Source organism: Amblyomma americanum, chromosome 4, assembly GCF_052857255.1.
Source record: "Amblyomma americanum isolate KBUSLIRL-KWMA chromosome 4, ASM5285725v1, whole genome shotgun sequence".
In the NCBI taxonomy this organism is placed as follows: Eukaryota; Metazoa; Arthropoda; class Arachnida; order Ixodida; family Ixodidae; genus Amblyomma; species Amblyomma americanum.
This window is the reverse complement of record NC_135500.1, coordinates 194,713,238-194,783,249: the sequence shown is the minus strand read 5'-3', so window position 1 is coordinate 194,783,249 and position 70,012 is coordinate 194,713,238. Positions and strand designations below refer to the sequence as shown.

At 46.2% G+C, this 70,012-nt stretch overlaps 3 protein-coding genes across 3 annotated transcripts in view; 2 read left to right on the top strand and 1 right to left on the bottom strand.

The window, feature by feature from the left end:
- Nucleotides 1-2,851, bottom strand: part of LOC144129946 (uncharacterized) — a 10,410-nt gene extending 7,559 nt beyond the window's left edge. The window contains exons 1-2 of the mRNA XM_077664002.1: nt 2,789-2,851; nt 2,012-2,173 (exon numbers count right to left, since the gene is read on the bottom strand). Of these exons, the coding sequence (XP_077520128.1) occupies nt 2,012-2,173; nt 2,789-2,851 (225 nt within the window). The remainder of the gene's footprint in view (nt 1-2,011; nt 2,174-2,788) is intronic.
- Nucleotides 2,852-13,264: 10,413 nt separating this feature from the next.
- LOC144128951 (xylosyl- and glucuronyltransferase LARGE2s-like) lies at nt 13,265-45,454 on the top strand. The gene is made up of 17 exons (XM_077662780.1): nt 13,265-13,536; nt 18,616-18,830; nt 19,755-19,857; nt 20,056-20,354; nt 21,313-21,443; nt 21,854-21,937; nt 22,277-22,354; nt 23,347-23,478; nt 24,168-24,263; nt 25,176-25,385; nt 27,623-27,724; nt 28,794-28,881; nt 29,452-29,576; nt 30,274-30,429; nt 31,871-31,977; nt 32,054-32,219; nt 35,995-45,454. The coding sequence occupies exons 2-17, from the start codon at nt 18,734-18,736 to the stop codon at nt 36,220-36,222; spliced, it is 2,202 nt and encodes a 733-aa protein (XP_077518906.1). The 5' UTR covers nt 13,265-13,536; nt 18,616-18,733; the 3' UTR covers nt 36,223-45,454.
- A 3,306-nt stretch (nt 45,455-48,760) lies between these two features.
- Nucleotides 48,761-63,849, top strand: LOC144129945 (phosphate-regulating neutral endopeptidase PHEX-like). Its single transcript, XM_077664001.1, has 7 exons — nt 48,761-49,324; nt 51,347-51,565; nt 52,465-52,706; nt 54,374-54,682; nt 57,545-57,756; nt 60,560-60,896; nt 63,498-63,849. The coding sequence occupies exons 1-7, from the start codon at nt 48,761-48,763 to the stop codon at nt 63,847-63,849; spliced, it is 2,235 nt and encodes a 744-aa protein (XP_077520127.1).
- The last annotated feature ends 6,163 nt before the right edge of the window (nt 63,850-70,012 follow it).

Genomic DNA, 70,012 nt, shown 5'->3' with positions numbered 1-70,012 from the left:
AGGTAGCTCAGTAGCAAGAGGGACAGACCCACCAGCACCCACAGCTGAAGAGAGAGAGAGAAAGAGATGAGACAGACGAAAAAGGAGGAAATATTCCCTTCGTATCCATTCAGAGGAAGATCATGTGATGTTTAAGGCGCTGCCTGGGCAGCATCATAAACTCTGCCCATGCGCTGCCCACAAAGCCTATAATGTCAAAACCAAGCATTGTAGGTAGGAAAAGTCGCCGTCATTGTCGAAAGTAGAAGGATATCTCCGCATCTTTCTATCTGCCCGACCCCTATCGTGGCTCCCCGTGCAGTTTTAGCTCTGTCCGTCTGTCTTTCGTTGATCGTGCCATCTTCTGTAGACGAGATGCCGACGTCATTTCATAACGTCAAGGCCACAACTCCCATCTCCGGCAGGCCTTGCCGTTGCGGCAGCGCCACGAGAAAGAGAGATGCCGTGCCCTTTCTCTCTTGGTGACCTCCTCATCCTCTCCTCTATCTCCGCGGCGTGCTTCCTCCCACTTCTTTCATTCCCTCCTTCTTCACTCAGCGCGAAGAGCTCACTGTCACAGGTGGTCGAAATTTATCCGTAGCCCTACTCTACGGCTCTCCTTCTATCCCCCTACCTTCACTCCTTCCCTAATCCCTTCCCCCACGGCAAGGTTAATGTGTCCGCCAAGTAGTGAGACAGCAACTGCGTCCTTCATTTCCAAAAAATCAATTTTCTTTCTGTTAAAAACACATTCACACGGAACATGAAGGCGTTTGGTATCTTGTGACACCGTAGACTTAATTTCATGATCCATGGTTGATGGACTCACGCCACGAACCATGGAAGTCCATGGTACCGCGAACACCGTGGACTCGCAGAATTTATTCACATCTGTGGCGCGCGTTGATTGTACGATCACGTGCGCTATTTTGTTTGTGTGCAAGCTATGAAGGATGAGAAATACTAAGAAAAAGCTGCGAGCACTGTAAAAGTCATACATCTCAAAAGAGTCAATTTTTTAGTTATTTTAATCAGCCAGTCTTGTGCTTACAAATAATTAATGATGAAATGTTTTAAGCATATAAATGTCACCGCCTGTGTCCTTTCTCTCCTCCACAAAAGGTCATTTTTCACTTGAGGACAACTGGCTCACTGTGCGAAGACCCCCTGAACAATCCCGCGGCCGAAAGTTAAAGAAAGGAGAGAAGCAGTACAGGTAAGGCGCCTCTGTACTTTTAGGTAGAGTATGTCGAAAGGCTACGAAGATGACAGGATAGGTTACAAAAAAAAAATGCATTCTACATGAGAACCCTGCACCAACAGCGCGATGCTAGCACCACTATCACCGCGCATCGTGGCACAGTAGGGCTCTCCAAACACCGTGAAATAGATATCGCGCTCTTCCGCTTTTTGAGCTCCTTTGTGTAGCAGACATGGCGCGGACATGCCACGATTATGATGAAAACTCGCTTCATAAAAATCATTTCGCTCTTTAAAGCTGCCAAAACATAACCATTTCCACCCTTACGCGTACCATGCGCGACACTTTGAAGATGCTTTTAACACGTTTACCTATTTGTAAGCCTCTAAACAGCGCGCAACGTGTTAAGAGCCTCTAGACAGCCTCTAGACAGCCTCTAAACAGCCTCTAAACAGCGCGCATGCTTCATCATGAACTAATCACGCGCTCAACCTGTACACATTTCTTATTGTGTGAATAGTTTGTGTATATTACCTCTCTCATTCCATTTCTCCATTCTGCCTGCTATCCTTTATTGCCGCTGCCCCAGCTCTGGTGCTTCAGTATCGATGGCAGATGCCGGGGCTAGCAAAAATCTTATCCTTCCTTTTTATTATTAATTTAATAAACCACTACTACTACTAAACAGCGCGCGCAAGTCCTAATTGATTCATGTATTAGTAATCTGTTTCTTTCTGTATTTCTCTCTTGCCCATCTTTTAAATGGTCGTGCCATGAACAAGGTCACACCGATGTCGTGAACAAGGTCACACCGATGTCGAAGGCGCATACCTCTATGTCGAACGTGGATACGCGGCTGAAGACGGCGCTGAAGAAGGGCCGCTGCAGTCCGGCCATGAAACGCAAGTTGTCCACGAGGAACACCGAGCCGTACTTGAAGTCCTCAGCGATCGCCGTGGTGATGAGGAACGGGCCAACGGCCAGTTCACTCTCCTGCGCCACACGCCGCAGCTGTACAGTGTACTATCTACAGTTAGAGAGAACACCTGATTTATGTTTAAACAAATTTAACTTCACGTTTCTCAGTATCGCAGGTACCAGTCGTTTTCGCAAAGCATTCCCTACTTTTCAACACTAATCTTATGCCCGTAACAAAACGCGCTTTCTAGAACTGTTGCAGTATCTTTACTTTTCTTTTGTCTGCGTCTTTTCTGTTTCCTTCTTTTTCGCTGCTAATGTGCTGCTTTTTTTTTATTCCAGTTGCATTTTCGCTGTGACTTTTCTTTTATTTCGATGATGCGCAAATATTTTCACCTTCTCCCGAACCCCTTCGGCTTACGACGTATTCTGTAAACCTTTTGGGGCATCGAAAAAACCAAAACATATTTTAACTTGCCCAATTAAAACTGGCTGGTTTGACGCGCTCAGGCAGATGTCTCTTCGAGACACGTTAGTCTGCAGGAACTCAGGTAAGATCTAGGCTGTAGTCATTAGTGCTGGAACAATAAGCTAGTGTTATTTTGACCATGCTGTGCACAAAGTGCGACTTGCAAATTGAACCGACGCGTGGGCAATCATTCGCTGAGTGCGCAGCTGTATATAGCTCACGTTTTGCTGAAGGTCCCCGAGCATCCCTGTCCAGGTCCCGTTTGGCGTCCGGTAGCCCCACATTGTGTCTGCTGGGCTCTTGTACTTGTACCTGGGTGCCGTCCGGAGTACTTCTACGGTGTTGCCTAGTTTTTGTCAGGTACGAGAATGAACTGGCCCCGTTCCCTTAAAACTCGCGACATAATTTATGGATGGAAGGTCGTAAACAGGCCGCTAACAAGAACTTTCAGGGCCTTTCAGTAGACTGAGAGGTTCCTGCAGTAGACCTCTCCAAAAAGTGCGCACTGGGTGTCGCGACATTTCCCTCTGGACTGCTTTGTGCTCCTGGCGCCAGCGCGATGGAAATGGTATCACAGGTGCACACAGCATCCCAGAAGGCAAAGTGGCAGTGTGCACGAAGTGCCAGTTGAGGAGATCTAAAACACTAGGGTAACCGTTGACTGGATTCCAAGAAAAGGCAAGCGTAGCAGGGAGCGGCATCAAACAAAAGGTGGCTCGATGAGATTAAGAAGTTTGCTGCCATAAGGTGGCCGCATACAGCTGGCACAGGATACGATTAACTGGAGAGATATTTGAGTAGCTTTTGTCCTGCAGTAAGCGTAATCAGGGTGCTGCTGCTGATGATGATAAGACGTTCCTAACCTATGTGGTAGTGGTGGCACCAAGTGCACACAGCAGTCCAGAGGGCAGTACGGCGGCTTCCACTAAGTGCCAAATGAGGAGGTCTCTAACACCTTCCTAAACTATGTGCAAGAGGTAGGACCACGTGCACACGCCAGTCCACAGGGCAAGATGGCGGCCAGTCGTCTACCACTTCCACCTAGGTTAATTAAGAGGGTTAATTGGAAAAACACTATACCAAAGACCTCTCCAACAGTCGCTCTGTGTGCGCCGCCGTATTGCCCACTGGACTATTGTGCGCACCTGACGCATGCACGGTGGCAGCACTGGCACTATCTCCCTGCGCCTGCTTGCAGCAATCCAGAGGGGTGTTTTGACATTAGCGTGTGCAAGGATTATAAAATTGAAACGCTGTTGGCAGAGAATATACTAGATACCGCAGCCCCATGGAAGCTGTGATGTTATCGACGATGGAGCCAGACAGTCCCCACAGGTGATCTTCATCGTGGTCGTCAGTCAGGTGGACAGAGTACGGTCGCCACTGGAACAAACGAAGCAGCCGCTTGCACGCGCGACTGGAGCAACGTAGTTACGCCGACGTCGGCACGCAGCATTCTAAAGAACTATTTCCGGTCAACAGGAAACGCCTCTAAGATTTTCGGCTAGTGGGAACAATTTTTTTTTATAACCACTGCGATCAGTTGCACCATCTTCATGCGTTCGAGAATATTCAACTAATCTTCTATAAAACTGCTTCGTTCGTTAGTTGTTCGCTTTAAAAACACGGCAAACTGTCGCTTCGGAAGCGAAAGACGGCTGTACCTATCGGCCGAAGTCCATAGCACTGCCATAAATATTGCGGTTAAGTAGAAAAAACCGAGAGTTTAGCGGAAGACTTTGTCAGAGCTAAGTCATGTATTGAACGTAGTTCGTGCAAAAGCGATCGATTGCAGTAAAGAAGGAGGGTGAGTTGAGCCGAGCAAAGGGCAGTTGATGCCTGCTAAGTGACCTAACAGTTTGTGTCCATCAACACAAACAAAAGAGTCCACTGGGTGCATGAGAGCATCATCGCCTGAACCAGCTGTCTTACAGAGAGAAACGTTTATTGAAATTAAATACAGTTACGGACTCCAGAAATGTAGTCGGCTATTCCAAAGTTTTTGGTGCTAGTAGAGCAACGAAACGGGTATAAAAACTTGAAAACAAAACCAAACACGTGCATCAAGCACATGTAAATACGCTTTGATGCGTGATCCGCAGACAAGCCGCAGTGGCTGAGGGTGAGGTCGTGGCATTAGGCTGAAAAGCATGAGGTCGCGGGATCGAATCCCACCATGGCTGCCACAGTACAATGGATGCGAAATGTGAAAACGCCTGTGTGCCGCGCGTTGTTATCGCATATTGGAGAACCTGAGATGGTAAAAATTGATTCGTAATCCTCCACTATTCGGCACCCCTCTCTCTGCCTCCTTTCAGCCCTTCCCCCACTTCCTTTATTTGTCTTTATCTTTCAACGGCGCAGTTCAGATGGCCCCCGAGACAGTTACCGCGCCTTTTCTTTTAGTCGCAACGTTTTCTTAAATCCTTACAAGCGTCTGTATTTAAATTTGCGCTTGCCCATTGTGTTGAGATTGCGCCCATGGCTGACAAGTCTGCGCAGGCTCAGGGCAGACATAAGAAATGGGTTATTTGCGCAGCTGGCATTTGGATTTGTAGCAGCTATACCCCGTGGCGCAGGCCGGGGTATTCATCCTTTACGCTTCCTTTTAAAGTCATGACATGTGGTACGTTGGTTAGCTCTCGGAAGCAACCTCAAAAAAGAAAAGCAATCATCATTTCTTTACCTCCGAGCCTATCCTCTCTGCAAATCTGCTGCTATGGAAGTGCCTATAAACCTGTTTCGAGAAGCGCTCGTTGAGGAATGCGATGTCTATGTACGACCAGCACGCAGCAAGTTGTACGCGGGAATCAGCACTACCCTGCCGAGTATGTGACGACCACGAGTGGTGGAATGATTATTAATACACATCACAGCGGATTCTTCAGCTACACCAGCAATTATAACCTGTATGGTTTGCCGCATGTACCGTCTCCCTTTATTTGTTTTTTTAAGTTCCATGGCCCCCTACCCAATCCCAAGCAAAGCTACCTCTTCGGAGCAGAAGGAGGCTGATGGAGGAGCAGTCGTTCAAAAAAATGAACTTTCCTTTTGTTCAACGACTGCTCCTCCACCATCTTTCTGCTCCAAAGGGTTAGCTTTACTGCCTGCAGCGTCTTGCTCAGGCGAAGCCAGCTTAACATACGCCATTCTGCTGAACCGTTAACATTGCTTCTCCTCCCCGCCCTATTCCTAACCAAAGCTACCTCTTCAGAGCAGAAAGATGTTGGTGGATGAACAGTCGTTGCACAAAAAGGAACCTTCATAGATCAACGACTGCTCCTCCGCCACCATCTGTCTGCTCCAAATAGTTAGCTTTGCTGCCTGCAGTGTATTGCCGAGGCGAAGCCAGCTTACCCTACGACATTCTGCTGAAACGTTAACGTTGATTTTCCGCCCATGGAGAAGCCGTCATTGAACAAAAAAGAATAGTCCTTTTCCTTTTTCTTTTCCTGTTCCAAAAAGGAACATTCCTTTTTGTTCAACGACTGCTCCTCCACCACCATCTTTCTGCTCCGAAGGGTTAGCTTTACTGCCTGCAGCGTCTTGCTGAGGCGAAGCCAGCTTAACCTATGACATTCTGCTGAAACGTTAATGTTGCTTATCCGCCCCGCCCCAATCCTAAGCAAAGCTACCTCTTCGGAGCAGAAAGATGTTGGTAGAGGAGCAGTCTTTAAATAAAATGGAGCATTTCTTTTTTGTTGTTGTTGTTCAACGATTGCTCCTCCACCACCATCTTTCTGCTCCGAAGAGTTAGTTTTGCTGCTTTAAGCGCCTTGATGAGGTGAAGCCAGCTTAACCTACGACATTCTGCTGAAATGTTAATGTTGCTTATCCGCCCCGCCCCAATCCTAAGCAAAGTTACCTCTTCGGAGCAAAAAGATGTTGGCGGAGAAGCAGTCGTTGAACAAAAAAGAACATTCCTTTTTTTTTTGTTGTTCGACGACTGCTCGTCCACCACCATCTGTCTGCTCCGAAGAGTTAGCTTTACCAATACCACCTAGATAACTTGTAGTCTAGGTGGTATTGGCTTTACTGGTTACAGCGGCTTGCTGAGGCGTAGCCAGCTTACCCTACGGCATTCTGCTGAAACGTTAACGTTGCTTCTCCGCCCCGCCCCAATCCTAAGCAAAGCTACCTCTTCGGAGCAAAAAGATGTTGGTTGAGGAGCAGTCTTTAAATAAAAAGGGAGCATTTCTTTTTTGTTGTTGTTGTTCAACGATTGCTCCTCCACCGCCATCTTTCTGCTCCGAAGAGTTAGTTTTGCTGCTTTAAGCGCCTTGATGAGGTGAAGCCAGCTTAACATACGACATTCTGCTGAAGCGTTAACGTTGCTTCGCGCGTTGACCCGTGGCTCAGTGGTTAGCGCGCTCGGCTACTAAGTCAGAGTTCCCGGGCTCGAATCCGTTCGCGGCGACCCCGTTCCGATGAATGCGAAACGCAAAGACACCCGTGTGCGATGGCAGTGCACGATAAAGATCCCCAGGTGGTCGAAATCATTCCGGAGCCCTCCACTACGGCATCTTTCTCACTTTCTTCTTTCACTCCCACCTTCTTCCTTTCCCTTAGATTGCAGTTCTGGTGTCCACCGAGATGTGAGACAATTACTGCGCCATTTCCGTTCCTCAAAAACCAAATTTACAATTTCGTGCGTTGAATACATTACGGCAAAAACTATTACAACATTTTCGTGTTTAGGCCAAGAGCTGGGCTATTTCCTTCGGCATGCCAAGACTAAGGCCTACTGGGGATATCCGCATGACATCATCGGCCTCACTGGAGTGCCAATTTTTGTTCAATAGGGGGCACGGTTGGGTGTTTCGCCGCCAGAGAATTTGTCTGACCATGACTGCGTCTTTCCATTCTTCATAACCCCAAAACCGTCTCACAGGACGCTTCCTGACACTCATTCAAGCTCATTTCAAGGGGCTTTCAAGAATCTAGCTGAATTTAGCATACTGCTTCTCTGTCTGACACAGTCAAAGTTTGAAAACATTATCACCGTACACAAAGCTTGCGGAAAACGTAAACACAGGTAGGACGTTCTCCTTTCCTCGACTAGGCCCGGCACCAACGAGCCAGTACTGCTGATCGAACTGACCCGAAGTCGTTTGGGTAACAAAATGGCGGATTGTGTGATGTACGTGAAGGCCACAGGCGAGCCTGCGATGCAGACCTACCTAGTCGCCCAGCACGCAGAGTAATTGTCAGTATTGTACACGTTACAGGAAAAGATGTAACCGATTACAGTTACAATTACTTCATCTGAATAGTAACTGCTTTCAGTGGCCAATTACAACCCCCTAAAGTAACTGACCAATTACAAAGGAGTAATAGATTACTATTGCTTTATTTTCCTTCCCAATTTCGTTAGCATAAGATATTCACAGACTACAATAAGCCGGCTTGGCTTACTGGATCGGTTGTCTGTTGCAATTCATAGGCTGTTAATTTTCACTACCAGTTGCTTCCCAAGTTTTCGACGATATTTTTTCCTCGTTTCCTCGTGAACAAATAAGTTGAGACACTGAAGACCCTCTCGGTGTACGTGCTGGAGGGGGGGGGGGGGGGGGGGGCGAAGTCGCATTCTGACATAAAATTTGTCGCTTTGTCAAATTGTCTTGTATCTAAAATGATTACTCGGTTACTTTCACACTCTAACAACAAGAACGAGGAAAACAGTAATACTAACATTTTCTTGTGCTTTTCATGGTTTAAAAGGCATTTCCACTTCTTACGCACACAATTTGCGAGCGGTAGTAGCCTTCTCTGTGGTTCTTCCTCACCCTTCCGTAGAGGCTGAACAAGCCCAGACGCGCTGACTGCTATGTGACGCCTTTGCAACCACAGAATAAGCTGGGAATATACTACCGGACGCATACACACGCCCATACAAGAAAAAAAAAACACAATGCTGATGACGATAGAATGCCAAATGTTGTCAGTGAATTGGGGTTTGCGCTTCGACATCACGACGTGTCATTCCAAGGAAAATAAATTACTTGAGGCGACAAGTTGAGCTGTGCACTCCTAACCATTCATGTAATTTACACTGCCATCAGCCCCTATGTTCGCTCAAATTTCACGATTGAATAATATACGGTAATTTCCTCATCTCTTTGTTCAAATCTTTTCCTCTAGAATTTAGTTTCGTTATAGGGCTGTTTTCAAGAAATACAGATTTACTACAAAAAAAAAAAAGTTCAGTTCTGCCGTATTTTTTTTTAAGGTAACCATCATGCCTCGTACGTTGAAGAAAAAAAAAGCACAGTAACAAGATGATGGCTACACGTGAGACGTTCCACGCATAACCCCGCATATTACGGTGTTCATGCACACACACAATGATCAACAAATAAGGATCAGAAGCCCGCATATTACGGTGTTCATGCACACACACAGTGATCAACATTTAAGGATCAGAAACCCGCATATTACGGTGTTCATGCACACACACAATGATCAACATTTAAGGATCAGAAACCCGCATATTACGGTGTTCATGCACACACAGTGATCAACATTTAAGGATCAGAAACCCGCATATTACGGTGTTCATGCACACACACAGTGATCGACAGATAAGGATCAGAAACGTTATGATAAGAGGCTTACCGGCTGGGAGGTGAACCGCAGCGTCCGATTAACATATCTGTCCATATACATATGCCACGTGTTGGACTGTTCACGAAGAACCGCATACAAAAAAAAAGATATAAGACCCCAAAGAGAGATTATTTCTGCCCGAAACTCTCTTTATCTTTCTTCAACAGACACAAAACCGGCACAGCTTGTCTTACCATTCTTTTCGAGGAGATGCTACGGCTAGATGGCCCGGTCCTATCAAGCGCTAAGCAATGACTGATTGCATTCGGGTGGCATTGCAATCCCGGTAGGCTCCGGCTGAAGTACAAGCTCGTCCGAACCTTACAAGCTCCCTTCGAGCGTCGTCGCGACCTGCGCGGAGTGTGTCGTGTGATGTGCTGGACAGATTGCGGTGCCCTAATTATTGTGTACAGCCGCACAGTAGGCATCCCGCCGACTTCCACGCAGGGTTAGCAAATCGATGACCACCTTTGAGATTTCTCTCGAGACAACGACACACTGTCGCTGAACAGCTCAGGGTCGCTACACGAGCGCGCGTATTGAGCGAAACTTCCAAGTTCGTGCTTCTTCATTTTTTTTCTTCATTTCATTCGGATAATGTCAGCCTATGGATCCCCATTTCGTTCCCGACATGCTTTTTGTTGCAACCGTATGACCACAGTCTCCTGCTTCTGTGTACATCGTGGCTTCTTTTACTCGTGGTTATTTAGATATGTATATATTAGTTAGTAACACCGTACTTTAAAATTTCTAGAATATGAATGAATGAATGAATGAATGCTTTGTTTTGCTTTATGGAGGTTTAACGTCCCAAATCGGCTCAGGCTTTGAGAGACGCCGTAGCGAAGGGCTCCGGAAATTTCGACCACCTGGTGTTCTTTAACGTGCACTGACATCGCACAGCACACGGGCCTCTAGAATTTCGTCTCCATAGAAATTCGGACGCCGTGGCCGGGACCGAACCCGCGTCTTTCGGGCCAGCAGCCGGGCGCCATAACCACTCAGCCACCGCGGCGGCTGAATGAATGAATGAACAGGCGTCGTCTATAGTGATAGGCAACACGCACCGCTGCAATAATGTGTCCTTTCAAATCCTTGTTGCATAGCTTCTTCGAGATAAAAGTCGACAGAAGTGCACCTATAGAGAAAAAAGCGGTGCAGAAATGGGAAAAACCACTTGCCATTGTGGCTACAACCTCAAATATTTTCTTAAGAGAAAGTGACAGCAAACCACGTCGAACCAAATTAGGTGCATGTGATTGATTCTTAACAAAGTTATTTAACCCGTTATCAGTAAACACTTCAGTAACCGCGATTACTATCGCGAAAATATGGCTTTACGGGATTATGCTCTACTCAGTTCCTTGTTCCACACAGAATTCGCCTTTGAGCATCGGAGGCTCATTCCTCGACTTTTTCTACTTGCCAAGAGAGATGAACAAAAGAAGAACAGGAGGGTTGTGAAATTTGACTCCCCAGAACATTCGATAAAGCTGGCCGAGGAGAGGGCTTCAAGGTGTAAGAAACTTGGCGACACGAGTTGTGGGTTTAAGGTTGCGTTTGCAAGTCACCTGCGCGTTCTGGTGCTTATTCTATATCGACTTGTAAGCTCGTCGTGCTTTTCCGTCACCTTTAAAAAATGTCCTTAATGTGAAACTAACTGCTTGCATTTGTTGCATCTTTTTCTTTGTAGCTGTTATTTTGGAGCGTTGTTCGCGTGCGGTCTGTCTATCCTCACTACTCAGCTCGCCTATAGATCATGCGCATAAACTCCGCCCGATTTCCTCTGTAACGGCGCCGCCTTCAATTACCTTTCGCGCTCGGGGACGGGTTGGCTGCACGGCCTTGGCTTGTGAAAGCGTGTGACGAGGTTAACGTGGGGTGTGCTTGAGGGTGGCCATCAGTCTCTAGCAGTCATTTTTGCTCATCGCTGTCGACCGATGCAGTCGATCTAGCTAAAGCCTATCGGCGGCCCTCGACTGGCGGCCTTCGTTTGCTTTGCGGCCGATTGCGTTGCGGAATCCATTTGTACATTAATTATAGTGAGATTATTCTATTTAAAGGGAGCTGGTAACATGACTAGACATCTTATGAAAGGCATGGGCTAGTTTCAAGGCATCATCCGCTGCGGCTTCGGTGCGAAGCAGGTTACAGGCCTCGCGAGCGAGCGGTGCGTGCCAGCACGTCACTGAAAGAAACGCGTCACCAGCGTGTGTGCAATGCATTCTTCCTTCTACAGGTTACAGATAAGCTTATCTATTTTCGTTTTGATATATCGAATTCGAGTTCGATATATCCAGGTTCGACTGTGCACGGGTGGCGACAGCTGATAGGATGCTTCGGCTCCTCTTGACCTCTTCTTTATCGACCGTTTTCCCATCTCCTCATCTTCCCTATCATGGAGTTGCTACAGGCCTCATAGCAAGTGTCCAGTGCCTTTCCGCAGATACTTTACTCTGCTGGGTTAAAGAAACCAACATTCATTCAATCATTCGGCTCGTACTAGGCTCGAACACGGGGGTTTGAGACTTTCGCCCGTGTTACCGCTTCTTCGCTCGAAGTACACAATTCCGATGTGTCTTGCTCGCCCCCCTCGTATTGTGGTGGAGTACGTACTCGCCCCGGCAGGCCTGTCAGTCCGCTCGTCGGCGCTGTACCAAATAAATTTGAAGAACTAATGCTTTTGCCGTGGCAGTGAGGCAGGGTCGCAAAAAATTTAAAAAAAATGAACATTCTACTCGCGGGTAAAAAAGGACTGGCATAACATTTCCTACGGATTACGGACGGGTCCTTTGCAGGGTGAGGTGCAGCACTGCGGGTTTCTGCCGGGTATATATGGCCGGCGCTCGATATCCAGTACGTGCCGTTGCGCCTTAGAGGTCGGTGCAGAATCGCAGGCGGCCAAAATGCTGGCGCACAGCTTACCATTCACTTACGAACAGATCGAGGTAACATATTACGAAACGGCGCGTTTACCAAGCATTAGTGTGAAAGCACTGAGCGAAAGCACATTTCTGCTGGCCTATGTCGCGTACGAGCCGCCTGCCGCCGTCGCTTGCATTCGGTTCCGCCGCGGTGGCTCAGTGGTTAAGGCGCTCGACTACTGATCCGGAGTTCCCGGGTTTGAACCCGACCGCGGCGGCTGCGTTTTTATGGAGGAAAAACGCTAAGGCGCCCGTGTGCTGTGCGATGTCAGTGCACGTTAAAGATCCCCAGGTGGTCGAAATTATTCCGGAGCCCTCCACTACGGCACCTCTTCTTCCTTTCTTCTTTCACTCCCTCCTTTATCCCTTCCCTTACGGCGCGGTTCAGGCGTCCAACGATATATGAGACAGATACTGCGCCATTTCCTTTCCCCCAAAACCAATTATTATCCCCTAACGACGTTGCGAGCGACAGCAGTGGGGCGTGGAGACACGGGACTGTGGAAGTATTGAGAGTGCGGGATGTGTGTTTCACTGCGTGTGAACATAAATAACGCGGGCAACGTATACAAAAGAATCCCCTTACGAGATGATCCGCCTTCGCCGCATCGACTTAGTGGTAGTCACAGATGTTAAAACGAGCGAACTTCTCTTATCCTTATTGCCAGATGCATGACAGATTTCACCACCTTAAATGTCTCGAATCTAGCGTGCAACTTGACAGCAGCGGCCGATTAAATAGACCTCTCCCAGCGGGAAAATTTACGTAGTAAAACAGCGCTGAATCCCACTTTTTCAACGATAGAAGTCCAAGAAATACTTGTTTAAAATGGGACCAACCACCCCGCCCCCTCCAGGAGTGATCTTTAATTCTGTCCCTGTAACTTAATTGCAAGCAGCATGATGTGCATGCGTTGTACGTGACTTCAGCCATGGACTTGCAGCGTTCTCGAGAGCTTTCCATATTACGGCTTTTGTGATTAGAAAAGAGCGGCCGAAAAAAAAAGCCTTTTTCAGTGCATCAGATGTGTGTCAAATCTAAACACGGTACATATATATGAAAGTAAGGGTACAGCAAAGTAAATGGCCAGTACGATATCAGAAAGTAGTTTGAAACTCGCGCCAAGTCCTGCTGTCTCGTCCGGTCCGGTCCCTCCTAGGGAGCTTGTCGGTCGGGCCACCAACCCCTCCGCCCACACAGTGAGATCGGACTACTTCCGTTCGGTTTTCGCTTTTACATTTTTCGGAGTTACCGAGTTTCGGTCCGCCTGCTGATTGGAACAATTTCGGAGGTCCCGTTATTTCCGTTGTTTCACTCTCCTTCGGGAGTGTGTACGGTGGTGTCATGCCGAGTGCCAGAGATCGTGGAGTGCCGACATGACTCGCGCCTCGTGAAGCCCAGCCAACCAACGCTCCCATTGCTTCGTTTAAAGCTGCAGGTATTTGTAGCCCACCGCTCTCGCGCGCGATCCCCTCTGGCTGCTTAGGCTTAATATATTCCAAGAAACACCTTCGCGGCACTCGAGTGGGTTCCGAACGAATGCACACGACGGAACCCCTTTGCGTGCGGCCGAGCACGCAAGTGTTTTCGTGCGGCTGCAAGCGCGGAAGGAGGAGCTGTTTGATCTCATCCTCAGCTGTGCGTGGGCGCGCGCGCGGCTCCCTGTAGCCTGTATTGTTCTACATGCATCCCGGGATGTGTATTTCCGTGTCGTTCTGTTTCAGCGATAAGATAGCGTCAGCATGCAAAGTGCGAGCTGGTTGCATGACCGAGTGCAATACCGGAGTTGTCGAAGCGTATCAGCTGGACGCACCCAGTGATCCTTTGTACTCCATATCGCTGCCCAGAATCAAGAACTAATTGTTATTTCTCATACTTGACATTGTTTAACTTACGCCTACCAATTATCGTGTTAATGATTCGCCCCTTACTGAACACTGTTAGCGCTCGATGGTGGCACGTGTTTTAAAGTGTAACAACAGATGGTCTGAAACAAATCTGTTATATGTTATGTTTGTCATTTCATCGCGAACGGCGTTTAGTCGAAATACACATGGATTGCTATAATAGAACTTATTCTGTCAGCCTTAGGCATTCGGCGGTGAATTCGGCAGCCGTGCTGGTGATTGGAAGGTGCATGCTACACTTGGCCAGGCAGCTGTGAGGAGAGCAAGTGAAAATTGCTGAAGTGCCCGTATGCGATATTTTAGTCACCGTTGGAAGCAGATGACGGATGCGATAGAAATATGAATGCTGTTTTTTTCCCCTTAAGGAAATACGGGTGGTGTTTTGTGCAGCGTTGACAAGCAAAGCTGGGGACAACAGGAAAGAGGGCATTGTAAAACTGCTTCCCATTGCAGTGTAATTTGAAGCCCAAGCTGATCATTTTTCGCGCCGTCCATGACACTTCAGAGTGTTCCAGGAGAAGGGAATGATTCGGGAAATCGAGTTATTGATCAGCTAACCAAAGGAGCTTTGTTATAGACTTGCAAGGCTATTTCATTGATAGGCTTCACTTTCCTTGATTAAAAGCTTTCTGAAAATATGTGTAAGATGACAAAAATGAAGGCTACAAATCTCCATAGTGCTGCTTCTTGTGAGCTAGAGCTGCAGCTTCAGACAATGAAGTAGGAAAAAAGGGACCCACTTAGCGATTATCCACAAAATAAAAAGTATGTCGGCTGCTGACTTAGTTTTGAATATGTTGTAAGCTTGTTCTTACTGTTGTGAAGCACTCAATACCTCATATACTGCTTACTTGTGACAATGGCTTTTTAGATTTATGGCATCAGAGCTGTTGGCCTTTCTTGCTGAAAACTGTGAGTGCAATTGAGTCTGAGTTACCAACATCTGCCAGTGGTATACTACCTGTAGAAGGTTCCACTTCTCAGCTATGTCTGTTGTTCGCATGATTTATGGAGGGTTGGTCTCATAACTTTCATGTGGAGTAGTGCGCCAGGCTTGCAGATTCTGTGGACGCCTTATTTCTTCTTGCTGTGAACATTGCAGTTGCATGCTACTGCCAGCTTCCTTTCATTATGGTGTCACATGGCAGTGACGATAGGCATGGATATCAGTGTCAACAACTGACGGGCAGGCTGACGTAAAACTCAAACTGTTTATTGGTGCAGCTTGTAGCAACAGAGAACAGAAAACAATGTAGCAGTGGCATTAGCAACAGTTGCATTTGGCATTTGTCACAATCAGAATGGCCGGGTCAATCGGCTATACTCTCTTCTAGTATGACTCAGAACTTGGAGTATTCTGGATAATAGGAGCACATCCTCGTGAGAAGCCCTAAACAATGCAAAATCACTGCCATGTGATTGCAGATATTTATCTACAATCTAATAGCGTCTAACAGTGATATACAGGGTAACTTGCTTTTCACAGCAAACAAAAGAATGATAAGGCTGAGTGCTAGAAGGAATTGGCATTGCTTCAGCCATTTGGAAAGGTGGCAGGAACGGATCGTTTGCATGTGACTGTCTGTCTTCATGCTGAGAATCGGCAGGGAAATGAAAAAGACTGAAGATACTAGTATGCTGACTTCGCACTGTCTTATTACTGCATACTTCAGTGTATTTATATGCCAGAATAAACAGCATGGCAGCAGTAAACCAACCCCAAGTCAGCACTGTGCTGACTCTTTCTTTTCACTTTTCTCTTTTTTTTCAGTATCATTTTCTGGCATGAATCCTCCATAATGACCAGTTGACTTTTGTGTGTTATGGTGTTTTTATTCGTTGAGAAGGAGAGAGAGAAATAAAACATGTTTACTGACTCCTTTATAAGTATAAATTCCGCTTCATGGGAGCAACAAAGGGCAAATGAAAAGTGAGGCAGCAAAAAAAAAAATCTGTGAAAGAAATGTGTTCATGGATTCCAGGACTATCCAAGCACTAAATGTAACAATACATTCGTGCTTCTACCAGTGCAAAGAAGTTGCCAAAAGTCGTAAATGTAACTGATTTAGGTGGCATTGCAAGCTTTCACCAAATGCAGATTAAATGTAGGTTTGACGATGTCAGCAAGGAGGCAATCCCGGCCCCGATAGAATGCAAAAAGAAAAGCTAATGGGTAAAAACAGAAATATAAGTAGGTACTTCTTTATTAAACTCCATCCAATAGTTACACCAAGATGGCTGCAAGTATGTTGCTTTGTGCACTAAATTTCTGAAAGATGTCTCTCAGAAACCTAACTTTAGAAAGCTTTCATTAGGTAGTTGTATACGACTTCTGCACAGTTCTGGAGAATTCAAGAATTTGTTGAACTTTGGTGTGATACAAAAGTGTTTTTACGTTTCTGGCAACACTGAAAATTTCCCCTAATAAAGCTCGGGCCAAGACGGGTTGTTTTCAAGATTATAGATGCCACATGCTAGTTCCAGCTCATTTCAAAACGAATGTAATAGTGAAGTGTTCTGCTTCGATCCACTCCCTGTGTGACTGCTATTATCATTATTATTATCATCTATTTTATTCTTCTGTAGAGTGTACTTATGTTCATTTTACTGCAGACAATGCAATTTCACCAAACACAATCATTGTATAACAGCAATAGAGAGAGCAGTTCAACAGGAAGCAAACAAAAACAGCAAAGTAACTAGAAAATTGGTGACTAGTAACAACAATTTAATTTGTTGATGAAGTGACCACAAAAAAACTGCCCAACTTTTGTAGAGTTTCACTTATTAGTGATACTTTGATATAATTGGTTCCATCTGTGAAATAGCCTTAGGTAGGAAGAATTGATTACTCAAACTAAAATGTGGTGTAAACATTGACAACTGTTTAAATTAGGCAGGAAATGAGAGTCACCCTTAACGTGAGATGCACTAGTACTCTTATCACCTGCAACAACGTTGCTCCTGTTTTTAGTATTGGAGGAAGGAGACATTGGAGTAGTGGAGTCTTCTTGTACAGTGCAAGTAAATAATTGAGATGCAATTACTGTGCAAGATTTCACAACGAAGTTAATGATACCCTCAGGGCATAGAGGAGGAAAAGACAGGAGAGGCCCCATGTATCATCCCAGATTCATACAAGAGGTATGAATCTTGGAAATGGTGTATGAAACGCTGTAACTGTTGGTAAGGGGCCGCATGGCAGCCTGCATGCAGGGGCCGATGGTGCTGTAGGCAGCGGAGAGGCATGGGAGATGAGGAATATGTCTCACGTAGATAGATGGTGCAATCGCATCTTTCAGTCGCTGGGTGGGTTCACAAACAAGTATGTCACAGCCTCTCCCCTGATTTTTCTGTCCTTCGTGTATCAGGATTGGATGCAGTACTTTCAGATGGATGCCTGAAGGCTCATTCGCGCTTGCGAGTCACAAAGTGCTTGCGACTAATTGTCACTTGTAGTCAGGGAGCAACTTGGCAGTACCGACATTCGCATTAGCAAGAGCAACCTGCGAGATACCTTCTCGAAGGGTCCTTGTAGTATCTGTTGGTAGATTCAAGCACGTCTGTTTTCTGCATTGTCGGGACCCAGTGGCCCGACAACAATGCAATACACCACTACAACAGTCTCGTTTGGAACGAGAGTTGTCAGTCTCGACTGTTGCTGGCAACGCGAAACTGGATGTGGGGCACGCTTCTGTTACTTCTAAGGTGCCATTGATTGGTTTAGCTATTTACAACTCACATTCACAAGGCTAGAAAATTGAGCAGCATGTGCGACTGTAGCTTTTCAACAAGTGCAACCATTTGCAACTGCCACTTTTTGACTGAAACAGTTGTGCAACCTCTGTGACTCGCAAATATGAATGGGCCTTAAGCCAGTACAAGCAAGCCTGGCACGCTTAAAATTGAGACCACATAGCAAGAACACATTGGCCTCGGAAACAACAGCCTGGGCAGGCTGAACTAAGATGTTGCGAATTTCTTATAGTGAGCTACCTTGCAGTGACTTTACACAAATGGAAGGCCATGCCAAAAATGATGGTAGCCTGTCTTTAGGCATGGTGTCAAGTCTCTAGGTTTTAGAGATAACTGGGTCTTGCCTTGGCATGATAGGTAAAAAGACAGAACAAAATTAGTTTTTTTTATTGATGTCATTAAAGATAGCAATATAGTTATGTGTAAGGTGAGGAATTTTGTTGTCAGCTTTGCAGCTTAGCTTTGCAAGTGCACAAATAAGTTTTTTACGATTGTTTCTTGTTTGTCTTTAAAGATGGGAAGAACTGGAATTTTGCACTTTTAATTTTGTTAGAAATCGCTTAATCGAAATGGTAGAGCCCTAGAAATAACACAAAGCCCATGCTCTACAACTCATCAGCCAGCATGGCCTTGATGTGCTTGATGAGGAGTTACCTGGCATGAGTTGGCTGCTCGGAATACCGACTGACCCACTTCTCTCAGCTACCATGTCAGAAAATTATTGTAATGCATGCCTGACAGTTAGAGTTACCTTGTAGCAGTCCTCTCGAGTTGAAAACAGAACGACACTAGTGATGAGTGCACAGCTTGTTTGTATTCTATTTTGACATTTTTTCTCTGTTGTGTACATGCAGGGCGGAACGATAGGCTCCTTGGCCGAGACAGGGGCCATGGCGGCCATGTTGTGGAGGGGTGTGCGCTGCCCACTGCTGCCGGGCAGCTGGCCTCAGAGCTAGGCCCCCAAGGGTGGCCATGCGCAGGCACCGCCAGGCAGCTCTGCTGACCCTGGTGGTGGTTGTTGTGGGCGTGCCGGCATTGCTGCTGTTATACCTCGATGGGAGAGACCAAGGTGTGTCCAAATGCTTTGCTCATGGAAGTTGCTACTTTATGCAGCGCATCTAGGAATTGAGGTTCCAGCTCACTTCATGTAATCTCCATCTAACCCAAACCCAAGGTTTTGTCTGTGGTTATGCCTTTGCTTTAGTTAATGGCACCTGACATAGTGTGCCAGCACAAAACATGTGATCACTGTTTTTTATCTTTTATTGCAGAAGAAAGACTGATATGCTTTGTTGGCACTTCAGCTGTCTGTGATCTCCACTTGTTTGCGTTGCTATCTCTGTTACAAGAGCACTTCATCATGTCATGAAAAATATTTTCTCAAAACCTTTCTTGCGATATCATTGCAAGGCGGCTGCACACAGCACTGAACTGCTGCTTCACAGGAATAGTTGTACAAGGGCTCTATCTTTGGTAGATGGCATTGCCACTGGCATAGTGCACACGCTGCTAAGAATACATTTTTCCGAACAGATTTGATTACTTTGCATGCCGGGCACATTTCTTGAAATTTAATGGTGCACTGTGTAAATTGCATACTGAAAATTAACCTACACATATCTATACCAGGCTGCATAGAAAGGCATCGATGGAATTAAATCTTTTTGTTAATATTGTGTTCCATGAACTTTTGACTATGGATATGTTTACAATTCTTGAGTGAAAACTCCCGCCTTCCAGCAAGACTGTTACTTATATGTCTAAGAGTGGGCTCTCTTGATAATGTGCCTTGTGTGGTTATGTGATCTAGGCGAGACTAGCCCGTATGTGAGTCTTGGAAGTGGCTGAGCTCGCAAGGTTAGGGATGGGCGCGTGGTACAATGGTTGCTGCCGCCCCTTCTCATTGGCGGAAGGCGAAAAATTTTCAGGCATTTTTTTACTTTATTATTCTGGGCTATAGCATTCAGTGCTCTCTTTTTCTGTGCTGCTGCAGCGTCTGAGGAAAATCTGCTCGGGTTCACCAAGAGGGAGGCAGTCCTTGCTGACCGGGTCCGAGAAGTTGAGCAACAGAATCAGCTGCTGCGAAGACAACTCAGGTTTGGGAAGTTTTGTTTCAGCACCTCTACCGGAGGTAACTAGGCCAGTCATATTAAACAGAGCAAAAAATTGAGGTAAAAACAGGAGCTTGTAATACTTTTTTTTTTGTTTTCCAACCGAACAACCTTGAGTGGAATCCCTGCAATGTGCAGCTTTCAGGAAGCAACACACCTGATCAGATGAAATCCTCCTTGCAGCCTGTCACGGCAGCAGCTGATGCAGCTGATGCAGCGCGAGGGACGCAATGGCTCTGACGTCAACCTGCTTCCCTGCCCCTCGGCTTCTGGCGGTGGAAACCAGCTTCCCGAGGTGCCCAAGTGCGAAGTGCTCCAGGTGGCCATTGTGTGTGCAGGCTATAATGCTTCCCGTTCGGTGGTCACATTGGTCAAGAGCATCCTCTTCTACCGCAAGAACCCGCTGCACTTCCACTTTGTCTCAGACGCTGTGGCCCACTTGGTGCTCCAGACTCTCTTCCGGACATGGAACATGCCAGCAGGTTTGTTTGGGTAGCCTGCTTTTCAGAATGCTACAGTTCACCTGAACACAGTGCCATCTAAAGCCACAATGAAGCCACTGTCGTCTAGTTTTTGTTCTTAAGTAAAATTCAATTGTTTGGCTCACTGGGGCTCTGCTGGCATCCGTTCGACAGTAGAAGAAGACATATTTATTGCTGAGAATTTTGGAGTGGAAAGTGAAATACTTTTTTCTGCCACCCGACTGAAACTTGTGATATTGATGATGACATCGAGAGAATTATGGACTTCATAGTTGCTACAAGAAGTGGATGACAGCTTGAGAGGTCCGCAAACAAAAAGTATTTGATGTCATTGCAGTTTGCTTGTGAAAGCATTCTATGGCAGTGACACTGGTATTTCATTTTTCAACCTTTTCTAGATTACAAGAGGTCTCAGTGAAGGTAGCTTCTTTGTCACTAAAATGCAAAATCAGTTAATATAGGCTAACTTAAGTCTTGCTGAGGGCCCCTATAGCTGTAGACATTGTACTAACTTGCTACTTTGATTCTGTCTGGCGAAGTCTGATAAAAGAACAGCAGCAGGCATGTGGCAGCGAGGAGAGGCAGAGGAGAGCAGCACATCTTGAGGGGCTGCTTATTGATTTGAAACTGCCTTTGAAATGTGGATGGCTGATGCGGATGAAATGATGTATTCTTCTTCACCGAACTCCTTTTCCCTAGGGCCAGACATGCATCTGCCCCCTCCTCTTGAAAATACAACCCGGTTAGGCATGCAACCAGGACCGAATAAATTAGCATGCTTGGCTAGCAGGAATAGTTTGTTGAGCTATTTCTGAATGCGGATGCAAAATTTTGAACATTGAATTAATTAAGTAGTTCAATTTCTGACAGTCAAGTATTATTTGAATGGACCTGAAAACTTCAGTATACTAGAAAAGGTGCTGTTCGTGTAGTTTATGCATGCAAACTGCTTCTGCAGTGGAGGTAAGCTTTTACCTGGCTGACAACCTCCAAGGAGAAGTGTCGTGGATACCAAACAAGCACTACTCGGGGGTGTACGGGCTGATGAAGCTGGTTCTACCCAAGGCTCTCCCAGATACTCTTGACAAGGCAAGTACTGGTGGCCTTCTAAAAGAGATGGCAGCTGATTTGCGTGGTTAGGCTCACTCACCACAGTCGCCATCTTCAGGATACTAAACAGCATATATGTCCACAGGTCCAAACATTCACCTTAAATTTTTTATAGCATTTTTAATACCAGCATTGTGGAACTGGGTACTCTGGACTCGTAGCTTTTCATTGCATTAAAAAAGAAAGAAAAGCTAGTGTCTTTGTAAAGCAGCTTTTGTTCCCTTTAAATCACCTTGCTTCTCACCAGCTGTGCCAGCTGCCATTTATTTGAAGGAACACAGTGCACACTGCTTGCTGCTTGTGAGGCTCAAAATGAGTGGCATACATGTGCACATGTAGCACTCTTAGTGTTGTACTGGTCACACACTGACTTTTTTTTTTAATTGCAGGTGATAGTACTGGACACGGACATCACCTTTGCATCAGATATTGCTGAGCTGTGGAGAATATTTCACAAATTCACATCTAAGCAGGTAAGGGTAGTGAGACCTTTATTTACAGGAACTAGTGGCTGGATTGCAGTATGCAGTGCATTAGAGCTGGAGACAAAAAGCTTTGAGCACTGCAGCGACCTTCCTCCTTGAGTTGCTTTTCACGGTTATATTGCCTGCTTGCTTTGTAAACTTTGTGCATCTGTTTCTGCATTTTGGCATACAGTGGATTATAAAGATTGCTATTCAATACAGTACCCCAGACAAGTATTGGATGTTAAAGGATTGTCAGTTGAGCACTTAGCTTGTTCGGCTCTCTTTCTGTATAATTGCTCACTGTATATTTATTACAGTTTCATGTTTTTCTGACCCTTTTTCTAGGCTATTGGCCTCGTAGAGAATCAAAGTGACTGGTACTTAGGGAAACTGTGGAAAAATCATAGGCCATGGCCTGCACTTGTAAGTGGACTGCTTCAGCTTTTATTGCTTGCTATTCCTGTGTGCATTTGAAGCAAGCATTGAAATGCAACTGCCTGTAGTATGATGCATTCAAAAAGAATTCCCTTACCACCGGAGAACCTTGTTGTTTCAGCTCTGCTTACTGAGTGGACTCCCATTAATTTAAACTTGCATAGTTTGAGCAGGTGGTATATCTGATGATACTTCAGTCCCCTGATTGTAAAATACATTAAATAAATTGCCCTTAATTTGAACTTCGTATGATTCAAACAAATTTTCGGGCCTCTTCAAGTACAAATTATTATCGAGAATCAGTCATATGAAAAAATTTGTCTTTAGTAAACAAAAGCATCAGTCCTGGTGGAATTATTTGTTGATTGGCTAGTGAATATCAAATCAATTTTTTCAGCAAAAGTAGGGCTTTAGGGTGGCTCTGCTTTAAAATAAAAATAAAAATATTATTAACATTAATGTTGCCCCCACTTATTAACTGAAGCAGGTTTTTAATTGCATTTGAAGGTTCATCTTTAGTCAACACATTCTTTATTGAAGACTAACTAGTTTACTAATTCTTGCATTGCTTCGCTATGAACTGATTCGTACAGCCTTTTTCAGAAGTTTAGAGTCCAGGGAGTTTGCTTCTAAGCCATGTAATGGGGCTGCTGTAGCATTTGTGGAAGTGCTACCCATCGGACAGGTCATAAAAAGATCTTCGTGCCTTTAGAAGATTTGGAATGCTACGGATGCACAAGCCTTACGGTGTGACTCAGAAGCAAACCCCATGGTCTCTAAACTTATGACAAAGAGTGTACATCGTTTTTGCCCATATTTGTTATTTCGTCCCGAAAGGAACTACAGTAGCAGACCTGTCTACGATTGATTCTTGTTACCTGGAAATGTCTGTAATAATTATTACTCAGACCTCTTATTTTGTTTGGGTGTGTGTGTTTTTGTGGCGTAGAAAAACAAATTGAGCTCTTCCTATTACATAGGGCCGAGGCTTCAACACGGGTGTCATTCTGCTCCGACTGCAAAAGCTACGTGAACGTAACTGGATGCAGATGTGGAAGCTGATTGCTGAGAAGGAACTCATAAGCATGTGGTTCACTTCGTTGGCAGATCAGGTGAGTGCTGGCTCATACATAACCTTTGGGTAGTTTGCAAAATATTCCTGGTCATGTGCCACCTTACTGTTCCTAATTTCGATTGGTTCATAAAGGTGGCTGTGTTGATCACTTCAGTGATGCAAGAAACTACTTATTGGATAAGCTTGTGGTTCATTAATATTATTTGCTGGGGTATAATTTATCTGTTTGTCCTACATTTAGTGTGCGGGCTAGAACACATTTTTCTTGTTTCTTTTTTTTTTAGTCCCAATATAATCTGTGTCTGCCCTACCCGAGTTAGGGCCCGGTTGAATTCAAGCCTTAGCTTCTATTCCTTACGCAAAAAAATTCCCAACTACTTATGTCAGTGACATTTATTCATACTGTTCGGTGTCTCTTTCTCTCCTCTTACTGCTTTAGCTTATGTCAGTTAAGCTTCATGTGCTAGTTTTTGTCTGTAGCTTCATTTACTCATAACAGTTAGCTCACAATGTACATTAATTTACTTTAGCTTCTGTTTAAATTCCTAAATAGTGCTTTTGTCACAATTTATGTGTGCGTCTTTACTGTTAGAAAACATTAGGAATTGCAGAAGGATGCAAACAGCAGTATTCAAATGACACTATCTGTACTCAGAATTTTGCTCCTGTATTTCACAAGTTGTGTTACTCTCTGTAAGATATTGCTTGCTTTTTTCTTTCATGCAGGACATCTTTAATGCTATGCTCAAGCAGCACACAGACCTCCTATTTCGTCTGCCATGCCAGTGGAATGTGCAGCTGAGTGATAATACACTAAGCGAGGCAAGTATTTCTTTCTCTTTTAAACAGTCGTGAAATTTTTGGCTGCGGATGTTTAAAGTGGCAGGTACAGTAAGCTGTGCTTCTTAACCTGCTGTTTCAACTGTAGGATAGTCAGTCAAAGGGACGTACAATCAACATTACCAACAGTGGGTCCTTTGTCAAACATGTTGATTTGTTCTCGTTGTTTGTGCATTTTGGTTTAATTTTTTGTTAATCAGCGTTTCAGAGTTCCAGCCCATTTCATATTTTTTAAGCTTCCTTAGTGCATTTTATCATGGAGGTCTCTGTGCAGTATTAAAATTCTAGGGAGAGGCACAAGTTCGAAATCATGTTCATAAATCTTTGTCCATAGGCGTGCAAGTTGAAAAGGATAATTTTCTGTGAAATCACTTCCATAGAAAATACAAGTACAAGTCTATGTGGCCTAATTAAAATTTGTAAGACTATTATTGGAAGTTGGCACCAGCCATACCCACCAAAGCCAGTGCCAGCCACGACCAGAAATGTGTATACCAGCTCAATGCTGGTATGCACATTTCTCTGTTATTGTGTCTTTCGTGTCCTTGCTCCATATGTGGTATTAAGCTTTGTCACTGTGAACCAGCTTACTTGCACTTTGGCCACTGGCTTGCATGGCAATCTTACTCGATGTTCTCTGCAATTTAATGGTTTATATTTTCCTTTTTGTGTGCTCCTGCACCAAACCATGTTTGTATTATCCCTCTAGCACAGTACCCAGTGCAAAGTCTGTAAGGAATTGGAATGAGTAAGCAATAAATTCTAGTCCCTGCATGCTAAATCTACAGCTAGAAGATACCCCACATTGCGCAGATTTCTAGTTTAGCTTTATTTTTTAGCTTAAAACTCAGTGGACTTGCTAAAGGGAAGCTTCGTTTGCCATGTGGCATGCAGCTGTGCTACTCGGAGGTGCAGGAGCTGAAGATCATCCACTGGAACTCGCCCAAGAAGCTCAAAGTGAAGAACAAGCATGTGGAGTTTTTCCGCAACCTCTACCTTACGTTCCTTGAATACGATGGCAACCTGCTGCGACGCGAGCTTATTGGCTGCAACGGCACCACTTCCTCCTCGGCCGGCGTGCATGCCTCTCACGTGCAGGATGCTGTAAGTAAATGCCAATGGCAGCCTTCCGTGCCTTCATGGATTGCGCATTGTTTTTATTTGAGCAGTGCAGAACAGCAAGGGCTGAAATGACTGGACAGCACAACACAGGTCCTGTTGCCCATGTCCTCACTTTTTTGTGCTGCTCAAGTGTGAACGGTTTCCACCTCGTCCAGCTCTCAGTATTTTGCACATTATTGCTTAAAATGGTTTGAGCTGTTTAGACCAAGCGCTCTTGACTTAACAGTTGAGCAGTTTTGTAATCGGCACACAAATGAGCAAGTAAACTAGGTACGGGAACAGTTTTGTTATTTTAAAAATAGATGCATTGGTTTCCTTACAGGCGTTTATATTAATGGCAAATTATTGAGTTTTTATGACGAGTGAAAGGTTCCTGTTGAGCTCAGCTCACAGTTTGCATCATTTATCTAGCGACCATGCGAGAGGATTGGATTTCTTCCTTTTCAGTCCTATTATTGTTAGGGGTCAAGAAAAATGATGTCAAATCGAAACAGATGGTTCAGCCTGAAAGATTGAGACTATTCAGTGTGCAGAAATAAACCGTGGGCTTACGGGCTTTGACTTGCTGTAAGGCAAGCTTGAATTGAGCGACGTGCTTGCTCATTACCAACAGAGGAAACTGACACGATAGCATTAGTATCCATTTTTGGCACAAAATACATCAGGGCTTTGAACACAAGTGTGATTAGGAGAGTATGCAAAAATATTTACCTTATACAGTAAAATCTCGTTACTACGAACATCAGATTAACGAAATTTTCAGATTTACGAATTTTTTTTAAATCCCCGCCAAAATGCCTATACTTTCAATGTAAAAAACTTTCAGTACTACGAATTTCAAATTACCGAATATTTCAGAATAACGTATGTAATTTAATCTCGCATTCGTCGCAAGACGCTTCGTTATTACGAAGTTCCGTCGAAGTTCCGTACCAAATCCCTGAAGCTGACGCCTGTCATCATCATCCGAAGCAGCAGCTATGCGCTGGGGAACTCGTTGCAACGGATACAGCCCCAGCGGTATCGCCATCACGCGAGTGTCGCGTTGAATGAATATAGGCTAGGCGGCGCAAGCTGCCGCCCGATACAAAGGGTAAGGCCATTATCATCCATCCAGCGTGTGGTCACATACTGCGCAGAAGTCTTAAGCCTATTCAGCGCAGTGTCACCACGTCGACAGCGAACGTTAGGATGTGCAAAGTTATCGGCGCTGTGATTGTGTTGTGCATTAGCTTTGCTGACAATAAATTCTCCTGGCCCCCGCGTTAAAAAGAAGCGACGCCAGTTTTCGCTTAAAGAAAAAGCGGACATTCTGTCGCAGCTGCTGGAAAAAAGCAAGCGGACTTGTGCAGGGAGCTTGACATTACACCGTCAACAATGGCAACGATGCTCAAAGCTTAGATAAAACGCGTTGCAGTTACATGTCAGTTACGTGGCAGTTACAGCTCACATCAGTCGCCGCACTACAACGCAGGAATGCACGGCCGGCTCATGTTTTCCAACCAAAAACCAAACCACCTCTAGAGGGCGCTGCCTGCGCCTTCACCACGCATGCGCAGAAACTTTTCCGGAAATGGTCAATTATGTGGATAGCGACACCGCGGCGGCTACATCCGCGGAGCTCACCACCGAAGACATCGTGAATCAAGTGCGTGAGCAAGAAGAATGTAGTAGCAACGAAGACGATGCCGACACTGGATCAGCGCACGAAGAGGAAGAGATTGTTTCCGGCTTGGATGTCCTAGTTTTTCTAGAGAAGACCTGATCATTTCTCGGGCGCTGCAAAGATGTCCCCGATGACGTGCACAGGAAGGTCGAGGAAGTGGAGGCGGTCGTCCTGCAGCGCTTGTCGTCTACTCGCCAGAAGAAGATAACAGACTTCTTCAAGCAATAAATTGTAGTTAAACTGTGCCCAGCGTTATCGTTTATTATTTACTTACCAACACGTAAATCTGCTGCAAAGGTACGTAATTTTAGTTCTTGTGATGCATTACTGACATGAAAATAATGGTTTTTCAGTACTACGATATTTCAAAATAACGATTTAAATTCGGCGGTCCCGTGAAGTTCGTTGTACCGAGATTCTACTGTACATCGATGTACTCATAATGCTTACGACCTTGTGTGGCTTGCTGTTTTTGGCAGCAGAGTATTGTTAATGACAGTCTGAATTGCAAACAACTCTCGTGCAAAACTGACTGATCTGTGTCCTCTTGCAGCTGAATTTGTTAGATGAGGACGACCCCTGCTATGACTTTAGGAGAGCAAGGGTTGCCCAACATCGGACACACCTGTATTATATTGAATACGATTATGAGCCTGTGAGTATTTGCAATCCTTGCCTCATTTCTATCTCGGATATCTCAAGCGACGGGATGGACAGTTTTTTAACCCTTTGCGCTAAGATCTGATTTGAAAATTTTTCAAGTGATGGCAGTGTGGTATAATTTAGAGCAATCATCACGTGAGCTTGCTGTTACGGTATCATGGTCTATAGTTTTTGGAAGTTTAAACGTCCCAAAACGACTCGTGCTATGACGGGCACTGTAGTGAAGGGCTCCGGAAATTTCGACCACCTGGGGTTCATTTAACATGCACTGACATCGCACAGTACACGGGCCACTACAATTTCGTCTAAATTAAAATTCGACCCCTGCGGCCGGGACCGAACCCGCATCTTTCGGGTCAGCAGCCTAAGCGCCATAACCACTGAGCCACCGCGGTGGCTGTTACGGTATCATGTAACCAAACCAAATGAAGTGGCCTTCTATGAAAATCTTGGATATTCACTAATTGGTCTGGCCAAAAAATTGCATCTGAAAAAATGACATCGGATGAAAGGTACTGTCGCACTCAGTATGAACTGCAATGCACGAGCTGGGGCAGGAGCTCAGTTTAAGAAGCAGTGCGAGCCTAGTGGGGCTGAACATTGATTGATGCATTTAGCTGTCAGAAGAAAGAACAAAGCACGCTGAATGATTGTGCAAGGTGAATACTCTGTGTGAAGGCACACAATCTACTTATTATAAAGCGAAAATATCAGTTGGCTCACTTTGAGCGCGTTGCAAGTCATATTGCTATGTACTACATTATTTCTAAATTTTTTCCCTTTGGTTGTGTTTGCAAAGAACTGTTTCATTCTAATTGCTAAGGCATATTGCAGTTGCTCCATCATCAGTTGTGCAATAGTCGGGCTTTCAAATGGACATTTAGGAGTTACCATGAACAGTACTGAAGAGTGGGCCTTTTAAATGTGATAATTTCAAAATACCAATCCTTCCACATTAACGTTACTCCCTCTGAATACTGAACACTAGTGATTACAAAGACCAATAACCTTTGTTTCACAGTTGAAACTTGCATTATCGATATTTTATTTTTTCATTTCAGTCACCAGAGGGAAATGATGTCACGTTGGTTGCCCAGTTATCTATGGACAGGCTTCAGATGGTGGAAGCAGTGTGTAAGCACTGGGAGGGTAAGTTTGAAGTGCATTGGTTAGTTATGGAGCTTTTTTTTTTTCGTCTTCAAATTTCCTGGCACTCTGGTGTCATTGGCTCTGTGCACTCCCACAGTGATGCAGTGACCAGAGAGAGAACTCGTGCTACCGTAAATGGGGGAAGATGCATTCTCCGTAGTGTTGACCCCGTGATTGCACGGCCATTAGAATGCAAGCCAACTGCAGCGGGCCATGCTTATCCCACTGTCAGAGCCACACTGGTCATCCCCATACAGAGTGAAAACTTGTTTCCCAGGGCTGGAGTTGCTTATACCAGAATGGGTTTGTGGTACTGCAGTAATGCAGGCATCCTCTCTTGATATTTGATCGCATTTCAGATCAATTTCGCAACATGCACGCAATAAACAAAAATGTGCTTCATCTGAAATTCGTTTAAATATGTTTTCGAGGTCAAATTATTCTTGAAATGTTCTGGTTGATTCAAGAATTTCATGTTCGCATTTGCAGGAAATTTGTTGAAGTTGCCGTAGCTTTTTTTATGCATTGGTTTCACTCAGCAGTCCAAAAGAAAAACCTCATCTGTTGCAGGTCCCATAAGTTTGGCATTATATATGTCCGACTCTGAAGTTCAGCAGTTCCTGAGCTACACGCTTAGCTCGGAAATATTGCAAAGCCGCAAGAATGTTGGCTACCATGTTGTCTACAAAGATGGAGTAAGTTGCAACTCATTGAAGTTCTCTTTCAGCATTCTAGCGCGGTTTATGATTACATTAGTTGTGCATATTTTGAGTGAAATTCTAGTATATTGTAGTTTCTGGACAATCTAGTAAAAAATTTTTCTACTAAAATGTCCACACCTGGTATATAGTCTGCAGGGCTCATCTGCAGGTACATATGTTAATTGTATTAGTCCCCTAAAGTACACAGTGCAGTTAATGCTCTTGTCAGAAGGGTCGCGGTTGTTTTTCTGCTTCTAATGGTTTATTATTTTCATGCCTGTGGGGTGATACTCCGAGCAGTATATGCATTATGGAAGTCAGGTGCCAATGATTGACAACCTCTGTAATTTTTGTTTCAAAGACAAGTTAGGGAAGCAATGGCAATGTAAGTGCAATAAAAATTTGACCATAAAAAAGAAAAAAATGTTATTGTGGTGAGAATGATGTTAGATTAGACATGTTATGATGGGGAACTCTGAAAAAAGAAAAAGAGGAATACTACTATATAGTCTGCACGTGTAGGTGGTCAACAGAGAAAAGTTTAAATTTACTTGTAAATATGTGTAATCAGTAGATTGCATATCAGAAATTACAGCATCTGACCATGACAGGTACATTGGCTCCATTGGCGTCTTCTTGCTGGGACAAGCATTTCGTGAGGCGCAGTTCTTATTTTGGCCTCCTGTTCCAGACTTTCTACCCGGTGAACATGCTGCGTAACGTCGCCCTGCAGCAAGTGAACACGCCATTTGTGTTCCTGACTGACATTGATTTCCTGCCCATGCATGGTCTGTACGAGTACCTGAAGCGGTCCGTGTTCGCCCTGGGCCTTGAGTCTTCAAGAAAGGTGAGGGAGCCATGTGTGCCAAACTGCAAATGCGAGTGCTAGCTAGAGTGTAATGTGGCAGAGAGGACAAGGAAGAGGCCTCCTTCTTGTCTCCTATACCTGCACCATCATTTTAGAGACCTTACCTCATGTTCAGTCAGTGTAAATTGTTCCGCACCATAGGCTGCCTAACTGTGCACCAGGAAAGTGTACACATACAGTACTTTGAAGAGTTTCTTGTTAATTCCGTTGAGTGGCCTTTCTACAGAAATAGGCGTGTGAAGGACTTTCTCGAGCGCTTGTCACTTTCCCCCCTAAGGGAACGAAAAGTCTCGGTACAGTAAAACCTCATTGGCACATTCCCGGTTCATACGATTTTCCTGTATTTACGCTGAAGATCACAGGCATTAAAAATGTCCTATAGAGTTGCACTACTTTTCTCTCTATTAACATGTTGCTGGACAACACAATTTTCCAGCTACTACGTTTAAAATTCGACAAATTCTGGTTGTATAATACGTTTAGCGACTCATTGCAGTTGTGCAAACATACAAATTGGCTGAATGGTAGCACGCAACATGAAAAGCTGAATCGCAGCAGGAGGGCCTATTTGTTCCTCTCTTCTTTCACTCCCTCCTTTATTCCTTCCCTTACAGCGCAGTTCAGGTGTCCAAAGATATATGAGACAGATACTGCGCCATTTCCTTTCCCCAAAAACCAATTATTATTATTATTATTATTATTAGCAGCTGTAAGCCGCCGTGTTAGCTTTTCTGCAGTGCCAAGGTGTAAAGGGGTGAAGCACAACTAATAATAATAAAAAAACACTAACATTAGTGGGCCTTTCCTGCGGGATATTGACATGTAGAGAAACGCAGCAGCTTCTTCGCAGTGCCTAGGGGAAAGGGGGGCAGAGTATCCGAGAACTTCAACGGTGCGCTTATATACGAGTAGGCCAAGTCCGAGGAACGCAGCATGAAAAGCAAAGACGCTGCAAGAGTTGGCCGCCACGGTGGCTTTCCCACAAGGTATGGGTGCAAGGGGGGGCGAAGCATTCAGTTATGACTAGCGAGAGATTTTGGCTACCGTACATACTTTTGCCATTGCCACTGATGGACCAGATCTGTTGCGAAGTTCCTTTCATGCGATGCACAAATGCGGACAGAAGTCTGCGAGCAATAGAAAGGAACTGTTCAGAGCTTGCGCCAAGAAATGCTTATCGACATTTTTGTGAAATTATCACTAAATGCTTTTGTACTTCATTCAACAGTTACACTTTGGAAAATTGGCCAATTTGGATCATACCTTTTTTTGGATAATATGTTATTTCCACATTGTGTAAAAAAATGTATCAATGAGATTTTGCTATAAAAGCGACATGCTTTTACACATTGTCCAGGGCATACCTTTTTGTTTTGTTATTGTGGACCACGAAGTGCCATTCTTGCTCTTTTTCCTGCAGGCGCTGATAGTGCCTGCATTTGAGACTCAGAGGTACCGGCTGAGTTTCCCAAAGACCAAGGCCGAACTGCTTTCCATGTTGGACATGGGGACGCTTTTCACCTTCAGGCAAGCCTTCTCTCTTATTAATGCTCAGTGCGTAGCTTTGCTGACTGAGCCTGACATTCTCGTCAAAAAATCGCAGGTACCATGTGTGGCAGAAAGGCCATGCGCCGACCAACTATGCTAAGTGGCGGACGGCTACAACGCCTTACGTGGTGAATTGGGAGTCTAACTTCGAGCCCTACGTGGTCGTCAAGCGAGATGTGCCCGAATATGACAAGCGCTTTGTTGGCTTTGGCTGGAACAAGGTACCAACCTTTTCTTGCTCAGTCGTGTCGCAGTCACTTCTACACTGATAGGAGGCAAATTCGGTTGCCTTTGGGTATGCTAGTTTGTCGTTCATTAGTAATTACATACACCAATTTTGTTCTGCCCCTTTTAAATATTGAAAGTATGTCAAAGAAGTATTTTTTAATGGCTTTTCTGTATTGCTAACTGTAGCATGTAACAAATTAATTAATCAAGTTACAAGGTGAATGAATATATGTAATAGTAAACTCCTGATTTTGTCCAGTTGCATAAGGAAGGAATACAAGCCTTGGCTTCTAAAAAAACTTCAGTTCATGGGTCCACCTATAGCCACTGAAGTGACTCAGTGGCTTCAGCATTCAGCTGCTGATTCGAAGGTCGCGGGTTTGACCCCGGCCACGGCGGCCATGTTTCAATGGAGGCAAAAGCAAAAATGCCCGTGCGCTGTCTAATGTCAGTTCGCAGTAAAGAACCTCAGGTGGACTAAATTGGATTCCCTAGCCCTCCACTATAGCATCTGTCATAGCCCATCAGATGCTTTGGATGTTGACACCCCCCCAACCCCTCATAGAAAACCATTTCCTTGAATAGATATTAGTAGTACAGTAGGCCCATTAATTCAGACCTCAAGAGCGGGGGGGGGGGGGGGGGGGGCACGGGTGGCAGTGGCCCCCTAATAGACATGGGGAAGGGAGGTGCTGATTTTGTACCATATTGTTCTCTGCTATTTAGAAGACATGAGCAGGCACTACCATGAACTTTGCCACCCCTTATGGAGGGACTCGTGCGTGCCCATGATTAAAGGACCAGAGTTCTTAATATAATAGCATTAGAGCTGTTGTCACACCAAAACCCCTCTTGTCAGATGTCAGAAAATTCCCCGATTGGTCTCGACAGCAGTGATGTTATAGGTGTCACATGATCTCCAAGGTTCAATCATAGTGCGTCGCCAAATATGAAAATCCAGTAGCTGGGAGGCTGCGATGGTATCCACATCGCTGCCAGAGAGGGCAAGCGCAGAAGGGGACGTCAGAGTGTCAGATGGACGAATGACGTAATGAAATAAATAAATACATAAAACACTTTATGGCCATGAGCAGGATTTGGGCCCACGGCGGTGCGAACAGATCAGCTTCACTGGCCACTGCATTAGACCACTTCGCCATCGCCATACCCGAACATCCCTCGTGTTTGACTACAGTCTCTTGCATTTGCTTTGGATGCCATCGTCTTTATCATCTTCCATTGATGCACAATGGATCCAGAACACACCGCTATCACGTTACCCTCTTAAGGTGGCTTAGGTGACCCTATAATTTTTTGTTTGAATTATCAGAAGTGCACCTTAATTTGATCTAAGACTAGATGCAATTTACTTTTTGAATATCTGTGCATACAGATAGCATTTCGGAACGATTTTTGTATGGAAACATGGCTAAAGGCACTAACACATGATAAAATTTGAGTGAAAAGCACTGATATGTTTACTCACCCAGCAGTCTCCAACTGGCTATGTGGTTTAGAAAGAATTTATCAGTTGTGCACTGGGTTCCCAATAGAGTAAAAGTATGTTAATTAGGACTTAAAGGGTATCTGAAGGTTGAATGAGCAAATGGCTGCAAATAAAAAGAAACTGTTTCCCACTACAGCGAATTTAACTAATGAAAAAAATAGACAGCAGCAGTCTGCTTTTGAGTGGAAACTACATGGCATGGCTACTTTTCGCAATTTTGTCATGCTGTGTTGCGTGCCCACTGTCGCGAATATCAGAGCAGAACTGCTACAGAATGGTAAGGCCTCCTGCAGCCTCCTTCACAGGTGCGGTGTGGTAGCAGTGGAGCCTCCACACAAGTGGCAGCATCCATGTAAAGAGGCCTTGCCACACAAGCAACGAGCAGCTCGTGATGAGTGTGCATTTTCAGTGCACAAGACCATGCAGACAGAAGCGAGGGGAATGCACATTTTCGCCGGAATGGCAAGACGCCTTTTAAAAAGGAAAAGAGATCAGTGACGTGCCAATCAGCGTCGGAAACAGTGCACAACTGGGCTCGCTGATCCGCTGCCAATAGCCGCTCTTGCTGCGGGCTTGTAATGAAATTAGCAAACAAAACTGCGTGGTGATGGGCGGCTCCTATCGTTTGGAGTGCTAATCAGACCTCGACAGGGCCCCCCTCTACAAATTTTCAGCTCACGCAATGCCGCAAACTTGATGTATCCGAGCTTGCCCATTGATCTTTCGTATGCCAGGAGTGTTGGAGCAAAACAAAATGTTTGAATAGTGTGAAACCGCAGCACGAATGAAGTGGCCTTAAAATGCTTTGAAAACACACGTGGTGAGCCCAGATTTTGAAAGTTGTTTGAATTAATCGATAATGCAAATGATGAGTTTGAATTATCATGAGTCTTTTCCGACTCTTCTGACTTGTTGCGAACTTGGAAAGGGAAACGAATGCCTTAAATTCAAGCACAGAATATCAAACTGTCTTCAGATTTATAAGGTGTTTATGCTATGCTATGATTTCCTAAACTTGTTTATTTTTCCTGTCTAATTTTTTTTTTTGCTGTTGTTTCACTGCATAATAAGTCAATAATGTAGAAACTGAGCATTTTTGTTTTTCATATAGCCTTAGTAATTACACCTGTATCTTTTTTCTTCGTAGTGCTAGTTTTGCCGATGTCATTGGCAGTGTGTTGGCTGCAGTATTTTGAAAAAATCTTGCTCAGCACCTTGCCATTTTAACACGATAGCGTTAAAGGCCTCGTTCCGCAGAAAATCTAGTGTCGGCGTTGTGAGTGAAAAATAACGAGCATGACTCTGGCAGGTGGTGCCCAGAAAGTAACCTAGGAGGGTATGTGGGCCATCTAGGTCACGTGACCTTGTGGCGTCATTACAACCTACCCACCGGACAGTGTGCAAACTGGTCACCATGGCAGGTGGTAGTTTAATTAATGATTGGTCACTCGGGAAGAGCAGCCCGGGCCGGGCCCTCCGCTGGGAGTACATACTACTGCAGGGCAGTGGTGCATTGACTAACAGGTGCGCCACTAAGCCAGGAGGAGTATAAGGACTCCCAGAGGTCACTGAATATAAAGTAGAAAATGACCTTCTGCATATACGGGAGTTAACCCATTATGCTATCGCTTCATACCCATAAGGCGGAGCTTAAGTGCCCCCTCCTATTTTTATTTTGTGGCAGTAAGTTCTTGCATAATTAATGTTATGTTGTAGCTTACTGCTTCATCTTTAACCAGAACTTTTACTGTGCATGCATAAGCTAAAATTTTGGAGTCATTTCTTTGGATAAAGGAAGGCTCGTCACATTGTACTTTTGATATGTGTTGTCTACACAAACGTACTGAATCTGACAAGCTGTACAGCAGTTAATGTTTGGGTGATGCGCAGATGCTTGGTGTTGCTTGAGTGCACTACACTGCAAAAATGCATTTGTTGTTTCAGCCAAAATGTTGCATGGATTCTGAAGTTCGTAAGGTGGCGTTTTGGTGCTGAGGCATGAAGGTGGTGTGGAGCACATGTAACTATGCCCCAACTGCTTCAGCATGTCTCTTTTCAGAGCGGCAGTGCACCTTTCGCTCACTTGGTGTCAGTGCGTGAGCCTCCGTTGGTAGCAATCTCTTATGGAACTTTATCTGGTTATCTGTGCTTGCCCATGCAGCTGTGCCAAGAGAGGGCTGTTCCCTCCCCTATATTTTAGCTCCACACTTCTCTGCATACGTTCCACTCAACCATTGCTGCTACTGCTGCTGCTGCTGCAGGTGTCACACATCATGGAGCTGCACGCCCAAGGCTATGAGTTTGTGGTGCTGCCCAACGGTTTCATGGTGCACATGCCACACGCACCGTCTCTAGACATTGCCCGCTTCCGGTCGAGCAGCCAGTACCGCAAGTGCCTCTCCCTTCTGAAGAGCGAGTTTGCCAGGGACCTCTCGCTGCGCTATGGGCGCACTTTTTCGGCCGCCCCCGACCGCCGTCGGCGCAGGTGATCGCCTGCCTTCTGCTGCTGCTGCTATGCCATGGCCAGGTGCCTCCCACTGTCTTTCCAACAGCCGGTCACCACAAGTTGGTGCCGCTGGCCGTCTCTTTGTGGAAGCTGCTGGCTTTGTTCGGTAAGGGCACACAAGAGAGTAATGATCGTGCATTTCAGCGAGGGTGTCACATGGTCAGTTTTAGTGATCATCAGGCAGCATAGTCTATGAACTCATTGAGGCTTGTTCGAGCTTGAAAGAAGTTGCATTTATGGCGCAGTGTCAGTTTGTTGTGTCTCCTGCAGTAAATTACTCATGCCATGCTGTAGTGACGTTCGATTATTTTTATGCAATAGCATTAAAGCCCCATGGTGCCAAAATACGTCGTCGGTCATATAGTTCGCCCATTGGCTGAATCGGAGTGACATCCAGATCGAAAATGATGTCACTTCTAGTAAAGGTATCAGCAACTGCTAATGCTATCGCGTAATACGCATAATGGCATTAGATGTCTCTCTGAATTCTTTTTGTGTGGGATTTGAACATTCCTCCACAAGTTCAGCGGATGTGAAATTAAAAGGCCCCTGAGGGCGCCTGTGAAACGCCGACTTCTTGTACATTCTGCAGACAATTTATTTTTTTGCCAGTGTGCGCAGGAGTGCTTTAAATTTTCAACCTCGTCTTCACAGTTGGAAAGCTTGTCCGTAGATGCATTGCATGCCATAACATATGAAAGATGGCTTGTAGATTTGATAGCGGATAGCAGCTTATTTCTTCATAAACAGACTAAAAGCTCTCTTCAGTGAGTCTCCAAATTGTTGTGTGTTCTTGGTTCCATTACTGCGACAGCTAGTGGATGCGGTTGTCTGCTCATTTAGCACAGGGGCATGTAGGTGGTCATGAAGAGGCCTCACTTACAAAAAAGCCGAGGAAGTACTGTCATGCATTATGGAGTATGACATACTCCCTGTGCTGAAGAAGAGGCTTTTCTTCTGTGGTTGGTTCATGCTTGGGTGCCCTTATCCAACTAGCCCAGTACTGTATATGTGCTGTATCGTCCCTTGCATGTGATGACAGCTTCTTTGGTTTGTGTGAATGTATAGTGTGAGCTTGGCTTCATGTGCAATGATGACAGTGTTGCTTGAAGAACAAACAGCTGTGTTTCCCTTTATGTCTTTGTCATCGCTTACCTTTATGCTATCACGTTCAACACACTCCTTCTCTTGGAAGTTTGTCATTTATTGAATCAGTGCTAACATTGGCCACCAGAAGGTGACGAGGTAATGAGTACCAAATCCACACCAGTTTCTTAGGTCATGATTAAATGCATGCACAATGCACATGAGTCGCGTCAAGGCGGGATTCTTTTTTCTTTCACATTTGTGTTAGGGGAGGAAGTTGTGATCTCGAGAATGGATCGGATTAAAATAATTAATTGTATTTGATGTAATTAATGAAATATTAAATGACTTGTACACAGCCCACATTCCAGTGGCAAGTTGAAACTAGCATTGTTAGCTAGCAGACTTTTTTTTTTTTTTTTCCAAGCAGCAGGTCTTTCTTCAAGTCAAGATCTTCTTTTAGCTTTCTCATATACTAATACATATCAATAAACATGTAGCACTCATGTTTGAGTAAGCTTAGAATTCACATTTACAGCTGCTGTCACAGCTTTGCTTAATCATGTAGGTTTTTTGCTATTCTACAAATCCAAAAGATCAGCACGCAATACATACGGGCAATCTTTCTTCAGATGTATCCTGGTAAAAAAAAAATGTTGACGTTGAGACTGATTTTTTTAATGATTTTTTTGGTCCAGTTTCTGTGCATAAATTGATACCGTCCACTAAGCATTACTGGCAAACGAAACTTAGAATGAATTCTAATATAATTTTAAATATCTTGTTAGAAGTGCAGCTTCTCAGCATGGTCATTAATAGGATCAGTTGGGATTAACTCATAGACAGCACATGTTTGCAAGCTTTTGTGACCTTCGGCAGTGGACGCTGGTGTGCAATGTAGTCTGCCCTTGTTAGGTCCGCTTGGATGCCAGTACATCCATGGCATCCTCCAGGCCATATACACTTGAAACAGGAACTGGCTGAAATAAATAGCAATGCAATTAATTATTCCTTGCTATATATTGCAATTAAAGTTTAATACTATGATAGCAAAGCAACGTGCAGCAGAGCAATGTTTATTTGCAAAGCAAGCTTTCTCCAAGCCCGCACTCATGTTGTGTGACGGTATCTTTTTATTTTACTGCTGTCTCAACTGTTAGGACACTACACAATGTGATCATCTGTGCAGCTACATTCAAAAAAAGCCATGCATATGCAATTTGGGACTATGGCTAAGGTTTCCACCATGGTCGGAGCTGTGACAGGCTTTCCGTGGCCACATCTGGCAGTCAGCAGGCTAGCTTATTCAGCAGGGTTCATAGCATACATTTAAGCACACAAGCTGGAAGGCTTACTTCTTTGTACACCTTGATTTCAGAGGTTGCCATACCAGTCCTTTCAAAGACAAGTGTTGTGCTGCGTAAATGGATTATGAAAAAAATTAACTAGGACTTTTAATTAGGCCTCATTTACAGGGTGCGTCCAAGTTTATCTGGGCTTGCAAATGGCTGTGACATTCCGCGTAATTATGTTAACAAGCCTATAAGCCTGATTCACTATAGCTTTGGACCACGCTGTTATTGCACCTGCACAACTTAATTTAGTAGGCATTGCTAAGGGAACTATGTACTATGTAATAAGGGAACCATGTATGTCGCTTTCAAAATGTGAGGCTTATGTCCTATTCCCACAAGTGTACCAATATGGCACCTGCGACATCATTCATTGTAGCTACGCGTTGTTGTGTTGTTATCTTTTGGGAAAACGGGCATGTTCTGCTGCATTGGTTACCTAATTTTCTACTATCATGGCTTTATGTGAAATGGTCAGCCCTAAAAGCATGGTGAAACGAAGCTCCACCTTGAACTGTGTCATCATTGCATGCTGATAGCACTACTGATAAGCTGTTTTTGATATGAAGCAAATAAGAGTAGTCTGTGGTTTGTGATGGTGAATGTCTTGGCTGTTGGTGGGAGCAAAAGGAGGACGAAAGTAGTTGGGAACATCAGATGTTCGGGCTTTCATGGTTGTTTAAGCAGTGTTGAATGCTGGCGACTAGTAATGTAGTTGTGTGGAACCGACTAACCAGTGATTGTATCAGTATCGTTCTTTTTCATTTTGGTGGACCACTTTTCTTTGCATTTTATTATGTCCACAGCACAGGACAATAACTGCAACTTGATGGTTGCCATGTTTTAGATCAATGCAGCCGCACAAGATATATACTTATTTCAAATACCACGACTGGCAACGACTTCATGGCAAGAACAAGCTTTTGTTTTCGCTCTTCATTCGGTGCGTGTTGAGCTGTCTGTCCACATTAACGGTGTTCATCGAAAAATATCTGCACATACCAATTCTGAATTTTTTCTCTGCCTTGCCAAATGGAGCTTTTACACAAGATCCGCAAACGAAAAACATTTTTACTGACAGTGGAGCACAGCACCGTCCCATTGCAAGAATTTTTGGTCTGCGACGCAGGCATGGGTTACGGCCTTTTTTTGTTGTCTGTGGAAAGCTTTTAAGGTGTCATTACACTTGTGCAGAAAGCATATGACACAATCCACAAATATACATTCGTGATCAATACGATACGCAGTCGGATGATAGACGTCATTCAGAGAGTTTTTTTTTCCTTGTAGTAATAAAGTTTATGTGTTGCGCAGCACCTAAGAGGTATCACCCCCTTCAAGTAATGTTCAGATAAACTTGTATAATTTGTACACACCTCAGGGCTACACTGTTTGGCAGACTTGGATCAAGCACATCTTGCACACTGCAAGTTGTGTTTGTAATGACTGAAATCAGTTTGGCCGGGACAGTGGAACAGATTTGGTCGTGCAACAGCATGCTCACACCATGGTGCGATAGAAGGGAGAACCGTAGTCTGCATTGTGGTTACAATGTGCATTTGTCAAAACTTTTCTCTTTACACTTGTTCTTTTAGAGGCACTATGGATATGCTTATTGTGCTCCTGCATCGTTTATTACTGTAATGTTTTGCTCGTTATAGTTCCTATGATTTTAGTCCTTGTTTCAACGTACTTAGGAGAGCCTCCGTAATGAGTGCTGACTTGTGAGAACACGTCCCAAGTAAATGGGCTCGTAATTCATACCGAGTACTCATAATTGACCTACAGCCTTTCATTTCTTTTTTACTAAAACTCAGAGAGGTGTACATTAACGAGCTTAATGCGGCTTCAGCAGTGAAGTGGTACACTAGAGATGAAGTCAGACAAAACTTGCTGTTGGGCGAGTTGATGTGGTCTGACTGGGTAGAGCAGCACAGCAACAAGAGCACAAAGAAGGCATCTAAGCGTTCTTACTTAAAAGCACTAAAAATACTAACATGGACTGCTGACTTTTAATTTAAAAGTCTGCACACCATTTCGTGCGTTCCTTGTGCTTTGGAAGCTAGCATGTCATGTGTTACATATTGGCGCTCCGAAGGACAGAAGCAAATTTGCAAGTTGTCTAGCCACACTATGTGTAGTGATGTGTTCTTGTCTTGTATACAACGCAGACTTTGTGCACATCTGTGCAGTAATGCAAGTCAAGAACACTTTGTGCTGTCGGCCTGTGGAGCTGCATTGTTCTGCCTAGTCTCTTAACAAAAACTGTGCTGATATATCACCGAGATATGGGCATTTTGCTTTGTGATGTTAATGTACTGTATTTTCAAGGCCGAGAGTTTGACGGCTACCAATCTGGTCTGGAATAGACATGAAGATGAAAACGCAGAAACACCGACCATTGAAAAGAAATAAATGCTTGACGGTTCGGATCCCATACGGGAGCCTTAATTGTGCACACTGAGGTAGTGATGCAAATGGGCACGTAATTTACGCTTCAATGACATAGGCAATGAATACCAGTGTACAGAAGGCCGTCATCTCTGCAATAAAGCTCATGAGTTGCATTTTTCTGCAGTGATCGGTGTTTCTTGTTTTCATCTTCATGCTAAATTTTTGCTCACTATTGGCGAGTATGTTTGTATGTTCTCATTAGATTTGCACCTGTGCCATTTCAACTTGTAAGGCAGTAAGCTATTGATGGAGCGCATTAAGTTATGTATACCTGCAAAATGCAGCTATATGACCAAGGCTTAAATTGACTCATACAACACTCGGGATATAAAAGACAAGCCTCTGGTATTGCAGCTGATGTCTTTTAGCATAATGTCGTCAGCCGCAACTGATTCTTGCACTTTAAGACAAAAGCTTTCATTTGTGGTCTATGAACACGGGGGCACCATTTCAAAGCATTGCGTAGTGTTTTAAGTTGAACGTAAAGTAGCACTTGTTGCATAATGCTTTTTCCTTCGCAGATTAGTGGAATCAAGGCAGATTCAAATTATGCTATTTGTTGAGATGATGGTATTAGAAGGAAGTGTTTTTATTAAAAGCTACACAGTTTCAGTTTGTCAACAGCAAATTTACCTGCAAGAATGACATGGGTTGCACCTCTAGTACATAGAGCACCAGCTATGCTGGTAACAGCTACTTTAATGCACTGCTTTATTCGCCTCTCTTGACACTGAGTTTTTTGGGGGGAAAATGTGTTGGCAGAGATCATTTTTAGTGTATCTCAGGAAACTATTGTGTTCTAAGAGGTGTTGTGCTCAGTGTAGTCCAAAGTGTCTGAGACAAAATTTTTATTATTCTAATGCTCCTAAATTAAAAATGCTGCTGCTTCTGAATTGAAAACATCACTACATTTCTGTGGAGCACTGTGCAAGAAAGAAACTAAAGAGGGGGGGGGGGGGGGGGGGGGGGGGATTATTGCACCGTGTGGCTTGTGCGCACCATTGCCTGTGCTTTTTGCTGTGCCAAAATACATGCTGTATTCATATATGCCGGTTGCCAGTGCCTAGTAAGGAGACTATATGCGCATTTTTGTGGCTGTAAGTTTGACTCTAGCATAGTTAGGCAGAGAAGCTTGATGCACCCTACAGTATTGGCTCTGTGTTTCACTGCTGTAGATTGCAGTGGAATCATCGCCACTATTGCAAGTGACCTGGGTCGCAAACAAAAGACCGGCTGAAACAGGTTGGTACTTGAATGGTTGCTTCTGTGTCAAAGCGTTCATTGTGTTCTTACTGTACATGCATTACTGACATGGTTTTATCATGGCACCATTTTCTTGTGTGGAAAGAATTGCACAGGTGCCAAAGCAAGCATTTCGCTGCATAGGTTTACATCATTTGTACATGTAGAGAATTCATGTTGGTTGTTGGTTGCTTTTAAAACATGTTAGTACACTGCAGTGACAACACATGGTCAGGAGAGTACACTAGTTGTAGGGAATCTTCTCTTAGCCTGTACATACAATGCATTGCCATCATTTTATTTGAAGACTTGCTCTGAGCATGACACAGTGGACAGGACTGGGCAGGCAGTGAGCTTTGGCTCGGCATTGCTGTTTCCGCACAGGGACTGACTCTTGTATGAGTACAGTATTTGCTCATTGTACATGCAACGCATCGTTTTGACTAAATTAGGAAGCAGTTAAGCTATCAAGCCATTTTTTAAGCAAGTAGTCGTTACAGATGCTTAAAACTTCATGGAGTTTCTAAGACCGGTGGTGAAATGAGTGTCTGCTTGAAAGTGTGTGCAGGAACATCAATGCCTCTGTCTGTTTTTAGTTCTGGTAAACTTTGCATCGCTTTTTCTCGCTATGCCAATAAGATTGGCCTAGAAATAGTCTGGCTAAACAATGTTGTTTTGTTGGAGTTGTTTTTGGTCAGTTTTTATATTTTTGTGGCACTATGAGTGCATTTTTGCATGTTTAGTAATTATAGATTCCATTTGCACTCTTATTTATTGAGAACAATCAAGAGGTTATGCTTGTTACACTTTTCTTATTGAAGTGGCATAAGTTTATTATGTCTTTTTTTTTCTTTTCTTTTTACTCTGTGGCCCTACCTTGTGCATTTATTTCTTTTTGTCATATCACTTTATTTGTTGAGCCAACAGTATTTTATGTACTTATAACATCTCCATTTTCGAGTACTTTGCTGGATATTATTGCTTTGCATGTGCACTACTCTGATGAGGAGGTTGCCCCAATTGAATGCTTATTTGAATGTGAAAAAAGTCACAGGGCCTTATGCAGTAAAACCAACTGCTTGTTGCTGACAGCATATCCTTATCACAATGTTTTTAATGCTAATTTAATTCAGCAGTTTATGAAAATTAATTGGCCAACTATTTAATTGACTTAACAATTACGATGTCATGAGCACATTGTGGGGAACAGTGAAAAACACTTGAGTACAGAGTTTTGTAACGCTAAGAAACCGGAAGCGGGCAGAGTGGGTGAGGGAACAAATGCGGGTTAATGACGTCCTAGTCGAAATCAAGAGGAAGAAATGGGCTTGGGCAGGGCATGTAATGCGAAGGCAAGATCACCGCTGGTCCTGAAGGGCAACGGAGTGGATTCCAAGAGAAGGCAAGCGTGGCAGGGGGCGGCAGAAGGTTCGGTGGGCCGTATAAGATTAGGAAGTTTGCAGGGATAGGGTGGGCGCAGCTGGCAAAGGACAGGGTTAACTGGAGAGACATGGGAGAGGCCTCTGCCCTGCAGTGGGCGTAGTCAGGCTGATGATAGTGATGATGATGACAGAGTTTTGGTAAAGTCAAGTTTCACGCAGTTATTTTTAGCCAGTAAAGAAATGCTGCACATAAGAAACATACTACATAACAAATACGGCATGAAAATTCATCCTTTTGCCATGGAAGCCAGAGTCTCAAGTGAATGAATTCAATGGTTTTCTGTATTTACTAAAGAGAAGAGCCAGATTGGACCTTTTCTTTTTTTCCAGAAGAAGCACTTAATCATGACGATTCTCAGTGCTTCCTTATTCACATCGCAACCAATAAAAAGTTAACTAATATTTTCTGTTGAATGATAGGTTAGGCACTTTCAGGTACGCATGACTAGGATGCTCTTTTACTTTCAGCAAACAGTCGGTTTTGTTCACGTAGAGCTTTCAGCTCGTTCTATGTTCATCTGAGCACTCAGTTGGGACAACCTGCATGTGCATGTCTTATCCTTTCCATTCTGTTCACTTTCCAATGCCATGTATTCTTTCTCAGCTCAGGATCCATTACTTTTGACCAGTCTTAATATTTACTCTAATCTAACAGAGCGTTCTTATATTATTTTGCTCAAAAACTACTTCTGCTGAAGTTTACACATTTTGCGGCACAAATTTCTCCTTCTTTTTTATGCATTTCAAATAGCGCACATTTTTGGTTCTTTGATGTGCTTGCATGTTTATTACATTCAAGCGGTGGTAAAAATTTTATATGGGTATTTTTCCATTGCCATTTTTCTAACGCTCATCCTTTCGTTTGTTATATAGGGGCAGTAGTAATGCCTGCCTGTCAGATGTTGCTTTTTATGTAGCACCGTGGACATTGAGGAGCATGGGATAGTTTGCATGACTATTGTGGCGATATCAGCAGCCCATCTACTCCAAAATGTTAGTAACAAATTGCTAGCGTATGTTGTACTTTGGTGTTGAAAGCTGTTGAAACAACTCCACTCACTGCAGTGCTATGTTTTTATGACAGCACAAAATAAATCTCTTGTGAGCAGTTGTTACTAATTAAAGTTGCAGCCATTGTTGGTATGCGACTTGCATTTCTACTGCCACAGCAATTGCAAGTAGCCTATTTTAATTGGCACTGTGTTTTCTAGATCACTGTATTTTTCCTACATTCCATAAATGACAGAAAAAGAATGTTAAAATGAAGTAGTACTTGTAGTTGCTTGTAGATGCTTGAGCACACAAGGCTTTACACTTGCACAACACGTCCTCATGATAATACATGCGGAGCAGTGCGTGCAAATCATTTCCAAATTCACTATTCCTTCTCATTCTAGTCCGCTTGTTTTACCAACGCAATGCTCTACGGCTATGCCTCGCCATCCACATGTTCCTGTGTTTTGCTCTTTGTGTGTCCTTCAGGCTTTTTGTGATTGCCGGAAAAGACTCATGGTCTTACTTGTGTTCATGTCTGTCACATATTTACCGCTAGCGATTGTATAGTCGTTTATAAGTAGTAGGCACAAGGTGCTTTCTTATACTGAAGAAATAAAAAATAAAGTGTTATGATGGAACTGAATATGGTTCTTTAGCAGTGTCATCTCTCACTTCTCTGAAAACTTATGAACCCTAGAATGTTTTTCTTGGCTCACCCCCCACTACCCTCGACCCACCTCCTCTCACCCACACTCTCCAGGAAAGTCCTTTCGCGTGTGTGCAGCCTTGGTGTAGAGTAAAAGCACCTCAGTATAGTAAAAGCATCAAAGTAATCATAGAGGGTAGATCCAACAGTGTTCACAGAATTATAGCTAGATATTTGATCGTGCCGTATTAACGCAATAGCGTTTGGAACCTGTGTCACAGAACATCGGGCGTCGCCGTCGTCAGTGTCGCTGACCGTGAGCGAAGGATCCACGAAAAATTGGCAGTGGCTTAACTTGGCTAACCCTGGAATTCAGCGAAAAGCAAGCAAGCTTGCTAAGCGTCTAAGGCTCGTCTATGGCAGCTCTGCTACACGCTCGCGACAGCCATTCTACATATACCCACACGACCAAGTAGCTATGACGTGGTATCACTTGGTCTTACGACACCTCGACCGGATGTCATAACGTGGCTTCACATCACCCCATTGGATGTTGTTAAGGTGAAAAGTCACCTAAAGGTCATGGGTCAAGGGTTTGACACCATAACTGTACCACATATGGTCATACATGGCAAACGTGGTTGGGCTGAAGGTCGTTCAAGGTCATTCTCCGGCCTACGCGACGACAGGTTTACATAGCGTAGTTCATGAAGCTTTTCGCTTCAAAAATCCCCAGACAAGCAACCTAGAAGGCGGGCGGACCACCTAGGTCACGCGACCTTAGGTTGTCATCACAACCTGCCCACCGGATTTTGAGCAAACTGCCCACCAAAGCAGGTGGCAGTTAAATTTATGATTGGCAGCTCAGGAAGAGCAACCTGGGTCGCTCGACGCCCACCAATGGCAGCACCTGCTATGACAGCTTAGGCAGTGGTGCATCGCTCCCATGGATCTATGACTGCAAAGTAGAGGATGACAAAAGGTGCCCGTGCAATGTCAGTGCAGGTTAAAGATCCCCAGGTGGTCGAAATTACTCCAGAGCCCTCCACTATGACACACCTTCTTTCACTCCCTCCTCTATTCCTTCCCATACCGCATTTGGGTTTCCACCAAGATGAGACCTCATTTCCTTTCCTCAAAACCAATTTTCAACGCTAAGGCCCTCCTGTGCTGTGGGAAAGATCCCCAGGTGGTCGAAATTATTCTGGAGCCCTCCACTACTGCCCTCCACTATGGCACTTCTTTATTTTTTCACTCCCTCCGTTATCTCTTTCCTTACGGCGCGGTTCAGGTGTCCGCCCATATATGAGACAGATACTGCACCTTTTCCTTTCCCCAAAAAAACAATTATTATTCTGCATCACATCATGACCCGCCCCAGTGGCTCAGTGGTTAGGGCGCTCGGCTACTGATCCGGAGTACCCGGGTTCGAACTGGCGGCCGCGTTTCAATTCAGGCGAAACGCTAAGGCGACCGTGTGCCGAGGATGTCGGTGCACGTTCAAGATCCCGAGGTGGTCGAAATAATTCCGGAGCCTTCCACTGCTTTATCTCTTCCCTTCTCTCAGTCCCTCTTTTATCCCTTCCCTTACGGCGCGGTTCAATTGTGCGCCGAGATGTGAGACAGATAAGGCGCCATTTCCTTTCCCCCAAAACCAATTTTCGATGCCATGTCTGTGTGATGCCCCGCCGCGGTGGCTCAGTGGTTAGGGCGCTCGACTACTGATCCGGAGTTCCCGGGTTTGAACCCGACCGCGGCGGCTGCGTTTTTATGGAGGAAAAACGCTAAGGCGCCCGTGTGCTGTGCGATGTCAGTGCACGTTAAAGATCCCCAAATGGTCGAAATTATTCTGGAGCCCTCCACTACGGCACCTCTTCTTTCTTTCTTCTTTCACTCCCTCCTTTATCCCTTTCCTTACGGCGCGGTTCAGGTGTCCAACGATATATGAGACAGATATTGCGCCATTTCCTTTCCCCCAAAAACCAATTATTATTATTATTGCCATGTCTGCGAACCAAAATGGCGTCCTTGGCAAATCCGCCCATGTGCTGAGCGACGTCAGAGTGTGTTAAAGATCCACAGGTGATCGAAATTGTTCTGGAGCCCTCCACTACGGCACCTCTTCATTTCTTCTTTCACTGCCTTCTTTATCACTTGCCTTACGGCGCGGTTCAGGTGTCCACCGAGATGTGATAGATACTGCGCCATTTTCTTCCCTGCTTCAAGGCTTTCAATGGGCGCTGATTGCTGCCGTCAGCTCCTGTTGTATAAGCTGAAGTTAGTCAAGACGTCATTTTTTCGCATGAAATTATTTGAAAGCCGAGGGGGCAATAACTGGGCCCTGGCGTCCTCATGTGTGGACACGTTTCTATAAGCTTTCGTGCATGCCCGTAGTGCTGCTATTCTTTTTCGGTTGCATGGCTGGCAAAGAAGCTAAATAAGCACATAAAAATTTCAGGATTTCACTTGCAAATTCAAATGAAATCCTGAAATTTTTATGTGCTTATTTAGCTTCTTTGCCAGCCATGTAACCGAAAAAAAAAAGGATTTCACTTGCAAATTCAGGTCTTTACCCGCCGCGGTGGCTCGGTGGTTAGGGCGCTCGACTACTGATCCGGAGTTCCCGGGTTCGAACCCGACCGCGGCGGCTCCGTTTTTATGGAGGAAAAACGCTAAGGCGCCCGTGTGCTGTGCGATATGTCAGTGCACGTTAGAGATCCCCAGGTGGTCGAAATTATCCCGGAGCCCTCCACTACGGCACCTCCTTTTTCCTTTCTTCTTTCACTCCCTCCCTTCTCTTACGGCGCGGTTCAGGTGTCCAACGATATATGACAGATACTGCGCCATTTCCTTTCCCCAAAAACCAATAATTATTATTATTATTATTATTAATAATTGGTTTTTGGGGGAAAGAAAATGGCGCAGTATCTGTCTCATATATCGTTGGACACCTGAACCGCGCCGTAAGGGAAGGGTAAAGGAGGGAGTGAAAGGAAGAGAGGTGCCGTAGTGGAGGGCTCCGGAATAATTTCGACCACCTGGGGATCTTTAACGTGCACTGACATCGCACAGCACACGGGCGCCGTAGCGTTTTTCCTCCATAAAAACGCAGCCGCCGCGGTCGGGTTCGAACCCGGGAACTCCGGATCAGTAGTCGAGCGCCCTAACCACTGAGCCACAGCGGCGGGGCTATTATTATTATTGCAAATTCAGGTTTTCGCTTGTTCCGCTCGTGCCGCTGCCATAGGCTACAAACGGCTGCTTCTCGGCTCATTAGAAGAAGATGCTTCAAAAAGATTGCGCATGGAGAAGAAGATTGCGCTGTACACAACTTGCAGGCGACCGAACCACCCGATGTCCCTCGCCACCCCAATGAACCGCATGCTTCCCACCCCGCTGCGGTCGCGCAAGCGCTCGTCGGTCGACCCCGGGCCGACGGTGATGCGCTCGTCGGACATGGTGAGCCCGATGCCGCTGGGCGCTTCCAGCGCAGCCCTCCTCCGCGGCCGGCAGCTGACCGCCGGCGGCCGCCACTCGATGACGGGCTCGCTCGCCGGCGACATGGGCCTCATGTGGCGCGGCGGCGAGGAGGAGTCGACGGGCAACGCCGTCGAGATGTTCGTGGGCGACAACTGGTCCCTGCTGCTGGGGCTCGCCGTGTGGGTGTGCAGCTTCGTGCTGCTCGCGCTCGTCGTGTTCCTCGTGTACCCGGCCGTGCCGGACACGCAGTGCAGCCAGCCGGCCTGCCTGCGGCTTGACCGCGCCCTGGCCAGCTCCCTCAGCGCGCGCCGGCACCCCTGCGACGACTTCTTTGCCTACGTCTGCCCCGCAACCAGGGCGGACCGCAAGGCCAGGGTGCTGCTTCAGGTACATCGCAGAGGTTATTGAGGAGGGTACCCAGACAACCATTTTAGATCCAAAGGACATTGACAGAATGTACCGCCCAAAATATTTAATGTACAGAGGATGTTTCTTAATGACCACACATTGTCCATTTTATGTCCAGAAGATGTCCCTATTGCCTCGGAATGGACATCTACAGAATATCGCCAAAAGTTTTTTGGACAGAAATTGTGATGGCAGTTGGGCAAAACACGCATGCGTGAAAAATATTTGTGATCATCTTTGCATATTCTGCAAAGGCAAAGCGAAAAGAAAATTTTTGAAATGCAATAAGCTAATCTCAAGGGAAACGGTTCACTCGAACAGGTGTGATTACTAGTATCAACACTATCGCTGCAATCTAGTCAAGCAATCAGTCATACTCGGAACATTATACCCACAAACACTATGAAACATTTAAAACAGCTTCATGTAGTTTATGGACGAGCTGCACACAGGCACACTTGGTAGTAGCATTCAATGGGCTTATATATTCCCCACACATGGCCTTCTTGTTAGCGCCAATGGCACTTGCCAGTCGAGCGAAGTTATTTCAGTCAGTTATGAACTTGTTACGACAGAAATGAGAAGTCAAGTAAGCACATCATGTTGCTAATACCTTTTATTAAAAATACCATATTAGTCTGCTCTGCTGCCTTTGCGCAAACATTTTGCAGACGCGTTAGGTGGATGCAAACGTGCTTCTAAAGAAGGCGCCTTTCTGAGCCGCATTCATGGAGCTTCTTAGTGCATATATAGCAGCATAAATAATAATAATAATAATTGGTTTTTTGGGGAACGGAAATGGCGCAGTATCTGTCTCATATATCGTTGGACACCTGAACCGCGCCGTAAGGGAAGGGATAAAGGAGGGAATGAAAGAAGAAAGGAAGAAAGAGGTGCCGTAGTGGAGGGCTCCGGAATAATTTCGACCACCTGGGGATATTTAACGTGCACTGACAGCACACGGGCGCCTTACCGTTTTTCCTCCACAAAAACGCAGCCGCCGCGGTCGGGTTCGAACCCGGGAACTCCGGATCAGTAGTCGACCGCCCTAACCACTGAGCCACCGCGGCGGGTCAGCATAAACCGTTTGAAAAGCTTTCCGGGACACATGCAGTCGAGTTCCCTGCGATGGTCCAGCGCGCGAGCCTGCCTAATTTAATCGTGTCTAATTGTGAACGTTCACAGAAAGTCCACTGTTAGAGTCTCAGCGATGTGCGCTAAGTAACATTCTGACCATATCACAAATTGCAAGTCAAACGGATGTCCACTAATAGATGATCTCTCGCAAATGCTCGCACAGATGTTTTTAGCAATATTTTGTTATTCTCTGGCTGCGGAATTCCAAGAGCCATAAAATGTTCTTGAGCTGGTTCCAACAGAAAAACTTATCAGGTTCTTCAATTCTTTTTAATTCTGCGCGGATCTGAACTTGCGATTTAGCAAAATCGCAAAAGCGACGTTTCCCGCCTTTGTGATATACGTACGATTTTTTTGCAACTACAGCGTTTTTTGCAAAACCAACGGCCAATCCTCTGTGTCGACATATATTTAATTGTGTGTGCGCGTGCGTGTGTGTGTGTGCGCGCGCGTGTTCTGACTGAGACATTCTGATGATATGCAGTGGATGACTCTGCAATATCTGGAAAACGATAATCAGAATTAATGGGGTACATTTGTTCGTATTAGCAGCTTAGACATTACACGCCTAGGCTGCATGCAGCTACCATTGTTACTTGCTGAACCACCACCAACTCCACAAGCAGATGCACAATACGCGCCCTTGTGTCCCCGGTGGATGCACGCGCCACCTGCTGCCCGCGATTACTTTTTTTAAAACTGTGGTCTCCAGGATGCACATGATAGAAGATAATAGAAACTGTGATGACACTAGAACTATATGCGTCACTTCAGATGCACTATCGCGGCGCGGATTCGGATTCCCAACAGCGCTCGCGATGCAACACGTATCATGCGAGCATGCAACGCTGTATTTGCGAACAGGAGAGCGAATTCGACGCGGTCATGGAGCGGGCGCTGTCGGACGATTCCATGTTTCGCGGCCTGGGCAAGATGCGCGAAGACTGCCTGCGCTACCGTAGCACGGGCTCCGTCCGCTCCATGGACATCCTGCACGCGATGCACCGCCACATGGGACTCGCAGGGTGGCCCGTCTCTGCGCCTGCCCTGCCGCCCGAAGGCTTGTTCAACCTAATCGCCAAGGTGCGTTCGGGACACCCTAAAGAGAGAGAGCAAGGATTTGTTTGCACCTTGCCTACTGAACACAAATCACCCTATATGGGAGTAAACGGTCCTGCAGAAGCATAATTTGCTCCATAAGCCCTGCGGGGTAGATTTGCACCCCGTAAAAACAGCAGGAAACACGCACGTTGTGAGGTTAGTTTGCTCACGTTGGCAACCATTGGAATTCCGTATATTTAGAGGTGAACATCTACCTCGGGGTGCACGAACCATATTGTGAATGATCTTCTAGCGCACCTCCTAATTAACAGATTAGTAATAATAATTGGTTTTTGAGGAAAGGAAATGGCGCAGTATCTGTCTTATATCTTGTTCAGGTGTCCAACGAGATATGAGACAGATACTGCGCCATTTCCTTTCCTCAAAAACCAATTATTATTATTATTATTAATCTTTTAATTAGGAGGTGCGCTAGAAGATCGTTTCACCAATTTATTCGTGTATGGTGCGTACTCCTTATCTTACGTTCACTAAAGCAGGAGTTCGCTGCGGTGGCATTTCGATATCCGACAAGAGGATGCGATGCAGATCGTTTTTTTTTTAATTCTGGGAAGAACTCGGAAGGCGATAAGGCCGGATTTGCGAACGTTTCGTAAGATAAGAACGGTTCCTACCGTGTGCTCAGTTATAAGACCCCATAGGTCCTCAGTCATGGCATGTGACCCTTCCGTTGGCCTCATGAAGTTACCCACCTGTGACGGTGGGTAGGCTGTGGTGACGTCACAAGGTCACGTGACCTCTCTACACCAGTCAGCGAATTTCGTATCACCGGACATCAGCGGGTTTTCGGTGCGACAGCTCTAATGCTATCGCGTCAATAAGTGTTTCCTCCTCCTCCTCCATGTGCGTGCCTTGTGCAGTTGGACTTCGAGTACCGCGTTGGGGCGTGGGCGCGCCTGTACGTAGAGAGCGACGGTACGCACGCTCTGCGCACGCTGGTCGACTCGCCGGCTCTGCTGCCGCACTGGTTCGAGGACGAGTCGGCGCAGGAGCAGTACGCCACCCAGGCGCTCGCCATGTTCGGCGCAAGGGCCGACGCCGCCCACGAGGTCGTCCGCTTGGAGCGCGCCATCCACGCCGTCAACGCCAAGTCGGAAGGAAGGTGCGACACGCGGTTCCCTGGCGTTGGTCGTGGGATCGCGTTCTGTTGGCTTGCGTTTGCGCCGACGACGCACTGGCCACTGGCCGCCATGTTGGTGTACCAGGAGCACGGCGGAAGCCTGTTTGCTCGACTAAACCGCTGCAACCTGCCCCGTGGAAGATGTGCGTGGTCTACCATGATGGCAGCCTTGACATCACGCGCGAGCTATCTGTCATACCATACCTCCTTATACTATAACAAACAACACGCATAGGTGCGCAGACCGGGCTGCACGCTGCGACTGTTAGCGGATGGGGCCCGTTGATACTAAAGAGAAACTTTTTTCGCAAGCGCTAAAAGAACACGGACAAAGAAGGTACAGACAGGACGACAACGCAAGAAATACTAGTGCTCGTCTAGTGTAGTGCTAACTTCATCCCAATAAATGCAGCAGGGCTGTGGCTGCACGACTCATTTAAAATGTAAGAAGCAGTCCTCACTTTACTATCTGGTCAGTGCTCGTCGGTGATGCTGCTTGAAAGCTTTTGAGTAAAGCTTCGTTTGCACGCACCGGAACTTCCCGCGAAGCGGCGCCTCGTCATCACCTCCCTCCCAGTTCTCGTAGTGCTCCGGGGGACGTGATGGGTTTTCATTTCCATACGTTTTTTGAACCTTTCAAGCTATAGCTGCAGCGAGGCAGCTCTGCACATTAGCTGACAGCGGCTTGCAGGGATTCGTTCAACGGTTCGCTGGAGCCTGTGGGCATTGTTGGGCTCTCTGTAGGGCAGAAATGAGTATGTGTAGAATGGTCAGCTTGCATTACCACGTAATGGCGGTATAGAGAGTCAATTTTCAAAGCAGAGAACACGCGCTCAGTTCTTGTTTTATGTCGCTGCACATGTGTGTTGCACATGTTGATGTGGTCCCTCGCGGTGACACCATGCAGCGTAACAACCGCTCTCTTCGCATGGTCATTATCTTGTCACTAGTACCAGAGTCCCTCCCAATACCAATTCTGACTACGTCGGCAAGAAGCCAGAGCAGAAAGTTGTATAGGCCTTTCCACGAAACTTGGAACACCTGCTTGCCGGAGTGTAGGTAAGAGCGTGCGGGAGCCTCGTGGCTCAACTCCTTCCAGTTGCACGAGCAGGTGTTGGCAGCTGCTCCCGCTGTCCAACGTTGAATGCAAAGTTACTCAGTGGGCTCAGTGGTTATGGCGCTCGGCTGCTGACACGAAAGACGCGGGTTCGATCCCGGCCGCGGTGGTCGAACCCCAATAATAATAATAATTGGTTTTTGGGGAAAGGAAATGGCGCAGTATCTGTCTCACATATGGTTGGACACCTGAACCGCGCCGTAAGGGAAGGGATAAAGGAGGGAGTGAAAGAAGAAAGGAAGAAGGAGGTGCCGTAGTGGAGGGCTCCGGAATAATTTCGACCACCTGGGGATCTTTAACGTGCACCGACGTCGCACAGCACACGGGCGCCTTAGCGTTTTGCCTCCATAAAAATGCAGCCGCCGTGGTCGGGTTCGAACACGGGAACTCCGGTGGTCGAGTTTTGCGGAGCCCTCCTCTACGGCATCCTTCATAGCCTGAGTCGCTTTGGGACGTTAAACCCCCATAAACCAAACCAAACCAAAGTTACTAATGTTCACTATGGCGGCGCGGCCTTCGACTGTGATGTTAGGTTCCGACCGTTGACACTGGAGGCCGCAGCGGCGTCCCTGAACGGAGTGCTGAAGGCCTCGCAGTGGACTGACACCATGTCCAGGTACCTCGGGACGTCCAGGGCGCGCGTGTCATTCAAGGATGTGATCTTCAGGGTTCTCGGGGTACTGCTGGCGACGCCCCCACTCGGCTTCCTTTACCTCGGCTACCGGGCTCTGGCCATGTTTGGCTTTGACGCGCACGACCCGCACTGGGCAGCGCACGCCGACGCGCCCGCCGTCTGGCTGCCGCCCGACCAGAGGATCGGCCACTGCCACCAGCTCCTGTGGTACTTGCCTGCCTGCACATTCCACGCGACTTGCGCACTTCTCTGTGCTCTGCCCCGTTGAGACCGTCGACATGTGCGGAAAGCTAAACTAATTGGGGGCCGAACTGGAAAAAACTATTTGCGCGTAAAACTGTAAGCCTTCCTGCCGTATATACCCCTAATTTGCTGTGATGTACATGTTAAGTATCAAGAGTCTTTAATCTTAGCAAACGGTGAAAAAAATCGCATATGAAGAAACTACAGGGCCCATATAGTTTTCTGTAGCGTCCTGTGGCTTTTTTTTTGTCGTCTCTGTTCTTAGTGCACTCCTAGCTGCATTCTCGGCGAAAGCCGTGGGATGAGTGAAACCTATCCTGGCGGGCACGCGACTCGATTTTGAGTGGCTGTAAAAACAGCTGTCAAGAGATTCGGCAATGGCTCTGAAGGTTGGGGATGTGATTACGGTATGCCCTGACATGGTACAGCACCCGGAATTTGACCGTGAAGTGACCTTGGCCGGATTTGACAAAAATTGAATGGTGGGTTCCTGATAGGTAGGTAGTATGGCACGTCCCCAATGTGAACCCTGCCTAAATGTGACATGGATCACCCGACACCCACAATTTGACCTTGAAGTGACATTTGTCGAAATCGACAAAAATTAAATGGTGGGCTCCATGACAGGTAGTATGGCACATCCCCAACGTGGCCCATGCGATGACAGACCACCGGAAATTTAACCTTGTAGTGACCTCGGCCGAAATCGACGAAAATAGAATGGTGGGTTCCTGAGAGGAATTATGGAACGTTCCCTTCGTGACCAATACCCAAATATGGCATGTACCACCCGATATTTGACCTTGAAGTGAAGGAATGGTAAGGATGGCAACACATGATATGGCACGTGAGGCATGTACGAAATATGGTTAGGACACCCGAAATTTTCCCTTGGAATGACCTTGGCCAAATTTTAATGCCGGTGAATCTGGGTGTGCTTCGGTGGAAGAGAGGCTTGACATAGTCTCAAAATGGAATTGGCCAACCTCCAAAAATGGGGTTGGCCCACCCCTGAAATTTTAGTGACCCATCCTTGAAAATTTGAAAATTGAGTTTACCCACGTTTGGAACTGATCTGGGACCCCTCAGAACGCATTTGGCCCGCACCCAAAATATGGGTAGCCCACCGTCTTTTCGCAGAATATTTCGTGCTTGGCAATGCTAAATGGCCAGCCATTTTTCCCGAATTAGAATACGCACCAATTATCCAAACTTGTTACCTTACTGAGGAGTCATGAAATTTTAAAGCGCTATTTTAATAGACGCTCTAATGCGCAAAACGCAAAGATCGTCCGTTCCCGTCTCCTCACTTCTAGCTGATCTTGCTGTTTACTGCATTTGTCTTTTTTTAGAAGCTCCCTAAAGTAGCTGCATTGAGCCGGGAACTGGTGGCTATCGCTTACTTCCTGCGTCGTCCTGTATGGCTAAACTTGTGAACGCGCTCTTTTCTCTGTTTCTTTTTAATGCAGAAGCATTACTAGTCAGATTACGCGAAAAGCCGGCAGCGTGTGTTTGTGTACTCATAGATAGTATAGAAAATTTCAGCGATGGCAAGAAAAATAGGGACATGTCGTCAAGCGCCCGTATGACGCACACAACCAGCCGAGCACCGCCACTTCAGACAGTCCTATACATGTAGATAGATAGATTGATTGATTGTTGCCAGGAAGAAAAAAGGAAAGTGCACAGGCCTACTGACTGTCTCAAGACGAGCCACAATCGCTACCACGTGCAGATAGTATAAGAGTTGAACGATGGGATAGAAAGACAGGATAGTAAAGACGCGCTAAAGACAAGGCCGATCCCGAAGGCAGTGCAATACCGGGCCAACCGGTGGCGGGAGTGAAGCATCCTTCAAACTCTCCGCCACATTTCCAAAAATAAGTCCAATTGCACCCGTAACAGATTTTCTACGGGGTCCGGACATTAGCTACACATGTAGTTCGACTATATATAATCGCCACTGGCCGACGTCCATGTGTCGCCAGTTCTTCCAACATATGTACCAAAACTGATGCGATTAACTGTTGTCGTACAGCGTTTCGGGTCGTGCCATAACATTTCTCGTCGCATATAGCTTACATGTACTAGTCAAGTTGGAGGCTAGCTTGCGACGGGGATTCGAACCGAAGACATATGCACCATCAGTTGTATGCATTCCCAGGCTTTTGTATCAAAACTGTGGCGCACCCGTTCGTGGTACAGGTTCCGGGAGGTGTCGCGTGTGTGGGTGGTGTCATATTTAAAAAATGAAACAAAAAAAGACTCATCGCCTGAAACAAACTCAGTTCGCAAACTCCAACCAAACGCAGCCGCCGCGGTCGGGTTCGAACCCGGGAACTGATCCGGAGTTCCCGGGTTCGAACCCGACCGCGGCGGCTGCGTTTTTATGGAGGAAAAACGCTAAGGCGCCCGTGTGCTGTGCGATGTCAGTGCACGTTAAAGATCCCCAGGTGGTCGAAATTAGTCCGGAGCCCTCCACTACGGCACCTATTCCTTTCTTTTTTCACTCCCTCCTTTATTCATTCCCTTACGGCGCGGTTCAGGTGTCCAACGATATATGAGACAGATACTGCGCCATTTCCTTTCCCCAAAAAACCAATTATTATTATTATTATTATTATTATTATTATTATTATTATTATTATTATTATTATTATTATTATTAACCAAACGTCTGCGCCTTGCGTCCGCGACATGCTTTCGCATTTCCACACGTAAGCAACCTCACGTGTATCTGCCGATCTTTTTTCCCCATAACTATGCGCCAACTGGCTCAACAAGCTAGGCTTCTTGAGTGCTTACTGATGGCATGCCACTTCGCAGGTCCGCCAACCCTACCGCTCTCAACGCCGCTTTAGTGATGAGAAAGCAAGCGAAGGCCACGTTCGCAAAGTCAGACACCTTGGATGCGAGGGCCGTCGTGAACCTGATCAAGGACGAATTGCAGACGCGATTGGTCGATCACATGGGACTGGACGAGGCAACTTTCACCGAAGCCCGCAAAAAACTCGAGGCACTCAACGTCACTCTGCCTGGTACTGTCTTAAAGCCTTGCAAAATGCTTCTGATGCTCATTTTAACGCGATAGCGTTAAAAGTCCCGTTCGGCAGCAAACCCAGCGTCGGCGTGACTGGAAAATTCTGATTGGTCGGGAGGGTAGTGACGTAGAAAAGCAGTTTCGGTGAAAAGAACAAAGGTGGTCAAGCGGAATCTGACCGCTTTCCTTTGGGTCGGGAGCCGGACACGCTACCTGTATACATCACTGAGGAACGTTCGATCAGTGGGATAAATTGAGGCCTTATATGAGCACCTCACACCGCACAGTAGGAAAATTACATTACAGGAATACTTAGTTAATTATGATCACTAATTATTGTCACCGGTTAATATGGACGATGATGCGAGAAAGTGCGCAGGAGATCCCCAAGCGACCGCATACGGTCACCGTGGGGACCTTTTAACGCCATCGCGTCATATACCGTATACGGTTACCGTGGGGGCCTTTAACTTAAGCTCACCTTAAGGGACCCCAAGTTTTCCTACGATAGCAGAGCTGGAATGACATTTTCATGTGGCAAATGCTTAGGCAGCACGTATTTTTAAATTGCAGCAGATAGTTTGCCTCAGTCGAGGCTTGGTATACTCAGTCTTCTCAGTTGCTTTTAAATTTTGAGAAAGCTCGTAGAGGTTTGAAAAGCGTCCGTCAGGGCTACCCAAGTTCCAAACACAGACGAAAAATATTTGTAGTGCACTGTGCTCATTCGTTAATAGGCGTGTCAACAACTAATCGAAAATAAGTGTAACATTCTGGTTGAATCAGCTCCTCGCGCTTTACGGATGCAATCACCACAACTCTTCAAATGCGTGGAGGGCAGTAGTGCCATGCTCGAGTCATCGCCCAGTGCAGAAAACAGAAATAGTTGACAGTTGAAGCCATTTCATTAAACCCTTGAGTGTGACTGAGTGAAGAAAAATATAGCACAAAGGCAGGGGTGGCTGTGGTAATGCGCGCTCGCGGGAGGTGCCCGATGATAGCCATGTTACTTGAGTTGTGAGTCAGCTACATGCACATTAAAAGGGCGATGGCTGTGACGGGCGTACTCGAATTATCACCGACCGTGGCGGAGTCTTACTGGGAGACTCTTCTGACCGAAACTTCTCCTCAAGACCAGCGTTGGCTGATCTCCAGCACTCTGAGAAGGATTGCTCTCCAAATGCGATCCTTCGCTTTGTAGGAGTGCCTCCACACAGTGAGGGAACACCCAAGTGCCATGTAGGGGTCTTCGCCCCCACCATTTACATCGTTATTGGCAATAAAAGTTTCCACCACCACCACCACCTACTTGAATTATGCTAATTATCCGAAGCAGTAAGCGCACTTCGTGAATAGAAAAAACATTTGCCAAGAAAAGAAAAGGCCGTTGTAATGCCCATCATACACTCGCGTACAAATTTACTCCTGTAAATTAACCGCAGCCGGCAAAGGCTGACAGAGAGAGAGAATAAACTTTATTAATATAAAGTAATTACGCGGGTGATTCACCCAGGTGTGGGAAACCATTGGCGAATACGGCCCTCCAGGCCTGACCGATCAGCTGGCGCTGAAGGTGGACCTCTGTGTGAGCCAGCTTCGCTTCCCACTGCTCTCGGCTGAGCTCCTGTAAACTGTACGCTTTACATTGTTCGGGGGAGTTCCAAACCACGTGGAGGATGTCTGATATCTCTCCGCAGGCCGGGGGCATGCCGTTGTCGGGTGTTGCGCGGGCCGAATTTTATTGTGTCGAGCTAAGTTTGGTAGTGTGCGCGCTTGCATGTTCCGCCATATGGTGGCTTCCTGACGAGTGAGGTCTTTGTGGGGGGCTGCGTATTTCCTGCGACTGAGTCGGTGGTAGTCTCTTATTTCACCGTATGTTAGTGGAGATGAAGGTTCGGAGGCGAACGGCGACGGGGCTCGGAATGTATGGCCTCAAGCTACCCTTTCAGCCGCCTCCTTTATGCCTTCGTGGGCAGGGATCCACATAATACTGTGACGGATGTGTGTACCGGGAGTGCGATTCCTCATGGTGTGGACGGCCGCTTGGCAGAGTTCCCCATTTAGGTACACCTTGCAGACTTGCTGCTAGTCGCTCATGATTGTAGTCATTTGCTCGGTGGTGTGAGCGTGCTTGATGGCAAGCGCGATTGCGACTTCCTCAGCGTCCGCTGTGCTGTTTTGGCTTTGAACCGCGGCGCTGGCTATCTCCTCACCGATGTTGGTTGTGACGGTTGCTACCGCAGCCTCCCGACCTTGGTAGGGGCTGGCGTCAGTGTAAATAATATTTGCTTTGCGACGTATGACCTTATGTTGTGTCTGCTTGGCTCGGGCCTTTCGTCGTGCACCGTGGTGTATGGGGAGAGCCGAGCAAAGCGTACTGCCTGTTGACCTCGTCTGAGCTGCGCAGGCTCTGACCCTACTCATGCAGCTAGCCCTAAATCGCAAAGCATTGCGTGAATTTGGAGTTTGTAGGGCGTACAATTCACCTTGAAATCTTCACCTTCTGTCGTCAAAGCTAGTGTTAAGAAACATGTCCCTGTCCTTCAGGCACCGCTTCTTTCCGTAATCAGTGAACAGTGTCTAACCACAAGTTCGGCGCCAACACAACCTGGAGGAGGCTTCTGACATCATCTCCCTTTCACATCGCGAATTAATATCTCAGGTTATCATCGCACACGTTGACCTGTTTGAGCATTGAACAGTTCTGTGAGTGAGTGAGTGAGTGAGTGAGTGAGTGAGTGAGTGAGTGAGTGAGTGAGTGAGTGAGTGAGTGAGTGAGTGAGCATATGAAACCTCGCCTGCAGGTGACTACGCGTCCACGCGGCCGCTGACGCCGATGCTCAGCAACTCGTCCTTGTGGGTGCCGCGCCGAGCGACGCCGTTCCTGCTGAACGTGCTGTCGCTGCGCGCTCTCTCCGCGCCTTTCCTCTTGGGGGCGCTGACGCGGCCTGTGCCCGCGGGCGAGAAGGACGCCATGCTGCACCTGGTCCAGCAGCGGCTGACCGAACCCCTCGTCAAGCTGCAGCGCAACGCCGTGGGCGTGCCGCTGGGGGCGCTGACGCCGCTGCTCTTCCACGAGGACTTCCCGGCCGCCGTGCGCTTCGCGGGGCTCGGCCGAGCCTTCGTCGACGCGGCGCTCAGGTTGGGCACGTCCTGCTTGCTCACCGAGGTTTTCACAGCGAACATATAGCCCTTCATTCCACCTTGGAACCTGCAACGTCAGCCGCAAGACCTTAGATACTTTTTTTTTATTGCTCAAATGTGTCCTTCGGCATAAGTGAGTTAGATGTATATGTAGACCCGTGTACGTTATAAATGCAAAAAAGGCCCAGTGTTGGGGCCCGTGTGCCAATATTCTTGTCCAGTGGCCCGCTAGGGTGGTAACCCTGGCTGCCGAGGTGTAATGTCTGGGGCATGTTGTCCAGAAATGAACTACCGTCGCGACGGTCTTTTCTACACCGACATCACCAGGCCAATCTTTGTGCACCACTGACACCTGGTCTTATCCAGAGCGGTCTGAAGGCCTCTTTCTTGGAGGCTAAGTTCCGTGCGTACTGACCAGACCGTTACATCATCTGCATACATCAAATAAAAGATATCCGTAATGGTCGCCAGTTGCCGTGCCAAAGGAAGAAGCGTCATGTTAAGCTATATTGGGGCCAGAACGAACCATTGAGGTACACCCATTTTTACGAGGAAGTGGCCAACACGTTCTTTGCCGATACTTATGGCGATAGAACGATCTTTCAAGAACAAACACCTTAAGATGCGTACTCGGGGTGGGAGATGAAGCCAACGTAGAATGGCCAGTACCGCTGAGTCACTGAACTTGCCATATGCATTGTGAACGTCCATTGTTAGACGCGTGAAGACTTTGTAGAATTTGCCTCCTAGTAGCGCCATACTTGAAAGGTGGTGCAACACGTCCTCAATGCCCAAGTGAGGGCGAGAGCCAATCTCACCATTGTGGTACCAGCGGTACTGTTGCAACTACCATGAGAGCCGCATAGCTAGCATCCGTTCTAGTGGCTTAGAGACTGTGGACTTAAGTGCTATCGAGCGAACTTGCTATAGGATGCTTTCTGGGCTTAGGGATGGGCACTACCTCAGCAAGTTTCCACGAGACTGGGCATATCTCCAGAGGTCCAAATTGTGTTCAAGGCCCCGAGTAGCCATTCCAAAACCGGGCCTTCGATATTCTTGAAAACCTCATATGCAAGTCCATCCGACCCGCCGCGGTGGCTCAGTGGTTAGGGCGCTTGGCTACTGATCCGGAATTCCCGGGTTCGAACCCGACCGCGTCGGCTGCGTTTTTATGGAGGCGAAACGCTAAGGCGCCTGTGTGCTGTGCGATGTCAGTGCACCTTAAAGATCCCCAGGTGGCCGAAATTATTCCGGAGCCCCCCACTACGGCACCTCTTTCTTTCACTCCCTCCTTTATCCCTTCCCTTAAGGCGCGGTTCAGGTGTCCAACTATATATGAGACAGTTACTGCGCCATTTCCTTTCCCCCAAAACCTATTATTATTATTATTATTATTATTATTATTATTATTATTATTATTATTATTATTATTATTATTATTATTATTATTATTATTATTATTATTATTATTATTATTATTATTAAAGTCCATCCGGCCCAGGAGCTTTGCGCAGTTTCGTTTGATCGATGGCTACAATAAATTCAGCCATTGTGAGGAGCTTCTGCATAGAGACAAGGTCTTCTTTGCTTGTAAGCAAGCCGACTTCTGAAGGAACGGTATTTGGGATAGTGAACGGCGCCGGACTCTGGTTGAAAGCTGGAAATAAAGTCCTGACGACGTCTGAAGCAAACTGACTTGGCGTCTGTCCCGAAGCAAGACTTGCGTTGACTGCAGGGTCCCGTGAACATTTGCCGATTTCCAGGAAACGAAAGGTATACGCCAAATCGATGCAGTCGTAGACTAGCCCAACTTGCCATCCTGCTGCAGTCGTAGACAATGAGCCAAGAGACGCACACAAGTCCTGGCATCGTGTCGGCAGGTGGCTAGATCAGATCTCGGTAAGTTATCAGCAGGCCATGCTTTCTCTGACAGCTCACTACGTAGATTCCACGGCCAAATGCAGGGCTAAAAATCTAAATCAAAGCAGCTTCCGCTGATTAATGCGCTAAGCCGGGTGATGTTAGCTCTGCAAATTTTTAAACGTTTGTTTGTCCACTGGCTCCAAACAGATTTTTTTTAATGTCCGCACTTTGAACGTCCGTATAAAATGGAAAGAATGCACCAACGGTGCATAGAGCTCGTCCCTTCCCTCCTCCCATCCAGCGACGAGCCGATGCACATTACAGAAGCGGGAAATCGTTTCTTGCCACATCTTTCATATATATATATATATATATATATATATATATATATATATATATATATATATATATATATATATATATATATATATATATATATATATATATATAGATGAGGTACGCCTGCTGCAAGCGGCACGCTGAATGCTTTGTGAGTCCGCAGTTTGTTCCTTCTCTCTGTTAAATGTTGTGTGTGCGTGCGTGTGTGTGTGTGTGTGTGTGTGTGTGTGTGTGTGTGTGTGTGTGTGTGTGTGTGTGTGTGTGTGTGTGTGTGTGTGTGTGTGTGTGTGTGTGTGTGTGTGTGTGTGTGTGAGAGAGAGAGAGAGAGAGAGAGAGAGAGCCCCGCCTTACACTGGTGGGACAGTTCGCGAGCACTGAATGCTCGTGGCGATGCAGAGTGGTGGGTCCCGAAGGCGAGTTCTACGACCAAAAGGGCCAGCGCGTCCGCTCCAGCTGGTGGACCGAGAAGAGCCACGAGTCGTTCCGCAACGCCACCCGCTGCCTCGGCCTGCCGGGCTCCGAGGAACTGTGGCGCGCCGCGCTGTCGGTGCGTCTCTCGTGGGACGTGTTCCGCGCTCGCCGGGTGGACGACCGGGTCGGAGGCCTGAAGACCGGCCTGCCTTCCGAGGGCGACGCCGACAGGCTCTTCTTCGTCGCCTACTGCTTCTTCCTCTGCGCCAGGGAGGAGCGGCCTGAAAGGCACGTGCACGGCGCCACCGTTCCCCGCGACCTGTTCGCCACACTTTAAGCCTAAACTGGGTAAATGGCGACAGCGTTTCGACGGAGGCGAAACGGGAGCCGTAAGGCGCCCGTGCGCTGTGCGGTGTCAGTGCACGTTAAAGATCCCCGGGTGGTCGAAATTATTCCGGAGCCCCCAGCTACGACACCTCTTTCTTCTTTCTCTCCCTCCTTTACCCCTTCCTTTACGGCGTGGTTCAGGTGTCCAACGATATACGAGACAGATACTGCGCCATTTCCTTTCCCCAAAAACCAATTTAAACTAAAAGAACGGCTTAGCCCTCAGGAGGAGCAGTTCGTCCGATGCAGTAATGGTTTCTCTTTGACGGATCAAGTTTGTGTCAACGCATGCCGTCTTCAGGTGAGTTTTCCTCCTTTTGGTTTAAAGTGTAGCAGATTTTAGTTAGTCTTTTTTGGCTTTAAGTGTAGGGGGTGTTATGTAATAACCCTGTCACGCAGTCATTTCGAAGGCGGCTTCGATGGCCGTCGAGTCAAAAGTCTATTAGGTGAACGGAGCAGCGCAGAGTTATATCCAAATCTCGTGGGCCTTCAGCGACGGCTGCGTGCACTCTCAGACGATGATGATGATGGCCTCTGGCTGAATGGCACGTACCCACGATGGTGGATTGGCCAGGGTACATTGTTGATACAAACGCACACATGGGTAAGGAGTGGAGTAATTGGATAATTTTGTGAAGAAGGCGCAAATTTGGGCGAAAAAAGTGAAAGAAGAAAGGGAATAAAAAAGCCGTGAATTCACATTTTAGCATAAGAATCGGCCTGATTCAATTATATACCCATGAATAAAATCGCACACAAGTTTCAAGGCATATCCCTTGGCGCTTGCCCCAAAGGAGAGTAGGATCGGAATAGATAGAAGGAGCCCCAGTCGATGGGATCTCCAAGTATTTTCTACGGAGTGAAGCGAGCCGCCGGCAAAAGAAGAAAAAGTGATCTATTGACTCTCTAATTTCGCCACAAGACTCACAAAGGTTGGTCAGCGATAACCCTGATCGGCATAAATAGAGATTTAGTCGCGGTATTCTGCAACGCAAGTGGGTCATGGACACCTCACATTTCCTCGAACTGCACATCCGCACATTCCAAGGAAATGCTCAGACGCGGAGTGCTTGCATCCACGTGCTGGGGAATGGAAGTGAGGGCAGTATCCTCTCTAAAAAAATATAGTACTCAGGCCGCTGATGATGATGATGATTATGAAAATAGTGATGGCGGAGGCTGTAAAATTTATTCGCTGAAAAGACATCGGAATTACAACGTAGACTGCAAAACCGGCAACCCAAATGCTGTCGCATTTCCTTCGTTAAGGAAGCCCATAATGTGTGTTTTTTTGTTCGGTATTGCAAGTTTTCTTGACATGCCCAAACTGTGCGATATAAGCTTGGGTGTTCCCCGCAGAATGGGCATGCATTCTGTATCGTGCTCCGGAATAATTTCGACCACGTGGGGATCTTTAACGTACACTGACATCGCACAGCACACGGGCGCCTTTTGCGTTTCGCCTCCATAGAAATGTGGTAGCCGCGGCCGGGTTCTAACCCGGGTCGCGACAATAGCTCAACTGATGTAAACGAATAAGAAGGAAACTCTAGTTGAGGCGTAATGAAAGACCAGTGTACGAAGACTGTCCGCTAGCTCTTAGTGTTGGTGCAGTTCAAATGCCAATTCTACATACGTTTGACCCCCGCCGCGGTGGCTCAGTGGTTAGGGCGCTCGGCTACTGATCCGGAGTTCCCGGGTTCGAACCCGACCGCGGCGGCTGCGTTTTTATGGAGGAAAAACGCTAAGGCGCCCGTGTGCTGTGCGATGTCAGTGCACGTTAAAGATCTCCAGGTGGTCGAAATTATTCCGGAGCCCTCCACTACGGCACCTATTCTTCCTTTCTTCTGTCACTCCCTCCTTTATCCCTTCCCTTACGGCGCGGTTCAGGTGTCCAACGATATATGAGACAGATACTGCGCCATTTCCTTTCCCCCCCAAAAAAACCAATTATTATTATTATACGTTTGACTGTATAGTGTGAATAACGCGCTACACACTAACAAAAACAACAACTGGAACGGTGGACACAGGACAAGCGCGCACTAACAACTGAGACTTATTCTGGTACGAGGGTACGTAAATACATCTGATGCACATGCTGAAACAATCAATTCATTGCCAACGGCTGTGTCGCACGCTCCTTCGTTTCTTGATTAGATGTAACTCCTCACTTGACAACAACACCGACGGTGTGCTTACGCACTCGTCTTCACCGGCCTCCCATATCTCAAAGGCTTCTTTTATTTCTCTTTCTTTCTTGCCCAGTTGTCGTTTTTGTTAGTGTGTAGCGCGTTATTCACACCATATGTACAACCAGCTAGCCCACATTGCTGCCTTGCTTGACTATATAGAATTAGCTCGTTTGATGGGGGGAAGCTGTGGCTAGACTGGCACAGAAGTGCTTGCTCTATTATAAATAACGTTAAATCGAGGCGCACCTTCCTGCAATGAACGGGGTTATATACCGTTTCACATATAAATAAACGCTGCGGTTTCACTGCCCCTTCTTCAGTCCGCTTTAACTGCAGACAGTTCCATACTTTCACAGAGAACCTCTTCTGCTGACGCGGAAACACGACGAGGCGCATCAGAACTTGCCACGAGGCAGCTCTGTGAAAGCGGAAGGCTGCGAGACTGCGGCGAAAGAGTTGGCCCGCAGTAGCACCTGTGCCGCCCAAACGGCCTTAAATCGGGCGTGTCGTCGCCAGGAAGCTACGCACGCAAGCCGGTTGCCCATGCGATGAAATGCGCCGCAGCTCGTGTAATTTGCGACTGGCTGCTCCGGCTTTCCGTAGGAATTCCGTCTGGGCGGATGTTGTTTGTACAGAACTTCCGCCTCCTATAGTTATCGCATCGCACAGATGCAAGCGCTGTCACGTGCTTTTGTACTGCGGCAAGTTGGGGGAGATGTGGCAAGTTGCATGGGCGGGTGCCTACATTGTTCAGTGTTGTCCGCCAAAGCGTGTGTTTTGACGCGTGCGTGGTTACAAGCCGTAATGCACCGAGAAGAGAGCCGGTCTCCTTTTAACCCTCAGCCCCACCCCCAAACGTGCTGCGTATTTTCGCAGTCGTAGCACGGCGCGCGGGTAGGCCTAATGATGGTCGAACGTCGGAGCGATTTTCGAAATGCAGCTCCGCTTACATTACCTTGTTCGCGGAACGCCAAAGCGTCGTTATACGAATAAGCATGTGGCAAGTGGCTGCGGAGCCTGCCCACTGCCGCGCTTTATTATGAGGGTCAGGATCGGTGATGTGGTCTATAGCCCCTGCAGTAGCTCGCGGAGCCGTCGGAGCAAGAAAGTTTCGCAGCAACAGAAACGCCACGGCCTCGCGTTGATACATTAAGCTATACATGGGCCAACTCCTCCTTCCCGAATGGCTTTCTGCGGCAGTTCAGTACCACCTCTAGTATACCCCTGGAGCTCTGAATACACTGACTGTATGTGTGTATTCAACAGTGTGTTTTATCGAGCGCGTATTATACAGCCATAAGTTCCATCCCGTCCAGCCATGCTTCAGTGTGTATTCTAGCAGTTTCGTGTTGTGCATGAAAGAACTTTTTTCTGTGAAAAAAAAAAATGAGAAGCCCGACAATATCAGTGCTGCAACGCTGCGATTAGGGAAAAATCCACAGGACGGTTACGGCCGGTTAACGCGAGATTCAGCCATAGCTGTTTCGGCGTTTAGTTTTGGGGACATATTCCTGGCTCACTGGTGTAGTGGTCAAGTGATGCACCCCTGCATTGGCAGGAGGCTGTTGCAAACAGAGCCACCCGTAGGCTTATGCGACCCAGGTTGACCGGTTACGCCGACGCCGACGGACGACTAGGCCGGCGGGCGACTACGACGCGAAAGCCAGGGACGGGCGCCTAACAGCTATCGCTGTAAAAAAAAAAAAACGCGAATTTTCTCCAGTTATAGTTGAGCTTTATCAGCTCCCTTCCAGCAGTCTTCCCATAATGTACGAGGGTCAGTCAAGAAGTAACCGTAAAATATCGATTCAAAAATCTCAGTCATATCGTGCAGCGCTCTACTCAATAAATGTTACTACTTACCTCCAGATGGTGTAGTGTATCGCGGTTCAGTAGCATGACGGAAAGGATGACTTCAGTAGAGCACATTAAAGACTGTCGCCTCCTAGCAAGCGTGCATCACGACGGAGATATATGCGGCATTTTCTTTTTTTGGAAAGTGAAGCTGAAAAAAAAAACAGTTGTTATTCATCGAAGAATGAAGAAAAAGCATGGGGCCACCTTTCTGGCACTTCAGAAGGTTTTATCAGCGGCACAAAAAATTCACAGGATCCCCTAATTACATTGTATGTTTGGCATAAGGAGCTGTTGATGCTTTTACACCGATTTTCTTGTCATTCTTTCATGGCTATGTTTGCGGACCCTTACACGTCTGTCTGCATGCACACAACCAGGCGTCTCATCGGGTCATATATATATATATATATATATATATATATATATATATATATATATATATATATATATATATATATATATATATATATATATATATATATATATATATATATATATGGGGTGAAGAGACCAGGAAGAACAATTTTTTTTAACAAAGGAAGAGAGAAAATCGGTGACAATCTAAGAAGGCGTCTCCTAACCTGAATGCAGGTGTTCCCAAGGGGTCGAAAAAAAATTTTAATAACAAAAGAATAAAAAGATTAAGATAATAAAAATATAAAAAGGGGGAGATTCTTTCCCACCACCAGAGGGCTGCCTTGGAAAGGGCCTCGAGGTGTCGCTCCTCTCAGCATTTTGGTGACAAGCGTGAAGGGCTCGACCCCTGTACAAGGAGGAAGCTACATTCCAGAGAAACTGGTAGGGGGGGAGGGGGAGTAAAGAGGAATGCAAACCAGGCCTCTAATAAAGAAAAAAATACGAAAAAGAAAAAAGAAAGAAAGTAGTGAAAAAAGGAAAGAGCCATTGTACAAGGCTTGGTAGTATGCATTCAGATAAGGGTGGTGGCAGCAGGAGAGAATACAAAATAGGACATAAAAAAGGGGGGGAAGGGATTCTCTTCCACCGCCTCAGGGCTGCTTTGGAAAGGGGTGAAGGACGCATTTTGGTGACAAGCGTGAAGGGCTTGACCCCTGTACATGCAGAAGGCAACATTCCAGAGGAACTGGTAGGGGGAAGGGAGGGGGGTAAAGAGGAATGCCAACGAGGCCTCTAAAAAAAGAAGAGAAAAAAGAAACAAAAAACACAGACAAAAAGAATAAGAAAAAAGAAAGAAAATTAGAGAAAAAAGGAAAGAAGAGCCATTGTACAAGACTATATATATACTACGCCCACTGCTCGGCAAAGGCCTCTCCCATGTCTCTCCAATTAACCCGGTCCTTTGCCAGCTGCATCCACCCTTCGCCTGCAAACTTCTTAATCTCATCCGCCCACTTGACCTTCTGCGGCCCCCTGCTACGCTTGCCTTCTCTTGGAATCCACTCCGTTACCCTTAAGGACCAGCGGTTATCTTGCCTTTGCAGTACATGCCCTGCCCAAGCCCATTTCTTCCTCCTGGTTTCGACTAGGATGTCATTAACCCGCGTTTGTTCCCTCACCCACTCTGCCCGCTTCCGGTCTCTTAACGTTACACATACATCATTTTTCTTTCCATAGCTCACGGCGTTGTCCTTAACTTAAGCTGAACCCTTTTCATCAGCCCCCACGCATCAAATATTCTGGGATAACTTGAGCTAACGCAAAGTTTTCCTCTAGATGAGTGCCAGAACAACTGGCTTCCTATTGAAGGAACGCCTTATGAATATCTTTAAAGCGATACGACCTTTTAAGACTGAAGAAAATGGCTCCTTACAGAGTATCGTCACATGACACAAATACTGAGTGGTTCCAGTCAGAGACAAAATGAGCTGGCAAGGTGCGACGGCATCCACCGTGGCTGAAACCTAAGTTTCGAACGACACCGTTGGCTGGCGAGCTGAAACTGACACTGTTCTGGGGCTGTGGAGGGCAAGTCTTAGTGTAGTTCATGCCCGTGCGTGGAGCTCACTGTGCAAAGTGGTGATTCGTACTGTGAGCTCCTCTGGGACCATCTTAGACCTGCATTCAAGCGATAACGACGCGGCT

Bases quoted from the DNA above. Each gene is read 5' to 3' on its own strand.
- LOC144128951 (XM_077662780.1), top strand. From the start codon at position 18,734: ATGCGCAGGCACCGCCAGGCAGCTCTGCTGACCCTGGTGGTGGTTGTT. The intron at 19,858-20,055 runs GTTTGGGAAGTT...TCCTCCTTGCAG, and splicing joins CTGCTGCGAAGACAACTCAG to CCTGTCACGGCAGCAGCTGA. The intron at 30,430-31,870 runs GTGAGGGAGCCA...TTTTTCCTGCAG, and splicing joins GCCTTGAGTCTTCAAGAAAG to GCGCTGATAGTGCCTGCATT.
- LOC144129945 (XM_077664001.1), top strand. From the start codon at position 48,761: ATGGAGAAGAAGATTGCGCTGTACACAACTTGCAGGCGACCGAACCAC. The intron at 51,566-52,464 runs GTGCGTTCGGGA...TGCCTTGTGCAG, and splicing joins TGTTCAACCTAATCGCCAAG to TTGGACTTCGAGTACCGCGT. The intron at 60,897-63,497 runs GTTGGGCACGTC...GTGGCGATGCAG, and splicing joins TTCGTCGACGCGGCGCTCAG to AGTGGTGGGTCCCGAAGGCG.